A 59,732-nucleotide genomic window follows, 5' to 3' on the forward strand; every position below is an offset into this window, starting at 1 on the left:
CTTTGCCACCCCATGGACTGCAGCACACCAGGCTTCCCTGTCCTTCTCCTGGAGTTTGCTCAAACTCATGTCCTTTGAGTTGATGATGCCATCCAACCATATCATTCTCTGTTGCCCCCTTCTCCTCCTGCCCTCAATTTTCCCCAGCACCAGGGTCTTTACCAGTGAGTTGGCTCTTTGCTTCTGGTAGTCAAAGTATTGGAGCTTTAGCTTCAGCATCAAGTCTTTCCAAGGAATATTCAGTATTGATTTTCTTTAGGATTGACTGGTTTGATATCCTTGCTATCCAAGGACTCCCAAGAGTCTTCTCCAGCACCACAGTTTGAAAGCATTAATTCTTTGACGTTTAGCCTTCTTATGGTCCAACACTCACATCCGTACATGACTACTAGAAAAACCATAGCTCTGACTAGACGAAACTTCATCAGCAAAGTGATGTCTCTGCTTTTTATTTTATTTTATTTTATTCTGCTTTTTAATATGCTGTCTAGGTTTGTCATAGCTTTTCTTCCAAGGAGCAAGCATCTTTTAATTGCATGGCTGTAGTCACCATCTGCAGTGATTTTGGAGCTCAAGAAAATAAAATCTGTCACTGTTTCCATTGTTTTCCCATCTATTTGCCATGAAGTGATGGGACTGGATGCCATGATCTTAGTTTTTTGAATGTTGAGCTTTAAGCCAGCTTTTTCATTCCGCTTTCTTCAATTCTCCATTTTCCAAATTCCATAGGTGGTTTGTAGTTTGAATGCTGGACAGAGCAGAAGTAGTTTGGACAGGCTGCCTGTTGTCTGGCTTCCCTGGGAAGCAGACTAGAATTCTTGGAGACTGGGGGAGAATAAGAGAATTTACTGTGAGCCTTGTATAAGGCGTGAGAAGCACTGATGCTTGACAGACAAGCTGATTATTGCAGAATAGGTGAGGGTTTGGGAAGATTTTCCAGATCACCTCATATCTTGTAATTCTCATTATTGTATTTTGCTGAACCTAATGGAGTCTTGGGAGACTCACAACTGTAGCCAGAGGCCTTGCTTTACTGTGATTCTAGATCCCTGGGGTTCATGTCATTGTATCTCCAGAACTGCTCAGACCACAGAGTTACACCCTTACTCCTTTCCCTGAGCTGATGTCTAGCTCTACCTGGTTTATGCCAAATATAGAAGAGGGAGACAGGAAAAGAGATTTAGGTTTCTCTTTCTTGGAAGTTTCCTTCAAGCACAAGATTTTATGGCAATTGCCTTGAAGGTGACCCCTCAGGGTTATCTAAGAGGAGGCCTTGGGCCACAGAGAAGAAAGCTGTTCAGTCAGAAGAAAGTTTGAAGGGTCAGAATGGCAGTATCCCCTTTCCTTTCTTCAGTGACGACTTTACCTTCTTGGCCCCAGCCTGTCCCAATGAACGAACTTAGACTCAACTCCATTCTCTTTGAGTGCTCTTCTGCGGCTAGCATTGTTTCTTTCTTTTGCTCTTTCCCAAGGGCCATTCTTCTGAAGCTGGGACTTCAAGTGACTTTGAGAAATTAATCTTCCCAAAGCACCTATTATGTCATGCCCCTTCTTAGGAGTTGAAGATCACTTCCTGCTGGCAGTCACACTCTGCCCTGCTCTACCCATCCCACCATTTCTCTGCACACACCCTGTCTGCCCATCACATACACCCTACTCCTTCTCATCTCTCTGCTTGTGATCATGCTCTCTCCTGCTGCAGGCCCCTAAATTCAGGGGTGGAGGAACTCTTCCACTGTCATTTGGTCTGTACAAGTCCTGTGCATCTTTCAGACCCTGAATAAACTTCAGTCTCCTCAAGAAGGCTTCCTAGTACCTAAACACTTTGCTGATGATTTCCTGTAGGTCAAATATGATATCTCACACTCCCTTACCTTGGAGACTTCTGGGATGGTGTGCTCATTGTCTCATGAGTTTTAAGTCTTACCTCCGTTCGACTGATTTGATATTTCCTATCACAGACCATAATGTGCACCTAAATTTTATCTTCCTCAACACCTACTAGAGTTGGGTATTCCGTAGGAGCTCTATAAGTAAATGTTGATTTAACTTGGTGACCCTATTCTGAATATTTTCTTATTAGTAACACAGAACAGTGATTCAGTTCATCTGCCAGAAGTATTTTTTGGTATCTTGGGATTTGGAACAGACTTCATCTCTTTCCACAAGAATGCTTGGAGCCATCCTTCCTTTGTTCTGAGTATAATATTCTGTTTAACTTTTCAGATAAGTCTACACCAGATGTTTTTTTTAGTTTGTTTTTCTTACTGGTTGCAAAATATGTTGTCTCTGTTTGTTGTGTTATGTGAAACTGGCTTCAGTTTTTGGATCCACTTAAGTCTGTGAAATTTTGGCATATATCTCCCTTCTGACATGGCCAGGAGGATAAGGAGGAAGGTGCAGTGAATTAGATACTGAGAATTTTCCTGAGTTTGAAATTAGGTCAATCACTCCACAAAGAGGCCATTTTCTTCTATTTCTTCAAAGGATATTTGGTTTAACCAAGGCAATATATTGTTAAAATTTAGGTACACATTATGGTCCTATGTTCAAAAACCCCTAGTGTTATCCAAGTCTGATTTCCCTAGACTGATACTCAATCAGTTAAATTTATTCACTAACTTAGTCACTCATTAAAATATGTATACCTACTATGTGGCAGTGAATCTATACAACTAGTTATTGGGAAGTCACAGGGGATATGGAGAGAGGTGAATTACTGTTTCAGTATTCACGAACCAGCATGGATGTGTCCATGTATGGAGGAGAAGGACAGTGGGGAGGGGAGAGATTAAGAGAAGTACAAGCATAAATCTACTTCAGGGAAAAATACAAGTGACACCAAAAGGAAACCAAGTTACTATATTGACTCAAATGAGAGAGAACAAATATTTATATGCGAGTAACTTGAGAGGCTTTATGGTGGAAGTGTGGTATTTGACGGAGAAGGCAATGGCACCCCACTCAAGTATTCTTTCCTGGAAAATCCCATGGACGGAGGAGCCTGGTGGGCTGCAGTCCATGGGGTCGCTAAGAGTCAGACGTGACTGAGCGACTTCACTTTCACTTTTCACTTTCAAGCATTGGAGAAGGAAATGGCAACCCACTCCATTGTTCTTGCCTGGAGAATCCCAGGGACAGGGGAGCCTGCTGGGCTTCTGTCTATAGGGTCACACAGAGTCAGACACGACTGAAGCGACTTAGCAGCAGCAGCAGCAGTGGTATTTGGGATGGGTTTAAAGAATGCTGGCTGATTATTATTTTCCTTTGACTCAAAGTCGTCAAAAATTTTTGTCATTGTTTTTAATTTTTATATGATTTAAAAGTTAATTTTCATTCATTGTTATTAAAAAATATTGGCTATATTCCTCATGTTGTACAATACATCCTTGAGCCTGTCTTGCACTCAGTAATTTGTACCTGCCATTCCCCTACCCCTATATTGCCCTCTACCCATAACCACGAGTTTGTTCTCTATATGTGTGAGTCTGCTTCTTTTACATTATGTTGACTGGTTTGTTGTAAGTTTTTAGATTCCACATATAAATGATATCATACAGTACTTGTCTTTCTCTGACTTATCTCAGTTAGCATAATGCCTTCCATGTCCACCCATGTTGCTGCAAATAGCAGAATTTCATTCGGTGACTGAGTAGTATTCCATTGTATATATGTCACATTTTCTTTATTTATTCACCTGTTGGTGGACACTTAGGTTGCTTTTATCTTTTGGTAATTGTAAATAATGATGCTATGAACATTAGGGTGAATGTATCTTTTTGCCTTAGTGTTTTTGTTTTTTTCTTGTATATACCCAGGAATGGAATTGCTGGGTCATATAGTAGTTCTGTTTTTAGTGTTTTGAGAAACGTCCATGCTGTTTTACACAGTAGCTGCACTAATTTACTCTCCCATCACTAATGTATAAGGGTTCCCTTTTATCCACATTCTTGCCAACATTTGTTGTTTGTAGAGTTTTGGTGATAGCCACTCTGACAGGTATGAGGTGATATCTCACTGTGGTTTTGATTTGCATTTCCCTGAAGATTAGTGATAGTGAGTATCTTTAAAAAAATTTTTTCATTGCTTTACAGTGCTATGTTGGTTTCTGTTACAACAACAGTGTGAATCAGTTGAGTATCTTTTAATGTGCCTATTGGCCATCTGTATTTCCCCATTGGAAAAATGCCTATTCAATTCTTCCGCCCATTTTTAAACCAGGTTGTATTTAATACTGAATTGTATGAACTGTTTATATACATTGGATATTAATCCCTTATCATTCATATCATTGGCAAATATTTTCTCCCATTCAGTAGGTTGTCTTTTCATCAAATCGGTTCTTTTCTGCTCTACTTTCTGGGCCTGGGACTCTGCAAACCTCATTCTTCTTTGCCAGCTGGCTCCTTGTCTGGGGGAGTTTAGAGCCTAGAAAAGAAGGGACTTACTCCTTTCTATTTGCTTCCTGTTCCTGTCAGCACTACTGTAGCAATATACTGGTTCCATAGCTAGTTCCAGATTACAGTTGTTCTAATACTCTTAGAGCCAGTTTCTACATGCTGCTTCAAAGAGCCAACAGTAGCCAGCTGGCACCCTCCTCAGAGGTGCAATCTCAGGTCTGCAATTTTCCTTTAAGCTTCTAAGTTCCAATCATCCCAGTCTCTTCCCTTTGTCTCTTGGGCCTGGAGGTGGTAGCCCTTTCTGCAATCACTACCTCTATGATATTCTGTATCCTCTTTTTGTTCTTTAGGGTTTCTAGTATCTCGCCAACAATTTTTAATATTATATTCTTTATGTGAAAATAAATGGTGACTGGGTAGTGACTAATACAAAAGTTGCTGTCAGGAATGGTCCAATAAAACAAACACTTAAAAATGACATTTGGGAGCTGGCTTGGTCATGTCCTTAGATCTCAGTGTAGTGTTGAGCCCTTTGACAACTGTGAATTGGGATGCAGTAATCCATGGAAAATGGTGGTATCACAACTAACCATAATATCACCTATGTTTGATTGTGGCAAATTGTGTACTAAAGCAAGTGCCTTGTAGGAACAAGTGGCTCTTATGCTTACTTGTGTGGCAACAAAGATGCTCAAAAGGTCAAGTGGAGGGATGGCTACTTCTGAAGAAACTGAAGTGCTTAAGAAGGAAAATGACAGGCTTAGGTCTTTAGACTCTGGGCTCAGTGAATGGTCAGAGAGGCAGAGCTTCTGTGGTGGACCTAAAAGAACCTCTTATTTCTTTTAGCTTCAGTGGTAATCTTGCTGGAAATCAGAGCAAATTTTACTTTTGTAGGTTTCAGAATCATAACATTAGCTGAGTCCTCAGCCTCATCAAGTCTTTCAATGAAGTTGAGAATCTTGTACTTGTAAGTCACTCTACTCCTGGAAGCAGCCTATCTTCCATATCTGAGGATGCTTAAAGATCCTGTAATAACTGTGAAAGGATGGCTATTATCCTCAAGATCTACCCCTATCTATCCCTTGTTGCCTTTAGATTCATAATTAGAGTTAGACCTCAGCATGTTCCAGGGGAACAGGTAAAAAGTCTGACTCAGGAGGAAAGAGTTTAGATTTAAGATGGGTTTGAAAGATGCTTAGACTCCAAGCATAAAGATAACTGTATCTGTAGGCATGAAGGGGGCTTCCCAGGTGGCACTAGTGTTAAAGAATCTGCCTTCCAATGCAGGAGACATAAGAGATGTGAGTTTAATCCCTGGGTTGGGAAGATCCCCTGGAGGAAGGTGTGGCAACGCACACCAGTATTCTTGCCTAGAGAATCCCTATGGACAGAGGAATCTGGTGATCTATAGTCCATAGGGTTGCAAAGAATCAGACATGACTGAAGTGACTTAGAACACACATAGGCATGAAGATGGGTTTATTCAGAGAGTGAAATGTAAACCGTCTAGTTAGTTTGGAACAAAGTTGTTCCTTTAGTCCTGTCTTGGTATATGCTTCTTGGAGTACCCTGGACTAATCCTTTCTCTTATGACTGGACTTTTACCCTCTTTGTTTTTAAAATCATAAAATTTTATTTATTTATTTATTTAAATTTTATTTTATTTTTAAACTTTACAATATTGTATTGGTTTTGCCATATATCAACATGAATCCACCACAGATATACATGTGTCCCCATCCTGAACCCTCCTCCCTCCTGCCTCCCTGTATCATCCCTCTGGGTCGTCCCAGTGCACCAGCCCCAAGCATCCAGTATCGTGCATTGAACCTGGACTGGCGACTCATTTCATATATGATATTATACATGTTTCAATGCCATTCTCCCAAATAATCCCACCCTCTCCCTCTCCCACAGAGTCCAAAAGACTGTTCTATACATCAGTGTCTCTTTTGCTGTCTCATATACAGGGTTATTGTTACCATCATTCTAAATTCCATATATATGCATTAATATACTATATTGGTGTTTTTCTTTCTGGCTTACTTCACTCTGTATAATAGGCTCCAGTTTCATCCACCTCATTAGAACTGATTCCCTAATCTGGTCTCCAGGCCATTTGAGTGGGACTCTGAGAGCCTGTCTGGTTCTTATCTATAATCCCTTTTTTCTATTCAGTAGCTGGATTTTTTCATACCATCTACTTCTGGCTGGAGTCTTACTCAAATGGTTAGACTATATTGAATCACAGTGTTTTTTGGAACCATTTGTAAGACTTTGACTATTGCTACCACCTGGAAACTCACTGTCTTGTCTTCATTATTGCTACGAGCAAGAAATCACCACCTTGCCGTCCTCTTGAATATCAACTGATTCACTTTGTTGTACACCTGAAACCAGCACAATAATGTAAATCAGTTGTTGTTGTTCAGTTGCCCACTCATGTCTGACTCTTTGTGACCCCACGGACTGCAGCATGCCAGGTCTCCCTGTCCCTCACCATCTCCTGGGGTTTGTCCAAGTTCACTTCCTCTGCATCAGTGATGTCTTCCAGCCATCTTCTGCTTCTGCCCTCAATCTTTCCCAGCATGAGGGACTTTTCCACTGAGTGAACTCTTTGCGTCAGATGACCAAAATACTGGAGTTTCAGATATAGCATCGGTCCTTCCAATGACTATTCAGGGTTGATTTCTGCTAAGATTGACTGGTTTGATCTCCTTGCTGTCCAAGGGACTTTCAGAAGTCTTTTCCAGGACCACAGTTCGAAGGCATCAGTTGTTTTGCATTCTGCCTGCTTTCCGGTCCAGCTCTTACAACTGTACATGACCACTGGGAAGACCATACATATCCTTGACTGTATAGAAATCAACTATACTCCAATAAAAATGTACAGAACAGAATTAAAGTACTAATCGTGTAAATGAGATGTTGAAATATACATCTCAGCAGAGATGACATTGTCAGCTGTTTTCAGTAATCCTTAATGAGAGTGAATTACAGATTCTTTGTTGAGGTTAGTGCGAAAGTAGGAGAAGTATGAAAGCAGTGGGTATTGGAATAACATGGCAAATATACCAAGGAGCACAAAAGCATAAAGGGAAATCTTGTAACTCCAAAGCAAACCCCATTGCCTCTATAGTTTCTCCCAGTGTCAGGGAGTGCCTTGGACTTTCTACATATCTGTGGCATGGACTCAACACAAAGTTGAAACCTCTGTTTACCAGACTCCCACATAGTTACATAACAAGCAAGATGCTTTACATTTCCACGTGGGGTATACTATTACAACTTAATCCTTTTGGCAAGAATAAAAGGGCAATTATTCTGACCAACTTATGTTTCCAATTCAGTAAGCTGTTTATTTTCAGGGCTTCCTCCATAGCTAAGTCTAATAACTGAGTTTGTGAACAGCAGTCATGAATACAGTAGGTACAAAGTCTATAAGAAAAGGTTTGAGTGCTGTAGGAACCATCTTAAGATTGGAAAGGGTAGTCAGAATTTCCTTTGTTTAATGGTGTTATCTTAACCCTAGGAAAATGGTCAACAGAGAACTGGGCTTGTAGACTATAGTTGCTTTCCTTCTATTTTTGTCAAAGAATTAACCTGTACCTTGCCAGGGGGTTGAAAGATTCTTGGCTCTGCCACTAGCTCTTTGTATATTTATTTCCTCATCTGCAATATAGATGTGGAGACTATCCTGGTAAGCTTACATACTGCTCATGTGTTCATGAAAAGAGGATGATAAAGTAAATTTGAAAGCCCTTGGAGAACAGTGTGATGTCCTAAAAATACAGGGAATGCTATCTGGATGAGGATGGTAATAATAAGAAACAAGGGCAACCATGTACTTCTGTACTTTAGATAACAAGTTGATTAGCCTCATAAATTAGTAACATGGGTTTCTTTCCATTTGTTGTTGTTCATTGTTCAGCCACTGTCATCTCTGACTCTTCACAACCCCATGGACTATAACACACTAGGTTTCCCTGTCCTTCACCATCTCCTGAAATTTGCTCAAACTCATATCCATTGAGTTGGTGATGCCATCAAACCATCTCATCCTCTGTCATCCACTTCTTCTCCTGCCTTCAATCTTTTCCAGCATCAGGATCTTTTCCAGTGACTCAGCTCTTTGCATCAGGTGGCCAAAGTATTGGAGCTTCAGCTTCAGCATCAGTCCTTCCAATGAGTATTCAGGGTTGATTTTCCTTAGGATTGACTGATTTGATCTTCTTTCTGTCCAAAGGGCTCTCAAGAGTCTTCTGCAATACCACAGTTTGAAAGCATCAATTCTTCAGCACTCAGTTTTCTTTATGGCCCAGCTCTCACATCCATATATGACTACTGGAAAAACCATAGCTTTGACTATAGGGACCTTTGTCAGCCAACTGATGTCTGTGCTTTTTAATATGCTGCCTAGGTTTGTCATAGTTTTCTTCCAAAGAGCAACCATCTTTTAGTTTTGTGGCTGCAGTCACCATCTATTGTGATTTTGGAGGCCAAGAAAATAAAGTCTATCACATTTCCTTTTTCCCCCCAATCTATTTACCATGAGGTGATGGGACCAGATGCCATGATCTTAGTTTTCTGAATGCTGAGTTTTAAGCCAACTTTTTCATTCTCCTCTTTCACTTTCATTAAGAGGCTCTTTAGTTCCTCTTTGCTTTCTGCCATTAAAGTGGTATCATCTGCATATCTGAGACTGTTGATATTTCTCCTGGCCCTCTTGAATCCAGTTTGTGATTCATCCAGCCCAGCATTTCTTATGATATTGTCTGCATATAAGTTAAATAAGAAGGATGATAATATACAGCCTCGACGTACCCCTTTCCCAATTTTGAACCAGTCCATTGTTCCCTGTATGGTTCTAACTGTTGCTTCTCGACCTGCATGTGGGTTTCGTAAGGGGTAGGTAAGGTGGTCTGGTATTCTCATCCTCTTAAGAATTTTCCACAGTGTAATCCACACAAAGGCTTTAGTGGATTCTGTGTTGTATTCTAATTATAATGACTCACTATTGTGGGGACTTAATCTTGGGGGTAATAAGATCCTATATGTGTTTGAGAAAGATCACTCTTGCTGCTGCATAGAAATTGGAATGTTAGGATGCAAGACTGGAAGCAAAGAGACTACTCGGGAGGCTCTTAGAGTGATGGTTAAGAGTTAATGGTGTTTTGGACCAAGGCAGAGGCTGTGGAGGTAGAGAGAAGTACAAACATCTGCTGATGATACAGGTAGGAAGGTAGTGAGGCGCTAAGGGCTGAATTGTGTCCCCTCTCAAATTTCTGTAGTTCTGTAGAAGTTCTAAGCCCCAATACCTCAGATTGTGACTGTGTTTGGAGACAGGGTCTTTAAAGAGGTAACTGGTTTAAAATGAGGTTTGAGTATGGGCCAAGTCCAGGATGATCTGTGTGTTTATAAGGAGAGAAGATTTGGATACAGGCACACAAAGTGGGGAGACCATGTGATAACAGAGGGAGGAGAGATGGCTGTCTACAAGCATAGGAAAGACTTTAGAAGAAACCAACCCTGCTGACAACTTGGTCTCAGACTTCTAGCTTCCAGAATGGTGAGAAAATATCTTCCTGTTGTTTAAGCCAGTCAATCTCATGTATTTTGTTATGGCAGTTCTAGCAAACTAATACAGGAGGCAAAGAAAAGAATCAAGGATCATGCTTTAGTTTTTGGCTTGAGAAACTGACTACTTAGACATCTTATTACCAGGGTGAATAAGGCTGAGGGAGGAACAAGTTTGGGGTATATATATGTGTTAATGGTGCGAAAAATGAAGAGTGGGGTTTAGTAGTTTTATGTTTGAGATGCCTATCTATGTGCCAGATAATACATCACGTAGGCAGTGTTATGTATAAACATAGAAAATTTATAAATGGTTATATAAGTACTTCAAATAAAAGAGAGTCCAGCCACTCCTCATAGCCTCTGGATGTCAATACAAAGAGCTGGTTATACATAGCTAATTGGAAGGAAAGTTGTGACCAATCTAGATAGCATATTGAAAAGCAGAGACATTACTTTGCCAACAAAGGTCCATCTAGTCAAGGCGATGGTTTTTCCAGTGGTTGTGTATGGATGTGAGAGTTGGACTGTGAAGAAAGCTGAGCACCAAAGAATTGATGGTTTTGAACTGTGGTGTTGAAGACTGTTGCGAGTCCCTTGGACTGCAAGGAGATCCAACCAGTCCATCCTAAAGGAGATCAGTCCTGGGTGTTCATTGGAAGGACTGATGCTAAAGCTGAAACTCCAGTACTTTGGCCGCCTCATGCGAAGAGTTGACTCATTGGAAAAGACTCTGATGGTGGGAGGGATTGGGGGCAGGAGGAGAAGGGGACGACAGAGGATGAGATGGCTGGATGGCATCCCTGACTCGATGGACATGAGTTTGAGTGACCTCTGGGAGTTGGTGAGGGACAGGTAGGCCTGGCGTGCTGCGATTCATGGGGTTGCAAAGAGTTGGACATGACTGAACGACTGAACTGAACTGAACTGAATATCACTTATCAATGTCAGCAAGTTGGACTATGATTTGTATATTATTTGTATTGAGGAGAAATATGTGCTGCATGGTTTCTGTGTCTGCAAAGATAAATAGATCTTGGACAAGACACAGAAAGGTCAGATGTGACCCTGAAAAACCATTCCAAATAAAGAGGCAATTGTGACATGCTGAAACAATGTACTGGATAGATGTCATATGATGTGGCTTTGGATTTGAACTGTGTTCTTTCTGGATGAGTGTATAATACTGGATTATGATCTTTGACTCAGATTTTTTTCAATCATTATATAATGATTCTTATTAGGGATGATTTTGCTTCATTTAGGATGAGACAAGAATATTTGAGTGGGTAGCCATTCCCTTCTCTAGGGGATCTCCTAACCCAGAGACTGAACCCAGGTCTCCTGCACTGCAAACAGATTCTCTATCATCTGGCCTACCAGGGAGGCTCTTTTTCTCAGTTCTTTTCAGATATTAGAAACCGTTTAAAATCCTGTTCAATGACTTTTCCAATATTTCAAACAACTTTTGAAACCCAATGTATGTGAATGCAAAGAGATCCTATACACTACAACTGAGGCTACAGTGATTGACATATTTTTTAATGTGTGTACATAGGTTGTATTGTCTATTAAGTGTCATTTCAGGACTGTAGGTAGAGCATTGCAAAACACTTACTATTAAATGGGTGATATTGTATTGGATTGTATTGAGGACCACTGACTTTTAAGATCCTGATTAGAAGGGCCATCAGAGAGACCACTTAGTCCAAGACTTATATTCATAAAGGGCCTCACACATCATTTTAGTGTTGTCTCCAAATGAAATTCACTATGATAGAACTGAAAGAAATTTTCTATCTTTAAAGATTGAACTTGCAGCTGAATCTTAGGGTACAGGTAGGGTATTATAAATCCCTATTTTAGTAATAAAACCTGTAATTATCTTTTGACTGTATATGCAATATTGCATTATATTCTTTTGTGCTAAAGTTTTACTTTTTTCTATATAACCTTTTAATATAAATTACAGTTTTTATAGTATTCTTGACATTTCTTCGTTAAAAAAATGTTTATATAGAAAAATAGACTTCTCTTGACTTCTGAGAATCTCTGGTGATAACATCTGTATCAAAGGGTGATTCTGAGGACTAATTAAACTTTAATTATTACTCTAACATTATAGCAGATTCTAGAAAATTCTGAAAATCTTGGACAACTGAGAACATAAAGACTTGATTTCTATAAAAAGTATTTCTGCTTGCTCAAAGCAAAGTCAGGTTTTTTTTTTTTTTTTTTTTCAGTTCTCTTTTACATACCAGACTATGTACCTGACCGAAGATATTTAAATATAGACTGAAAGGGTTATATTTAACTCAGCATTTTCATCACAGCATCTAGCATGGTTGTGCCTAGGGGAGCATGCTCACTTCTTGGAAGACTGTTTGGGGTTAGCATGTGGGAAGATCTAAGAGTCCTCTGAAGTGAGTGCTCCTGCCTCCATTTCTGCTGAAGGAAAAGGAAAAAGAAAGATGGAAGGGGAAGAAGGAAGACAAAGAAGTTGAAGAAAGGTAAAAAGAAGAAAGAATGGTAACAGAGAAGAAAGGAGAGAAAAATAAAGAGGAAAATGAAAGGCCAGAAAAGAGAAAGTGAAAAAGATTGGTAGTTAAATACCCTGAAGATTGGCATTGACCTCAGTATTTGGCCAAAATCTACTACTTGGTTTCAGAAGCTGGATAATTCTAAATGGCTGAATTGCCAAAACCTCTTTCAAGGCCCTTCCTCCCATTATGGAAATTGGATGTGGCCAATCATCCCGTGATCCTGCAGATCAGTTTCATACTTAATCAGCATAGCTTTGTCAGCTGTACAAAAAATTTTTGTTTATTTGCTTTTATTTTTAATATCTCTTGAGAAACCTATATGCAGGTCAGGAAGCAAAAGTTAGAACTGGACATGGAACAACAGACTGGTTTCAAATAGGAAAAGGAGTACGACAAGGCTGTATATTGTCACTCTGCTTATTTAACTTCTATGCAGAGTACATCATGAAAAATGCTGGGCTGGAAGAAGCACGAGCTGGAATCAAGATTGCCGGGAGAAATATCAATAACCTCAGATATGCAGATGACACCACCCTTATGGCAGAAAGTGAAGAGGAACTAAAAAGCCTCTTGATGAAAGTGAAAGAGGAGAGTGAAAAAGTTGGCTTAAAGCTCAGCATTCAGAAAATGAAGATCATGGCATCTGGTCCCATCACTTCATGGGAAATAGATGGGGAAACAGTGGAAACAGTGGCAGACTTTATTTTGGGGGGCTCCAAAATACTGCAGATGGTGACTGCAGCCATGAAATTAAAAGACGCTTACTCCTTGGAAGGAAAGTTATGACCAACCTAGAGAGCATATTCAAAAGCAGAGACATTACTTTGCCAACAAAGGTCTGTCTAGTCAAGGCTATGGTTTTTCCAGTAGTCATGTATGGATGTGAGAGTTGGACTGTGAAGAAAGCTGAGTGCCAAAGAATTGATGGTTTTGAACTGTGGTGTTGGAGAAGACTCTTGAGGGTCTCTTGGACTGCAAGGAGATCCAACCAGTCCCTTTTAAAGGAGATCAGTGCTGGGTGTTCTTTGGAAGGACTGATGCTCAAGCTGAAACTCCAGTCCTTTGGCCACCTCATGTGAAGAGTTGACTCATTGGAAAAGACTCTGATGCTGGGAGGGATTGGGGGCAGGAGGAGACGGGGACGACAGAGGATGAGATGACTGGATGGCATCACCGACTCGATGGACATGAGTTTGGGTGAACTCCAGGAGTTGGTGATGGACAGGGAGGCCTGGTGTGCTGCAATTCATGGGGTTGCAAAGAATCGGACACTACTGAGCAACTGAACTGAACTGAACTGAACTGATGTACTTTAAAGAACAGGTAAAAATTTCTAGATGAAACTGGGAGTGAAAATAATCTTCTGTGCTTCATATGTTCAAATTCTCTAAGTCAGTTGAAATACATGCACACATTTAGTCTTATCAACGAATAGTTGAGAATCATTAATGTTATGTACAAATTAATTAAGACACTGCAATAGTTCAGTTTCCTATGGGTATGTGTGTGAACATGCTCAGTCATATCCAACTCTTTGTGACCCTGTGGACTTGTAGCGCCCCCCCAGACTTCTCTGTCCATGGGATTCTCCTACAAGAATACTGGCGTGGATTGCCATTTCCTCCTTCAGGAGATCTTCCTGATCCAGTAATCGAACCCATGTCTCCTGAGTCTCCTACATTTTCAGTCAGATTCTTTACTGTTGAGCCACCTGGGAAGCGCTTGTTATGGGAATAGATTGATGTTAATAGGACTATTAAGAGAGTATATCTCTACTTAATGCACTGTGGTGACCTGAATGGGAAGCAAGTCCGAAAGAGAGGGGATATATGTGTATATATCAGTGATTCATTTTTCTGTACAGTAGAAACTAACAACTTTGTTAGTTTCTATACTCCAATAAAAATTAATTTTAAAAAGAGTAAAAAGAGTATGTTGGCTATAATAATTTAGGAAGAATATTCTATCCTTCATGAGCCAATTAATGTTTACAAAACTTAAAGAATCATATGAGGAAGAATAATAGAAACTGTATCATATCAGTTTTAGTCTTCAGTTTATTTTGTGCACTAGTATTTATAACTTCAACAAAATAAATTTTATGTGCTATATTTAATTTGTTTACTTGATTCCATTTAGGCTGTAGGGTTTCCAGAAAGGTTTGTGTTGCTTGGTAATTTAGGAATATTTCACATCTTATAAGAACTTCAAAGCAGAATGCTATTCTGCTTTGTTCCGTCATTCAGTCGTGTCCGACTCTGCAACCCCATGGACTGCAGCACACCAGGTTTCCCTGTCCTTCACTAGCTCATGTCTATTGACTTAAACAGTTAAGAAAAGGGAATGCTTTAAAGTTGTGTACAACAGCATCCATAGTAAATCTTAGCTCTGAAGATTAAAATACAAAGAGAATTAAAAAAAGAAAAGTAGAAAGTGTTAGAGAAAAACGTGGTCTCCTTCTCCTCTTGTTGCTCTACTGGCTCTAGCTACAGATGAAGGTATAGGCGTGTCTTCAGTCTCTGACAGGTTAAAGGGGCTGTCCTGCTTAGCCTATGCTGACTTCTGAGCCTAGCACAACTTTTTGTGTGGTTATTAGGAACTGGTAGAGATTTGACAGGTTCCAGGGTTTTGTAAGTATTCTATCTAAAGAAGCATAATAGAGAAAGGAATAGTGGATAAGAAAGATACAAGAGTGTTTTCCCCCAAATCTGTGTCTGTTCCTTCATAACCAAGTATAACACATTTTTAAAAAATAATAAAGTTTGTTTGGAAAAAAATTGAAGGTGTAGTAAGAAATATAGAGTTTAACAATATGAAGAACCCCCTGGTAACTGATGATGCTAATGGATTATTTTATCTGCTCCATAATGTCAAATGTAAACATTTTTAATTATCAAAATTTAATTGTAACATGTAGTAATACTTTAAAAATAACATTTTAGATTTATTTTGGTACTACATTCCACAAGGGATATAATTCTATATGATCCATATCAGGTTTTATTAGACTTGGGTCACAGCTTTGGCTAAAGATTTAATTTTTTATGACTTTCCATTCAGTTAAAAGGTATATTTGGTGCTCCACTCATTGTTGTTGTTGTCCTTATCTTGCTGGTACATGTGAAAGTTTGTTTCTTTATTGAGAATATAAATAAAATGAGTTACTTCTTGCTAACTTTCATTATAGACAGGGTCTTCATGCTACTTGTCTTGGCCAGGGAACAGGAGGAATTGCCTGGAGGACACAGCAGAAAACAAAAATAGAATATAATAGTCAAATAACCAAATTCCCCCCTTGATCCTGGTGAATAGTTTGTAAAATTAGGCTGAGACTATCATATTGTGACTATTCTGCTTTATTTACTCACTGTTTAGATTTGAAATACGTATTTCAAAGACTGTTATAGGAGAAAAGGAATCATGTCAAATATTTCAGATGAGTTAAGTTAAAAAGCATATATCTAACTATAAAATGTTATGGAAATGTTATAGAATTATGCAATGTTAGTGAAAGTTAAGGGGAAATGATAAATGCTCTTTAGATCATGACATGATTCTCATATGGGCTTATTTAGAAGCCTAGAGATAGTACTGTCTTACTAATGCCCACTGAATAGGAAAATAGAAGGTGTGAAATTCTTAATTTTTATATAGTGAAGCTTCTTTCCAGGTATTGTTAGTAATGTTCAGAATCCTAGATAGAATGATGGCTAGAACAACACAATGAGAGCAGCAATTGATACAACAGAAATAAGAACAGGTCTGAACCAGTTGCAAAATAAGCAAGGCTTCAGAGGACTCCCAACCACTCTTGTCGTCATAGGTTTCAGTAACCGGTCCCACTGGGTCAGGATGGCGTTTCTGGCTCCTGGCCACTTTCCTGGGCCCACCAGCCTAAACTGGTATGGGGTGCAAGGGCCAAAGTAGACCTCCAATGCCAACTTTGGATCTGTGAGAAACAGCCATGGGATATTGGGCTTTGCCCCAATGAAGGAGGCAAGCTCATCCATATAAACAACATAATCCGTCTGTATGGTATCACTTTTGCCAAACCTAGAGGAGGGAGAGAAACAAGACTGTGGCTATCCGAGCTTCCCTTAGAAACAAGAACAGGGAAAATGCCTCACACCTTTTTATCCACGCAAATCAACATCGATCCTTTTGTTGGTAAGGGGATTATTGCTCATTATCCAGTACTTTGTAGATTTTACTGAAGGACTTTCATACTGATCTCACTTGGACATTCCACAACACAACAAGGCTGCTGAGAAAGGCATTTTTATCCACATTTACAAGTAGAGGAATTGTCTCTTGCTCACGTGTAGTTATTAATTCATGGCCACTGAGCTGATTAGTGACACAGGTAGGACTGGAGCCTAGTTCTTCTGACTAGTTGTTGTGTGGCTGAGTCATTTATTAGAGCCACCTATTGGAAGGCATCCTTACATTTTAGAGGATGTATGAGCTAGAAAATAGAAGTCCACATCCGTGTGTTCCCAAGCTCCTCTGAAATTTAATCTTTCTGGGTCTCTCTTTTATGATATGTTGCAGGAGATATGGAGGGCTGAAACAGGATTTAGTGGTCTATCAGGTGCAAAGTATATCCTTGATAACTATTTGTTGAATGGCTGAATTTAGCTCATAGCTGTCACCCTAATGGTCCCACTCAGGAGTATTCAAGACTAAAACAGTTCTAAGTATTCACAAAGTCAGATTTTGCTATGAAAATTCTAGATCCCCTTTACCACAGATGTTCTTACAATTTGAGCTTTTTCCCCATTTTTTCATCAATATCATTCATCATGTCCTTGACAGAAGGCAAAGGGCATGTTCCTAAAAAAAAAAAAAAAAAAAGTGGAAAGACATGATAATAATTAAATAAGTCTGAGCCTGCAATGTTTCTTTTTTAATAATGAGTTGTGAATTGCATTAGTATTTTCAAATTTTGCTGTCATTATCTAGCAAAATAATATCTTGAACAAATACCCAGGGAGTCATTCTGAGACAAACATATAGGTCATTCCTAATCTTCTCAGAGATGATACTTGTCACAGTGATTAAAACCAAATAACCTTTCATCTTTCTATCTTTGCTCTTAAACTGGTTATTGGATTTAAAAATCAGTTTGAAAGATTATATTCTACTCTCTCAGCTTTATTTTTAAGTATGTCATCTAATAAATTATAGTCAAAGATATATTGACATCTCTTTTTTAAGATTTAACAAACAGATCTTCATAGGAAGTTATCTTGCTTTGCCCAAAAAAGGGAATTTCTAACAGATAAGAAAGAGAATTTAACAAAGCTACAAGGTTCTTTCTGGAAAGCCAACAGTTTCTGAATGAGACTGTGGATGTGGACTGTTTACAAGTCACCAAGGATACAGGGAGGTCCTGGGAGGCCAAATCTGAGTTGGGGCTGCCCCAGGATTTCAAGCTCTTCCTGGCATTAACTTACAGAATTTTCTAAAACCTAGACCCAAACATTTGTACTCAGAGACACTTCAAATCTAGTGTGATTTCTTTGGCAACTTTGGGGTCACCTGGAACAAGACTAGAATTTCCAGTCTAGCTCTGATTGCTCAAGAACTACAATGACTCTCTGTTCCTGAAATCCCTACAGGCAGGATCATAAGAACAGTTTGTCAACATGGCCTTGTTCCAAACCTTGGAATTGGTTCTGTCCTTGGGCAAAAGGAGAGATAGAGAAGAGGCTATATTCTGTAGTCCACCAGCTATTGCCATTGGGCTGCTTGTAACTGACCCCTTGGTCTGGTAATCCTATTCCCCCAAATTGGGTTGTTTGCCTTATATCTCATTTTCCCTAAGACTGAGTCTTTGCATCAATTCTCTGTTGGCTGGGTCTGTGCCCTGTCTCCTTTCTTCAGAGCCCAGGTTATAACTAGTATCTTCACAGAGAGTAAGTGAATATTTTATAAGCAGTTAAAACCTACATTTTAATGCCAGTCTTTCTGAACCTGAATCCTGAGTTCAGTTCTAAGTAGGATTTCATTCCATCACTTTCCTGGCTGCTGCCTCACTGGAGAAACATCACCCTGCGACACATCTCTGCTTGGGACCAGGGGAGTGAAGGAGATTTAGAGAGATTGCTGATATGTAGGACCATAATGATGTGGTTGGGAGCCTGGTGGTGAGTGATGATGCAGGATATGTAGTTGCAGGTTCAAATATCCAGGATAAAAGAGCATTTAAACCCCAGCAAGTCAGGTAGGACTGGAAGCCTTACATTGGGCTTCAAAGGAAGCAGACCTGCTAAGATTCATTATCTAGAAGTTTCAGGTTTAAGACCAACCAGACTTGACACATTACACTTTGACATCTTGATTTGTTCTTTAACCATAGCTTGGTTTTATTTTCTGAGTCTGCCCACAATGGCATTCAAACCTTAATGTGAATCTGATTCCAGTACTTGGGGCTGGATGATGCTGCCTGCCTTCTTTGCTTGACCCCAATCAAGTTCATTGTTTCTTTTTTCCTTTTAAAATACAGGGACTTAGGATTCCTTTACCTTAGAGACTGTCTACAACACCAAATGATTTCTGCTTCTACTGATCCACTGCTTGTCCTTATCTGATACATGGCAAGGAAGAAAACAGAACAAGAAAACCACTTCCTTTCCAGAAATCATACTTTTTTTCATGAATGTGGATATTTAAAGTTGCTGGATATTGGCTTTGAAACATCTTCTTTCATTAACCTTTCAAGAAATATCATTCTATTGAGTTTTTAAAATCTTAATTTTATAAAGTTCTTCTGCATCTAAGATGAGAAGCTCAGGTATTCTCAAGTTTAATGAAAGGTCTTGGATAATTGACAATTCTAAGGAGTTATAGGGCTTAACAGGTGGTGCCAGTGGTAAAGAACCCATCTGCCAATTCAGGAGACATAAGACATGTGAGTTCAAGCCCTGGGTTGGGAAGATCCCCTGGAAGAGGAAGTGGCAACCCACTCCAGCTTTATTGCCTGGAGAATCCCATGGACAGAGTAACCTGGCAGGGTTTGGTCCATGGGGTAACAAAGAGTCGGATATGACTGAAGCGACCGAGCATGCAAGGAGTTATAAATCACAAAAACACTCTTGAATCATTGTCTTGTCTATTGTTTATGACAATCTAATATATTTTAAATTGCTTATAGAATATAGTACCAAAAATATAGAATTATAGATTCTGGAAACTGGGTGGGACCTAGGATTTGTTCCTTGTTAATAGGAATATTGTTTTCCTAAAGACTCAAAGGCATTCTCAATGAGATTCTTTGTCTACTTACCCTTAATTACTTGTACTGCCCAGCGAGACTGCAGGTCAGTAGTGGGGATGGCAGCTCCAAGGGACTGGACAAGGCCGATCACAGCCAAGGTTGGCTTTTCCAGTGGAGGTGGGAAGATGCCTTTAAATAAGGTGACCTCATTGTCTCTGCTCTTAATGATGGAGTCATCAAGGAAGGGGTAGGCATAACTGTAGCCTGTTGCAAAGATGACATAGTCAATGGCCTTAAACACTGTCCCATCCTCAAAAATAGCTGAATCCTCTGTAAACTCCTTCACATTTGGCTTAATGGTCACAATGCCACATAAAATGCAAGCTGGGAGTTCGTCATTGAACACAGGCTCTTTCCTCAGGGTGCTGTGTGGAAAACAGAAACAAGCATTAGAACAGTACCGTTTCCTTTGTTTTATTGGTCCATAATTAATTGATAGGAAAAACCTACCTAAGGTTTTTTAATGTTCCATGGAGTGTCATCAATATGGCTGATAGATAAAACTTATGTAAGGCCACATTATGGAGTAACAGAAGTTGGTTTTTGCTAATCCCTTCTCTATTTCCTTTGATCTTTCTCTCTTTTCCCACTGAAGTCTCCCCAAATCCCAGAATAAGCATTCAGATATAGGGGAAAACAAAGGTTAGAGTACCTGGGTCTTTAAATTTCTTTTCTACTAATCAACTGTGAACCTTGATCAAATTAAATTTTCTTATTTTCTCTTGCCTCACCTTCCTCACCTGAAGTGGCAATAACTGCTATACCTATCTCAGATCATTGGCAGACCTAAGTAATATAAAGAATTTGGCACAGTCTGTAGCACACAGATAGTGCTCGAAATGTTAGCCATTATTCTTAACGTAACATAATCCAAACTGATCATTGTGATGTGAAGAAGATCAAATAGGAGGAAGGAAGCCAAAGGTGGAAGGCTGCAGCCAGGTTCTACCATAGAGGGTGAAGTGTGAACCCCATTAAGACAAAGCCATGTCAGGTGAGAAAGTGAGGGTCTAGGAATTTAAATAAGGCCAGGAGAAGAAGAGGAAACTGGAAATCTGGAAAGAGAGCTTTTGATTATTTTTTATTCAGTAATATCTCTAGTGAGTCCACAGAACTCTGCCTTAGGGGTAAACGCAATAATGTTGGAAGAAAAGACATGGTTCTTATAGGATGATGGGAACTGTGTGTGTGTGTGAGAGAGAAAGCCGTAAGTAGATGCTTCTGGGGAGGAAACTGAGCCAGACAATGAGATTGGTTGGACTGCTGGTTGGAAGGAGGCTGGATTCAACCGCTCGAATTATCTGCCATTTATCTTAAACTCACTTCTATGTTGAAACTTCCTTTGTCAAGGCCACCAGGATCTTCAAGCCACCAGATCCAGTGATCCACTCTTACTCCTTATTTTAACTAATTTATTAGTAAACTCACACTTGATGGTTTCCTCCTCCTTGAAACACTGTGTTCGTTTTGCTTTCATGTCATCACTCACTCTTGATTCCTTTCTACCTACCTTGCTATACCTCACTATTACTTCTCAGTGTCCTCTGCTGAATTCTTCTCTTCCTGACCTCTAAATAGCAACATGCCTCAGGTCTTTTGTCTTCTCTTTTGACATTCATTCTTCAAGAGATGTCATCTAGTTTTCATTTATTTAAATACTATCTATATTCTGACCAGTCCACATTTTAAACTTATGGTTTGAATCTCTCTTCTTATGTACCCACTGCTGTTCCACATTCTTCTATGCAAATACCAAACAGGCATTCCAACTTTAATACATTTAAAACTAAACTTCTGCTTCTCCCATGGTTGTCCACATCTCAGTAGACATCACCTCCATCTTTGCTCCCTTGCTCAGATCAAAAGTCTGAAAGACATCCTTGACATTTTATTTGCTTTCACATTTGCTATTCAATTGAACAGAAAATCCTGTTCACTTTACCTTCAAACTCTTATCCCAATCTGACAACTTCTGACCACTGATGATCCTGGTTCAGGCCACCTTCCCATCTCATCTGTGTTTTTGAGAATAGCTTCTTAACCAGTCTTTCCACTTCCTTCTTTGACCTACCCTCTACAGTGAGTTATGGCCATAACAGCCAAAGTGATCTCTTCAAACTAACTTAGACTTTGTTTCCAGTTTGGTCAGATGCCTGCTATGGTTTCGCACTGCATTCAGAGTAAAGGCCAGAGTGTTTACAATGGCTTCCAAGACCTAGCATCAACTGGCTGTTTTGATGTCTCTGGTTTCATTTCCTGCTATTCTCCCCAGTCTTCTTCCCCAAGAAAAGAAGCCACTGTATTTTGTCAAACATGCCAGTCATACCCTTGAAGAGATGATGTCCTAGCTGTTTCTACCATCCAGAATAGTCTTCTCCAGATACCCTTATGGCTCATTTTCTCATCTCCTTCAGAAATTTGCTTGAAAGCTTTTTCAGTGAGACCTTCTCTAAGGGTTGTTTAAAATTGTCTTGATGTCATCCCCTGTTACCCTTATCTGCCTTATTTAGATTTCATGCTGTTTGTGTCTGTTTCCCATTATTAGAATGTAAGCCCCACGAGGATAGGGATTTTATGAGTTTGTTCAGTGCTATATCCACAGGTCCTGGCACATAATAAAAGCTTAATAACTATTTGTTGACTTAATGAAATAACTTTGAGGTAAACAGCTTAGAACTTGGGTTTTTTCACCCATGTCAAAGCAATTTCTTATCATGTGATTGGCTTGGAGGATATTATAGGAGAGAGTGAGGAGAAGGCTGAAGATGAAAACACTGTGGCCATAGATCAGTTGGAGGGCTCCATTAAGGGGCAGGTAATGAGAGCAATGCATTCATCTCACACACTAGTAAAGTAATGCTCAAAATTCTCCAAGCCAGGCATCAGCAATACGTGAAGCATGAACTTCCAGATGTTTAAGCTGGTTTTAGAAAAGGAAGAGGAACCAGAGATCAAATTGCCAACATCCGTTGGATCATCAAAAAAGCAAGAAAGTTCCAGAAAAACATCTATTTCTGCTTTATTGACTATGCCAAAGCCTTTGACTGTGTGGATCACAATAAACTGGGGGAAATTCTGAAAGAGATGGGAATACCAGACCACCTGACCTGCCTCTTGAGAAACCTATATGCAGGCCAGGAAGCAACAGTTAGAACTGGACATGGAACAACAGACTGGTTCCAAATAGGAAAAGGAGTACGCCAAGGCTGTATAGTGTCACTCTGCTTATTTAACTTCTATGCAGAGTACATCATGAGAAACACTGGGCTGGATGAAGCATAAGCTGAAATCAAGATTGCCGGGAGAAATATCAATAACCTCAGATATGCAGATGACACCACCCTTATGGCAGAAAGTGAAGAGGAACTAAAAAGCCTCTTGATGAAAGTGAAAGAGGAGAGTGAAATGTTTGGCTTAAAGCTCAACATTCAGAAAACTTAGATCATGGCATCTGGTCCCATCACTTCATGGGAATTAGATGGGGAAACAGTGGAAACAGGGTCAGACTTTATTTTTCTGGGCTCCAAAATCACTGCAGATGGTGATTGCAGCCATGAAATTAAAAGACACTTACTCCTTGGAAGGAAAGTTATGACCAACCTAGATAGCATATTGAAAAGCAGAGACAGTATTTTGCCAACAAAGGTCTGTCTAGTCAAGGCTATGGTTTTTCCAGTAGTCATGTATGGATGTGAGACCATACATGACTGTTGGACTGTTTATGGTCCACAGTTGGACCATAAAGAAAACTGAGCGCTGAAGAATTGATGCTTTTAAACTGTAATGCTGGAGAAGACTCTTGAGAGTCCCTTGGACTGCAAGAAGATCCAACTAGTCAGTCCTAAAGGAAATCAGTCCTGAATATTGATTGGAAGGACTGATGCTGAAACTGAAACTCCAATATTTTGGCCACCTAATGCGATTCACTGACTCATTGGAAAAGACCCTGATTCTGGGAAAGACTGAAGGCAGGGCGAGAAGGGGATGACAGAGGATGAGATGGTTGGATAGCATCACCGACTCGATGGACATGCATTTGAGCAAGCTTCAGGAATTGGTGATGGACAGGGAAGACTGGCATGCTGCAGTCCGTGGGGTCGCAAAGAGTTGGACATGACTGAGTGACTGAACTGAACTGAATGAGAGTGAAGCACCAAGTCCTGCTTTGCTTAACTTTGCAGTTAAGAAAGCGGTTTTAGAGCAAGGTGGCTAAGAGTGAGGCACTTTGGAGTCAGCAGATCTGGACTTGTTTCAATCACCATTTCTGACTTCCTAGCTGTGGGGCTTTGGTAAACCACAGTTTTCTCATCTCTCAAATGAAGATTATAATAGAGCCATCATCATAGTTGCTGTGGCTCATAAAGAATCTGCCTGCAATGCAGGAGACCAGGGTTTGATCCTTGAGTTGGGAAGATCTCCTGGAGAAGGGAATGGCAACCTACTCCAGTATTCTTGCCTGGAGAATCCCATGGACAGAGGAGCCTGGTGGGCTACAGTCCATGGGGTCACAAAGAGCTGGACACGACGGAGACTAACACTTTCACTTTTTCATAGTCGTCGTGAGAGTAAAGTGAGATAATGCATGTCTGAGACTTAATAAGGCTCTGACATGTATTAAGTACTTAAAAACATGTTGACTATTATTATCATTACTTTAGGGAGTAAATGGAGAAGGCAATGGCACCCCACCCCAGTACTCTTGCCTGGAAAATCCCTGGATGGAAGAGCCTGGTAGGCTGCAGTCCATGGGGTCGCTAAGAGTCGGACACGACTGAGCGACTTCACTTTCACTTTTCACTTTCATGCATTGGAGAAAGAAATGGCAACCCACTCCAGTGTTCTTGCCTGGAGAATCCCAGGGACGGGGGAGCCGGTGGGCTGCCATCTCAGGGGTCGCACAGAGTTGGACACGACTGAAGCGACTTAGCAGCAGCAGCAGCAGGGAGTAAAATTCTTGACCTGTTATATAACTTTCCAGCTGTGCAAATCTGGTAAGGAGAATTGTGAAACAGGGAAACACTCCTAATTTTTGCAATTCTTTGTCCTCTGAAATGTGAGAGGTGATTACTTCACTTTGATTTGTCTAGGGGTTATTTCACATATTAGGGTTGTTGACAGTGAAATAAAAGTTAGTAGGCATTTCATGTTTAACTCTGCTTTACCTGTTTAAAGGCATCAAGCCATAGTTCTCGTGCTTGAATCTGGCGTTCATTTGCTTCATGTACCACCAGTTAGAAATGACTGTCGGTAAGGTGTTCTTGAGGAATGTTTCAAATCGAGTGATAAACAGCATGTCCCATGGATAGCCTTCATCCCAGACCCGGCTCATCACCCAGGAGCCACTTCGGGAGCTGATGATGACCTTGAAAAACACCAATTCAACTGTTAACGTGGTGACTGTAGTAGATATGCCTCTCAGATCTGCCTTTAGGAATGGAGTTATTGCACCACTGCTGGCAGTGCCCAGAAGGCAGCTCTCAGCTCTCAGCCCTCTTTGGGAGTTGCTTTGGTGAAGAGGGGGCTTCCCCCAACATTTTATAATCTTTTTGGATCCCCTGCATTCAGTGACCAGTTGAAGGAGGAAGACAAATACCTAGCCTCTCTCAATTTGTCTCACCCTCTCCTTTCCCTGCTGTGTCCACAAATCCATTCTCTACATCTGTATCTTTATTCCTGCCCTGCAAATAGTTTCATCTGTACCATGTTTCTAGATTCCGTATATATGCTTCAATATATGATATTTGTTTTTTTTTCTTTCTGACTTATTTCACTCTGTAAAACATGCTCTAGGTGCTCTGTGATGACCTAGAGAGGTGGGATGGGGGTGGGATGCAAGGGAGGCTCAAAAGGGAGGCAATATATGTAAATAAAAATAAATATCTATACTGGTAAAAAAAAAAAAAATGACCCAGCCCCTCACTTCAACTAGGGACAATTTGGAAGGATTATCCTAGCTTCAGAGTAAATAAAGGAAAACTTCTTTCCCTTCCCTCAGAGGTATTCATCCAGAGAGCACTCCCAGATGAACTTCCTGCACTATAACCCATATCTTAGGATCAACACCTGTCAAATCATTTCTGTAGTATTCTCATCTTTTAGCCAAATTTTCTCTGGTTTATGTGACCAATAACTGAATACTGGTTATATTTCTTCTAGTGCTTGTTTGATGATCCCACTGGTTTTGGAAGAATTTATTGGACACATTAGACACCAAACATCCCAAAGAAGAAGCTTGTTGAATGACATCATTCCAGCTGATGTTCTGCCTTTGCCACATCAAGCTATTTAAAATCCCACCTGTTACCAAAGGGCATTGAGCTATATGAACCACTACTTAGTCTTTGCATCAAGGACTCTGCCCTCCCCGCTTTCTTTCACACTTTTCAAATGGTATGGCTGGCCTTTTAAAGATAGTTCCCTGAGTATCAGGGAGGCATACTTTTTCAGCTATGTGGCTGAGTTCTGAGGCGATGTCACAGCCTGAGTTCCCCAGACCAATCACCAGGACTCGCTTCCCCTTGAAGATTCCTGGTTCTTTATAGTCCCGGCTGTGGAAGCATTTGCCTTTAAAAAGTTTTATTCCTGAGTGAAAAAGTGGAAAACATGTGAATTATTTTGATTTTCACTGAAAAAACTGCTATAACAGAACTTGTCAGTGAATATGGTTGCAGTAATAGGAATTTTAATACTTAAACTATATTAGATACAATATATCAAATTGTATAGATATATGTGCTCAGTCATGTCCAACTCTTTACGACCCTATGGACTGTAGCCCACCAGGCTCCTCTGCCCATGGGACTCTCCAGGCAAGAATACTGGAGTGGGTTGCCATGCCCTCCTCCAGGGGATCTTCCTGATCCAGGGATTGTACCTGCATTTCCTGCATTGACAGGCAGATTCTTTTACCACTGAGCTGCCTGGGAAGCCCATTAGATACAATAAAAGCATATTTTAATTTAATGTGTACTTTTATAAACTATACTTTTGTATACATAAGAAAGACATCATCAAGGTTATTTCTTCATGCAAGATGTGTGGATGGCAGCGTAAACTTTGGCCTTACCTGGAAAGGACTCTTTAGGTATGTTGGCGTACACATGATGTCCAGAACAAATCATTACGGCATCAAAGACAGCTGATTCCTTTTTACCATCCTTTTCAGTGATAACATCCCATTGGCCAGTGGTTTGGAAATCGGGACGCTTATTTACACTGGATACAATTGTCTAAGAGAAACGCAGAAAGATAATCTTCTTTACTCTAAGCTAAAAGGCAGATTTGTCACCAACATCATCAAATAGTATGAAGAAAATCCTTAATAGCGCCTTAGGGAAAATACTTAATTCATTATGAAGGTGCATATTATAAATTCAAAGTTCCTTTTTAATAAGTCAAAGCATAAAACGATCTATATGATTTTTAAAAATATTTATTTATTTTTGGCTGTGCTGCATCTTTGTTGCTTCACAGGCTTTCTCTAGTTGCAGTGAGCGGGGGCTACGCTCTAGTTATGGGGCGAGTGCTTCTCATTGTGGTGGCTTCTTTTGTTGCAGAGCACAGGCTCTAGGGGATGCAGATTTCAGGAGCTGTGGTGCGGAGTGTAGGCTCAGTAGTTGTAACTCTCAGGCTTAGTTGCACATGGCACAGGGGATCTTCCTGGACCAGGGGTCAAACCAGTGTCCCTTGCATTGCAGGGCAGATTCTTACCCACTGGACCACTAGGGAAGCCCCTATCTATATGTGTGTGTATGTGTGTGTGTGTGTTTGTTTTTAAATCCCCACATAATTCCTTGTGTATGACCAGTATTCTCTGCAGTACAACAGCGATTCATTTTGGGGCTCTGATGATTGAATTACAGTTTACAAGAGGCAGGTAGCCCATGTAGTAAATAATCTGGTGGCCAATAATTTACATAGTAACAGCAATTTCCTAACGTATTTCTTTAGCCATTTTATTTTTTTTAAACTGCTTTAAAGCCTTTATTTGATCTTCAGAATAATTCTACAAGATACATAGTTGCTTCATTTTACATATGAAATGGAGACTTAAAGAAGTTAAATAATGTGCATAAAATCCAATAACTAGGTTCAAACGTTAAATATAGGTCCTTGATTCTACAGCTGTTTCTCCCATTGACTTTCCAATTTCATTCTTTAGGTGGTTCATATTTTGGTCAAGACACAGAGTTTATATGAAATAGATCCTGTAAAAATACAGCATTTTTTTACTCTCATCCTTTTACTATGTGTTTGAAGTTAAATTTACACTTGATTAAAAGTCAGCCAAGGAAGCATCTCTGATCTCAATTATGGTGCATGCCTTGTAGCTACATGATGAGTAAGATACTATTTAGGACTGTTCTCTTCCAAAGGACAGGAAACACCCAACCCTGACTTGGTAACATTTCTGAGGCAGTCTCACTCAAGTGACAACACGCTTTTCTTTTTCTTCTGTGTCCAAGTCATACCACGCTGTTTCTTAATAAAGTAAGAGAATGAGCTGGACTGAGAAGTGAAGGCAGAGTTAAAAGTGCTTGCAGAGTTGTTGTTCTATTGCATTTCTCTCTGTAGGTTTGAAGATGAAGCCAACTGGCCAAGAGTTACAAGTTTCCTCCCCAAATGAATCATGTAACTCTCACTATTTCATAACATGGATACTCCCTATAAATTGGAACACATGGCTTCTCAGGGGAAAACTTCCATAAACAGTATTGAGGGATATAAGGGAGAAAGAAATGAGGCCAGGGTGTCTATTACAGTAGGCCTTCAAGGAAGGAGGATTCTATTATTTTTTTTTTTTTAAACTTTGTACTTGTATGGTCATTGAGTTTTGTGAAGATGCACTGATATTAAACACTATCAGGGTTTTGTCCTTATCAGAGTGAAATGAACCCTGCAGCTTCCTTAATGGTCTCTTTACTAGATTAAGAAGGCACCTTTCCCAGATCATCAAAACATAGAAAGACTTTCCAACTTTGCCAAATGATCATAGAATCATACGGCATCTCAGCATTAGAAATTAAGAGCTACTCTATAGTTGCAGTAGGAAGGCTTCTCTTGTTGCAGAGCACAGGCTCCAGGGCATGCAGACTTCAGGAGTTGCGGCATGTGGGGCTCAGAAGTTGCAACTCTTGGGCCTAGTTGCTCCGTGTATGTGGGATCTTCCCAGAGCAGAGATTGAACTGGTGTGCGTTGCAAGGCAGATTCTTATCCACTGGACCTCCAGGGAAGCCCCATCTATGTTTTATTAAACTATATTTCCACGTGGTTCCTTGTGTATGACCAATATTCTCTGCAGTATAAGAGTGATTCCTTTTGGAGCTCTGACAATTAAATTATAGTTTACAAGAGCCATATAGAACATGTAGTAAATAATCTGGTGGCCAATAATTTTTGTATTAACAGCAATTTCTTAATATACTTCCTTGTCATTTTATTTTTAATGTTATTATCTCAAAATGAAAGATATCATCTATATCCAGAGTGTAAGTTCTCATGTTTTAGTATGCTAAGGATCACCTGGAAAATCTTATTTTCTAACATAAACATTTAAGCTTATAATTTTCATAAAAGTTTTTGTGCTCTCTACTTGCCATAAATATTGATATATCAAATTAAATTATCATTTAGCTCTAAATATTTAAAGATTTCCCCTGAAATTTCTTTTTTTGACCTGTAAATTGTTTAGGAATAATGAGTTTTTAATTTATAAATTCATGTCTACCCAAGCATTTTTTTCTTTGCTCTGATTTCTAAGCTTATGGCATTTTGGTCCAAGAACTATGTGTAGTTAAAAATTTCCTACATATCTTAAGAAGAACGTATGCTTTCTAAATCTAGGGTCAAAGAAGCCATACTGTTAAAATTGTTTACAATTGAGAAAGAGATAGTAAAAGGAACAAATGGGAATCTTTTAATAACTATAGAATTCCTCACAGTTATGCCCTCAATAAGTTTTTTTAATAATATCTTACCTTAAATTGTATGTATTTCAGGAGGTTCTTTTCTTTGGCAAACATAGTAATATATTCCTGGAGCTTGCTGTTGTGCATAAAGTTAGGAAAATCATCAGGAAATGGAAAGTCTGGAAAACATGTCATCTCTTTGGAAGAGTTGGTAAAGACTGACCGATAAATGCTGGCCCTGCCTTCCTCTACATGGTCCTGTGAAAGAAACATTTCAAATGGAACAGAGTTTGTAAATGAGTATATTTATCATGGTCAGGACCAGTCCCAAATAATCATCACTCATTTTTGGTTGGTCTTTCCAAAAGTAAATGCAATAAGATGAGGCATAAATTAACTTCACTTAAATAATTTGATGATAATCAAAGGAACTTAGAATGTTAAAATATATCTTTATTCACATCTTTTCTGAGGGAAACAGATTCTGCATTTCATCCTGTCCTTTTAAGAATATATAACTGGATTAATTTTGTTGCTTTGAACCATTAATTACAGTGATAGTATTTCCCAAAATTTACCCGTGCACGATTTCAATATGCCAACTCATGAGCATGGACAGGCAATGTGATATATACATGCAATGGAACATTATTCAGCCTTAAAAAGAAAGGAAGGTTTGATACATGCCTGGATATGCATTAATGTTGAGGACATATGCTGAATGAAGTAGACAAGCCACAAAAAGACAAATTCTGTATGATTCCATTTATCTGAGATACCCAGAGTAATCATGTTCACAGAGACTAAGAAAGTGGTGGCTTGGGGCCAGGGAGAGGGAGGAATTGAGAGTTAAATTGTTTAATTTCTGCAGAGTTTTACTTTGGGAAGATTAAAATGTTTTGGAGAGGGATGGTGGTATGATTGTACAATAATGTCAATGAACTTAATGCCACAGAACCGGACACTTTAAAATAGCTACATGGTATATCTTTATTGTGGTTTACTTACCACAATGAAAAAAAAACTTCCTTTAGCATATTATGCTGGTAGATTAGATCATAATATTTTTTATGTACCTAGGGCAGAGAGCACCTTGATTATGTTTACAATATCTTTTTAAAATGTTTTTAACCATACCCTATAGTTACATATTTTTTATTGCAACCCCGTATATACACACATACACAGGGAACAAAAGTTTTATGAAGAAAAATCATTTTCAAGAACTTGAGTTGCACACATACTTTCCATCCATTCTGGAAGATTGCCTATCTCCACTTCATTTAGTTGTTTTTCTGGAGATTTATCTTCTTCCTTCATCTGGTACATAATCCTGTTTCTTTTCATTAGCTTTCTGTGATTGTGGTTTTTGTTCTGGAGGCTGTGGGATTATAGTTCTTGTCTATCCATTCCATTTAAATATGCAGATTAATTCATTAATTTATATCATTGCACACAAATGGGTTATAATCTCCAGAATGAAAAACATTGATTTAAAGGAATTAGGTGAGGAGAAAGGGGAATAGAGGCAGAAAAGGAGATTACTTAAACCCTAAGCATTATTCTTTGGGCTAAAATTCTGAAATGAACATAGGTCCATCTATGCTATGATTTTTCCAGTAGTCATGTATGGATGTGAGAGCCATAAAAAAAGCTGAGCATAGAAGAATTGATGCTTTTGAACTGTGGTGTTGGAGAAAACTATTGAGAGTTCCTTGGACTGCAAGGAGATAAAACTAGTTAATCCCAAAGGAAATCAGTCCTGAATATTCATTGGAAGGACTGATGCTGAAGCTGAAGCTCCAATATTTTGGCCACCTGATATGAAGAACTGAATCATTGGAAAAGACCCTGATTCTGGGAAAGATTGAAGGCAGAAGGAGAAGGGGATGACAGAGGATGAGATAGTTGGATGGCATCACTGACTCAATAAATATGAGTTTGAGCAAGTTCAGGGAGTTGGTGATGGACAGGGAACCCTGGAATGCTGCAGTCCATGGGGTCACAAAGAGTCAGACAAGACTGAGTGACCAAACTGACATATTAGAAAGATTGAGCAAAACACAGAGGGCAGAGGGAATTTGTTTTCACATTTGAAATTCTGGTAAGATATCATTTCAAAGCCTCCCCAAAACAACCTGGGTTGGGGAGGGTTGACACTGAAGAGTCAAGTAGCAGTGATTAGGAAGAGGTAACATGATTAAGACAAGCTCGGACCTTAGTTTAGCTCTCTTGAACTCATTCAGTTTGAATAAAACATGAGTTCCTGCTTGTTCCCAAAGGGGATGCAGAAGTCATCTGAGACTCTTAGTAGCTACTTTGCCAGAGAGTTGCCAAGGGTTGGGGGGCAGCTAAGTGGCATTTTAGTAGAGCTGAAGAATGGACCATTTGGGTCAGGGACTCAATGTGCAAACTGCACCTGGTAAGTGGAGTCTGTTCAGCTAGGAGTTTCACCAGCCCCTGACAGCTAAGGGAGGACAGTTCCAGGTTCATCAACTGGCCTTTGGTTAAAGATTACTGAAGGATAGGCATGAAGGGTAATCATCTACAATAGGAACATCAGGAGACCAGAGGATTCAGAGGACAGGCCCAAGACTGTGTTTGAATTTGGGAAACTTTGGCTTTGCTTCACCATAAGGTCATATAAGTTCTATTTCTGCATAAGCCCAGAGACAATTTTAGAAAGAGCTGAGGGACAAGGAAGGGAAACTAAAAGACTGAGTATTGCTCCTAAAGAGACCTAGAGATTAAGCTGTGCCAAATGGGGGTACTCCTTGGGTCTTAGCATGCTTTTATGTTTTTCTCTATGTAATTCTGGATATTTGTCTTGTCCTATTTATGCTAGATATAAAAGAGTGACCTGAACACTTAGTAGTTTAGTGTTACTTACAGATAAAACATTTCAAAATATTAAGATCTCACCGGAGAAAATGGGAGAGGATCTCCCTGGACAGAGTGAGAGTTTTAAATTTGGCTGACATGCTTCACTCAACAATTTCATATTTTCTCTCAACTTATAATATGCGCTATATGGTAGACAGAATTTTAAGAATGACCCTTAGTTCATCTCCTCCTTGGGTAGTCATTTGCCCTTGAGTATGGATGAAATCTGTAAATATATTACTCCTCTGACTATGTTGTTAAGTATTATTGAATCACATGATCCCTTTACAAGCAGAGTTTTCTCTGGCTGGTATCAGAAGTTAGAGGTTCAAAACATGAGGGGAATTTAGCTTGTTCCTGGTTTCGAAGATGGAGAGAGACATATGCCAAGCAATACTGGCAGCCTTTAGGAGTTGAGAGGAATCCCATTTACAGCCAGCAAGGAAACAAAGACCTTAATCTTGAAATAACAAGGAACTGAATTCAGCCTCCACCCGGTAGTATGCAGATTCTTTCCGTGTGCTTCCAGATAAGAGCCCAGCCCAGGCAGCACCTAATTTTTGACCTCATGAAACCCTAACCAAAGAAGCTAGCTGAACTATGCTGTACTTCTGATCTGTGTAAGTGAAAAGTGAAAGTGAAGTGGCTCAGTTGTGTCCGACTCTTTGTGACCCCATGGATTGTAGCCCACCAGGCTCCTCCGTCCATGGGATTTTCAAGGCAAGAGTACTGGAGTGGGTTGCCATTTCCTTCTCCAGGGGATCTTCCCAACCCAGGGATTGAGCCCAGGTCTCCTGCATTGTAGGCAGATACTCTTACCATCTGAGCCACCAGGGAGGTCCACTGATCTGTGTAACTGAGAGTAACAAAGAAATATTTTTAGCTGTTTTAGTTTGTGGTAATTTGCTACGCAGAAATAGAAAACTAATACAAAGTCCAAGGTAAAGTTTTGGAGCAAGGCAAAGTTGAGGAAAATTATGTAACAACAAAGGAGGAATTTTATATAATAAAAATGATGCAAACCCTTGAGACAGATTTGAGGTGTTTTTGCAATTTTGGGTATTCCAGGATAATAAATTTCCCTAGCAATGCTGAGCTGATTGGTCTTTAGTTTTTCTTAGGTTCCCCAAGAGCCATGGTTACTGAAAAAGGAGTTGCAGCATCAGCTAATCACATCATCTGTGACTTGCTATTAAAAAAAAATATGTCATGAACATCTTATTGTTCCTATTTGGTATTATAGTGTATCTCAGAGTCCATGTGTATAGACTGATCCTTTTAAGTTGATCATATGAGAAGTTCATAAGAGTGACTAAGACCATAAATGACATTTTCAAATATAATGATTTTTTTTGGGGGGGGGGCAAGTGATCAACAAAGAACCAAACCTTACTTATCTATGGAAGTAGCTTTATCTATCTTTTTAAAATTACTAGAGTAACTCAGACTTCTGATTACATATGAAAGATTATGCAGATGTATTTAACGCTTCTTCCCCTAAAATTGGGTTTCCCAGGTGGTGCTATTGGTAAAGAACCTTCTTCCCAATGCAGGAGATGCAGGAAACCTAGGTTCAATTCTAGTTGGGAAGTTCCCCTGGAGTTCAAAATGGCAACCCACTCCAGTATTCTTGCCTGGAAAATTCCATGGACAGAAGAGCTTGATAGGCTACAGTCCATAGGCTTGCAAAGAGTCAGACATGACTGAAGTGACTTAGCATGCACACACCCCTAAAATTACTGTAAAGGTATCAGAGGTATAAACCCACAGGGAAAAAAAGAAAAAAAAAGTGAAAGCAAACAAGAAACAACAATATTTTGAAAGTAGAACACAGGTGGATGAGTGCTAACTGACTTACCAGATCAAAGAAAGCGGAAAGGGATCTTCCGGACCCAGGAATCTAACCAGCATCTCTTATGTCTCCTGCATTGGCAGGAGGTCTTTCCAACTAGTGCCACCTGGGAAGCCCAAAAGTTAAGACTGCTGCTGCTGCTAAGTCACTTCAGTTGTGTCCGACTCTGTGCGACCCCATAAATGGCAGCCCACCAGGCTCCCCCGTCCCTGGGATTCTCCAGGCAAGAACACTGGAGTGGGTTGCCATTTCCTTCTCCAATGCATGAAAGTGAAAAGTGAAGTCGCTCAGTCATGTCCGACTCTTAGCAACCCTATGGACTGCAGCCCACCAGGCTCCTCCGTCCATGGGATTTTCCAGGCAAGAGTACTGGACTGGGGTGCCATTGCCTTCTCCAAGTTAAGACTAGATCTAATCAAATGGGAATCCAGATTAAATAGTGATCTTATAAGATATTCAAGGTCTACCATCTTTTACTTCATATATTTTAATTTCATAGGAAACTGCCAAGGAGGTACTGTCATTAAAATGGAACCCTCTTACACTGTTGGTGGGAATGCAAACTAGTACACCCACTCTGGAGAACAGTGTGGAGATTCCTTAAAAAACTGGAAATACAACTGCCTTATGACCCAGCAATCCCACTGCTGGGCATACACACCGAGGAAACCAGAATTGAAAGAGACACGTGTACCCCAATGTTCATCACAGCACTGTTTATAATAGCCAGGACATGGAAGCAACCTAGATGTCCGTCAGCAGATGAATGGATAAGAAAGCTGTGGTACATATACACAATGGAGTATTACTCAGCCATTAAAAAGAATACATTTGAATCAGTTCTAATGAGGTGGATGAAACTGGAGCCTATCATACAGAGTGAAGTAAGCCAGAAAGAAAAACACCAATACTAATGCATATATATGGAATTTAGAAAGATAGTAACGAGAACCCTGTATGTGAGACAGCAAAAGAGACACAGATGTATAGAACAGTCTTTTGGACTCTGTGGGAGAGGGAGAGGGTAGGATGATTTGGGAGAATGGCACTGAAACATATATAATATCATATATGAAATGAATCGCCAGTCCAGGTTCAATGCAGGATACAGGATGCTTGGGGCTGGTGCACTGGGACAACCCAGAGAGATGGTACGGGGAGGGAGGAGGGAGGGGGGTTCGGGATGGGGAACACGTGTATACCTGTGGCAGATTTCATGTTGATGTATGGCAAAACCAATACAATATTGTAAAGTAATTAACCTCCAATTAAAATAAATAAATTTATTAAAAAATAAAATGAGAGAATAAAAAAATAGTAGCAAGATAAAGTTTTCAGAAAACAGGGTTACCCAGGATAATAGCAGTGTGGTTAGCCTAGAGAAGGGAAACAATCCAGAAGAGTGTCTTTAAGAGATAGTTAAGAGAAGAATTAAGCCAGTGAAACACCTCATGTATTTAACTGTTCAGAGGAGAGTCAAAATTTGGTGGGAGAGGTTGGGGAGTGAATTAGAATAGCATTGTAACATTAAATCAACAAAGACCACAAGGCAGTTACTAACTCCAGTGAAAACAAAGAGTTAATCAAGAAAGAAAGTATAATCAGAATCCACTAAGCAGCTTAGCAATGATATTTACATGGTTGTAATAATATAGACATGAAGATTAATTAAACAAAAAGAATGGTATGACTGTAGGAATAAGAGAAAATGAAAAATTTTGTAAATGAATCTGTTCCCAAAATTCTAAGGGATTATTGTTTTTATGTAGCACCAGTCAAAATAAATTCTATAAATGCAGAGAAAATTACAAGAAATGAATCAAAAATGAACATGATGAAACAGAGAATTCAAATTCTATGTATTAGAGTAAGAGGAGATCCAGGGTTACCTGATTTTCTGATTCTTCAAAAGAAGACATTTCCTTATATTTTTATGTGAAATATCCTGGTTTTAAAATAATGGACCGAAATTAAAAACATAGAGATCAAATAAAATGGACGAGCCAAGCCAGTTTGCTAACTCTACAACATATATAAACTATAGATTTTTGTCTGGCAATTTTGTGATCATCCACCTCATTGAATTATCTTATTTTTTGTAACCATTTTCCAATTGATATCCTTCATGGTATAAAATCAGATAGTCAGCAGTTGATAATTTTTCATCCATTCTATTTTCTCTTTTTTAAGTTATCAATCATTTATCTTACTGAGTCTAAACTTCTAAAAGAACATTAATTAATAGATCTTTAAGAGAGAACTTAATTTCCTGGAGGCAGTATTTTCCATCTTCATTTTGTTATAAATTTCTATCTTATTGTATTGTCACCTGAGGATTTCATTTTATTATTTTTTTTCCTTTTTTTTATTTATAATTATTTTTTTACTTTACAATATTGTATTGGTTTTGCCATACATTTTACTTACATATTTTTTCCAAAAATTTGAGGATTTTTTTGACTTAATCAGTTTTAGAAATGTTCCATGGGCACTTGAAAATAAGGCATATTTCATCTTTTTAAAATACAGGGTTTGTTGTATATCAACTAATGACAGACCAAAGTGCAAGATGCAATGCTTGCTAAGTTACTATTTGACCGAAGCTATGATCCTTAAAAAACCAAAAACAAACAGGAAACAACTGTGTAAATATTAGTCAGTTCATAAGATTGCGTTTTCAAATTTAAAGAGTCAAAAAAACTCTAAAAGGGACTCCAAAGAAAAACATTTTTTCTTTCCTTAAAAAAATTAACATTGTTTTCTATCTGAAATGGTTTTCCCTTTGATGAAAGATCAAACTGTAGATCACTCTTGTAGAGTTGCTAGTTCATAATGAAAAGCACTGAGCACTAGAAATTTAATTAGGGCTCATATAACTCAAAGATGTCAGGCCCCTAGAATACAAATTTTTAGTGTCATATTAGAATATGCCAATCACATCAAAAGCCAATGTGTCTTGGCTTGCTATTGAAAAGTAATTCAGTGGTAGATTAGTTGCCAAATCTGCATCAGAAAGCAATGTGATTTTGAAATATGATGAGAGTTTTCTGCTACCCTTGGGTAGTTAACTCTGCTAGTGTGCATGTGGGATGCGAAGGTGGAGGAATTCACAGCTTTGGATGAGTTGAGGATGCTTGACAGTGATTATAGTCAACACAAGGAGAGACTAAATATTAAAGATCAAAGTGATACATAGGCTAGAAAAAAAATCAGAGGAAGTGAACAAAGGATTGCCTTCCCAGAAAAAGGAGACTTTGTTCATGACACTTCAGGCCAAAATCCAGAAAATTTGTTGACATGTTGTTTGTGGAACTCCTGAGAAAGACCTTCTCCTTAGATCTGCAGCCTAGTCATAAAGTATTTTCTTAGTGATCAAAGCAGGTGAGGCAAATACATCATTCTGCCTTTAGATCTGGGTTAGAAGAAGGAACTATTAATAGAAGGACCTAAGAAAGTGCTGTAGAAAAAAGCTACAAAAGTTTTAATTATGTGCACATTCCTTTTTTAATTTAATTTGGCTGCATTATGTAGCACACAAAATCTTGATTCCCCGACCAAGGATCGAACCCATGGCCTCTGCCTTGGAAACATGGATTCTTAAACACTGGACTACCAGGGAAGTCCCTGCAGTTTTATTATTATTATTTTTTTACACCTAGCTAATGTTTGGATCTTAGAAAATGTAAAATGCTGACTTTATAAACTAACTGTAATGAAAATACAAAATTTAACTTTATTTTATAGTATAATCCTGTAATGTGATTTCTAGGTATATTGCTACAGACTCATGGAGGTATTTGAGAAACACTGCAAGTCACAGTATCATTTGCATCTTCAAGTCCTCCCACAGAGGTGAAAAAATTAGGGAACATTGAATAATCAACTGTATTAGTTTCATGTGGCTACTATAAATTAAATTAAATTTAAATTTAATTAAATTACCACAAACCTGACAGCTTAAGGCAACAGGAATCTATTCCCTCATGATTCCAGAGGCCAGGAGTTGAAAACCAGCATCACTGGGCCTAAATCAAAGTGTTGGCAGGGCCAAGTCCATTCCAGAGGCTCTAGGGGAGATTCATTATCTCTTCCTGCTCCTGCTGGATGCCAGCATTCCTTAGCTTTTTTAGCATCTGGAGGCCACCTGTATTCCTTGACTAATATCTCCTTTCTCCACCTTCACGGTCATAGCATAGCATCTTCATATCTCTCTTTCTGATAAAGTCATATTCCCTTTTTTCTTTTGTTTCTGTGTGTCGAATCTCCCTTTGCCTTTCTCTCTCTTTCTCTTTTGAAGTTTACTTTATTTTCTGGCTGTGTCAGGTCTTAGTTGTGGTATGTGGGATCTTTCACTGAGGTGTGTGGGCTTAGTTGCCCCAGGGCCAGCAAGTAGGATATTTGTTTCCTGACCAGGGATTGAACCCGTGAAATGTGGATTCTTAACCACTGCACCACCAGGGAAGTCCCATGACTTTCTCTTTTAGGGATAGATGTTATGGCATTTTTGCCCCACACAGATAGTCCAAGATAAGCTCATCGTCTCAAGATTATTAATGTTATCATACCTGTAAATATCTTCTTTTTCCCTCATTAGAAATATTTACAGGTTCTAGGATCAGGACCTGATATCATCTTTGAGGGGCCCATTGTTTGAATAGCCTATCACAGTTCACTGTCAGGCCCCTAAGGGTTGACATTTATCCCACATGTCAACTACATTCATTTCATCTCAACATTTCCAAAGTCTCAGTCCACTGCAGCATCAAACCAGGTTCAAAATCTCACATATATCAACTCAATAATTCTAAATCTCATTGTCTAAACTGTCTGAATCAGGTATGAAAGCAACTCTGAGTGTAATTCACCCTGGGACAGAATTCTCTGGACCTGTCGAGCTAGAAAATAAGTTATCTTATTTCAAAATACAACGATGGGACAGTCACAGGGTATCAGTAAAAAACATTCTCATTCCAAAAGGGAGAAAATGGAAGGAAAAAAAGGAGTCATCAGTCCGAAGCAATTTTGGAATCCAGAAGGGTAAGTTTCATTAGGTTTCAAGTTCTGGGAAATAAGCATTTGTGTCTCAAGGCTCCAGCTTCTGGGTTTGTGGTTCCACCCTCTGGGGTAAATTTTTTTTTTTTTCTTGAAGAGTACCACATGCTTGCAGGTGAGTAGTTTATCCCTCCATGATGCTAAGTTCAAATTTTAAAGCCTTCCTTGAGCAACAGGAGAGGCAGCTACTCTCAAAAGCTTTATCAGCTGTGTCTTTGTTCAACAATGCTTTGCAAAGTAAGCATGAATTTGAGGATCTGGTTAAGATCACCGGATAGAAGACCTGCCAGCTCAACAGGCCACTTGTTGAAATAGCACCCAGCAATTTATTAAGGGATTAAGAATTCAAACTGGAAATACAAGTCAGACTGAATTGGAGTCTTGTGTTTGCCATTCACAAGCTATTTACCATTTTTTAAAAATTTTCTTTTAAGCTTCACATTCATTTGTAAAAGGGAAAAATTCATAGCTAGCTTATAGGATTATTATAAAGATTGAATGAAATGAGAAAGGTGTTTGGTATATAGAAAGTACTTAATAAAACAGCCTTATCAGCCTTCACTGTGCTAATCTGAAATTCTGTCAGCACATTCCAGTGACAAACACTGAGCTCCGCAATACTGGGAAGCTGCTGTATAGCACAGGGAGCTCAGCTCAGTGCTCTGCGATGACCTAGAGGGTGGGATGGGGGTGAGTGGGAGGTTCAAGAGGGAGGGGATATATGTATACTTATACATGTTGTTGTACAGCAGAAACTAACACAACACTGTAAAGCAATTATACTCCAGTTTTAAAATAATTGATGCTGAGTGGTTCAAAAAGAGTTCTTTGAAATCTAGAAAATATCTATATCAATAAGAACAATTCTCATATATTGATAATATTTAAAGAGCCATCATAGACACTTTCTTCTTAAACATAACATTTCTATTAAGGTATAAAGTTTAACACTAGTTTTGTACTTGTGGAGGGAATAGTGGTTTAAAAGGGATTACTGGGGACTTCCCTGGTGGTCCAGTGGTTAAAACTTCGTGCTTCCAATGCAGGGGGTACAGGTTTGATCCTTGAAATTGAAATCCCGCATATTGTGTGGCATGGTAAAAACAAGAAAATGGGGTTATTTATCTTCCTGTGTTCCTATGTATTTATGGTTTATTGGAAGAAGAAGAAAACAGGAGTAGGCTTAACCAGAGAGTATTCCTAAGGTTGTAGGTACGGAGAGAGTTGGGGCACAGGGAAGCCTCCACACCTGATAATATACTTGTTAGACAACACAGGAAGTGATCTCACAGCAGCTTACAAGCATACCTGCTGATAGAGTCCTTGATATAAATACATAGAGGTAAGCCTGGCAAGCTACAGTCCATGAGGTCACAAAGAGCGGGACATGACTTAGTGACTGAACAACAACAAAAGTCTTTGAAGAACGTCAAATCAGTGTGTCCTCTTCTTGGTTCCTCTTGCAGCAATCTCAAGAATTATGTATTTTTGGCCAGACCAAAAGTCAGCACCTGAAATCTTAAAATCTGTGGTCTGAATCTCTAAGAGGTTGTTCCAGAAACTCAACAAATGAATGGAAAGAACCATCAATTTTTAAATGATTAGCTCATGTAATTCTGTTACATAAACTTAACCAATATTTGACCATGGATTTTATCCCCAAGTGGCTCACTTATTAATGATTTATTGGAGTTGAGTTCTGTACACAGAGACTAACCAGCTCACTATCCCATTTACTTCTGAAGTAAGCAAGGGATTTACTTTCCAACCTGCTACTGATGTTAAGCTTTGTAGAGCAAGTGTAACTGGCATGACAGCCTGTGCTCAGGCAATGTGTTCTCGCACACTTCCCCCCTCACTCCCCAGTCTGCTGCAGTGATATCCCACTCACCGAGAATTTCCACAGGCCCCCAATGTCTTCACCCTTCTCAAAGCAGGTGGGTTCCAGTCCCTCTTCTAGGCAGTTTCTGATGGAGGCCAGGCCACTGATGCCTGCTCCAATGATGGCCACTTTCTTCACCATAGTTACCTGTGCAAAGGCCCAGAGATTCACAACTAAAACACATACGCACACACTTATACCCACAAACTGTTATGCATATACGGAAGAAGAAACAAATATATGTGCGTAAGTATATATGTATATATGCACACATACATATATATACACACATGTACATATACTCACACCCACTCCCATATATATATATGAAGAGACATATGTATGTGTATGTATATACATACACACACATATTCATTTCTTCTTTCTACTTTACATAACGTTTGATGAAGAATAAGGTCTGGTTCCATCTGTATTTCAGTATGCCAGGTAGTCATCTGTTTCTTCCTCTAATAATGTTCTTAACCTTCTCAATTAAAAATAAAAATCATCTCTTTATCTAAAAATAACTTCTCACTAGCTACTATCCTTAACCTCTGTTCTAAAAATTTGTTTCCTAATCTTTTCCTATTCCTGACAATATCTTTAGACCCTACTGTTACTTCTTTTTTTTTTTTTTTTTTTAAAGGCAAAATCACATAGCTACACAGAAAAGTAGATTTGGATAACAAAAATTAGAATCCTTACTGCTCAGAAAAGAAAGATCTCTATTGAACTATATGTCATTCTCATTTTGGACATATTTGGTATAAAGGTAGCATACTGCTTCTCCATTTACCAGTCCCACTCTCCCCTCTCTCAAACCATTGCAGTATCATTCTTTTTCTACCTTTCTGTAATCTTCCTTTTTTCTGTAGATTTAAGTCTTGTCCAAAACGTCTGAGCAGTTTGAAAGAAAAAATACTTCCCTGAATCAACGCTCTAGTAGGGTGGTATTGGAAAATGGGAGGAGCTACTCTTAAAGAGGAACTTGCTTCTGGAGACCTCTGCTCCAGTCTATTGGCCACCCAGTGCCTGCTTTCCATTAGCAAACCCAATCTAATGCTTAAAATCCTGGACTTTTGGCCTGGGACTCAGGCACTTGTCCTAGATAGATGACTCTGCAGTTATCTGCTCCATTTTATGATGTGTTATTCAAAGTTTATTTTATTTTTCTCATTTCTAATTCTTCTGTAGGTATTTCATAGTAAACCCCGCCCCCGCCCCCTCCAATACTCTTGAAAACTAGTTGCTTAACTGAGACTTTTTGGTCCTGCAGTGATGATGAGTTTTCTCTCTTTCTTCCTATCCTCTCTTTTGACCTTTGAGGTCAAAGGTTAGATTTCTCAAAAATGTCTCTTATTGATTCTGGCTAGTGTGTTGTCATGGAAAAGATCAAATTCCATACATTGATCCATTTGTACCAGGTAAAATTAGTTGGTCATAAGACTAAATAAACTATACCTAACTCCCAGTCATGAGGTATATTGAAGTTTGTAAAAATTGTTTTCCTACTAATCATGTTCCTTAAAATTATGATACCTCAATTATTTTAAAATTGATACCTCAATTATTCTCATTAAGCAAACAATGTTTAAAATAAACTGACATATATTTAACCCTGGAGAAATTGCTCTTTATGTCTTTTGGAGGTGGTAATCCTCATCTCTTAAGTAAATATAGTAAAGTGGAGAGTCAGAAACACCTCAGATCTTAGTTCAGTCACTTACAGCAGTGTGACACTGGGCAAGTCATTAAGCCTCTTCAATTCTTGTTTTATTCATTAATCAAATGAAGATCTACACTACTACTATTTCTTGCTCAATTGTCACAAACTTAGAGGATATAAATGTATTTGTATTTATATTTATACATACATATATATATATATATATATATATATATATATGTCGGAGAAGGCAATGGCACCCCACTCCAGTACTCTTGCCTGGAAAATCCCACGGACGGAGGAGCCTGGTGGGCTGCCATCCATGGGGTCGCTGAGGGTCAGATATGACTGAGCGACTTCACTTTCACTTTTCACTTTCACGCATTAGAGAAGGAAATGGCAATCCACTCCAGTGTTCTTGCCTGGAGAATCCCAGGGACGGGGGAACTTGGTGGGCTGCCGTCTATGGGGTCGCACAGAGTCGGACACGACTGAAGTGACTTAGCATAGCATATATATATATATATATGTATGTATAAATCTGGCATGTAGTTAGCAATATGGTAAATGTGCATTGTAAGTAAGAAGAAACCACTTTTTAATTTTATTTTTATTAAAAAATTTTTTTACTGTGCTGCATGATATGCAAGATCTTAATTCCCTGACCAGGGATCAAACCTGTGTCCCCTGCAGTGAAAGTGCAGAGTCTTAACCACTGGACCACCAGGGAAGTCCCCAGAACAACTTTTTAAAATCATAGGTTTCCTAAATTTTCTAGGCTGCAATTCAATTCACATGATTTTATCTCCTCTCGTTTTGTATAGAGCTCTTTTTAGTTTTTAATGCTACACAAACTATAGTGATCACAGATACCTTCCTGAGGAAGCAGTACTGTCTGTATAACCTTATTTTGTCTAAGGGTGTGCACATCACACCTAGTTCTGTCTTGGCCTCTGATGCTATTGTCTCTCTCCACAAGGTAAAAAAGGCTACTCTTCCCCCTTTCTGCCCTTTATAGGAGTGTATTTCATCTGTGGTGTACCCATTAACTAGCCCATCCTCTCTCCCTGGCACCTCAGCCTAGTTTTTGGTTGCTGCAGTTTTCTGCAAAGCCCTCTCATCTTCAGAATCCCAAATGCCCAGGCCCTGGTTGGAGTGGCCACTCCCTGCATCATCGCCCCTATTTTCCACACTCTTTTATGTGGTTTCCTTCAGGATCTCTGGAGTGGGGCTGGTGAGAGAGAACATTAGGAATAACAATTTAGCTTAGAAGAGTGTGGCACCCCAAAAATGTGTCCCTGGTGGATCATAAGATTACTGTTAATTCCTGGCCACACTGCCTACACACTCTATTTGACTATTCTTCTCCTGAATCCTGTAGTTTCAAGGTTCTAGGTGATAGTTTAAAAGTGAGTGTTTCCATGAAAGGAATGACAATGATTTCCTGAAGGAATGTTGGTGCTGAGTACCTAGACCCTACTAGCTCTCTCTCTTTTCTCTGTTCTTTGTTTTGTACAGTCCCCATAACTGCATGCTGCTGCTGCTGCTGCTGCTGCTAAGTCACTTCAGTCGTGTCCAACTCTGTGCGACCCCATAGACGGCAGCCCACCAGGCTCCACTGTCCCTGGGATTCTCCAGGCAAGAACACTGGAGTGGGTTGCCATTTCCTTCTCCAATGCAGGAAAGTGAAAAGTGAAAGGGAAGTCGCTCAGTTGTGTCCGGCTCTTCACAACCCCATGGACTGCAGCCCACCAGGCTCCTCTGTACATGGGATTTTCCAGGCAAGAGTGCTAAAGTGGGGTGCCATTGCCTTCTCTGCCATAACTGCATAGAAAGATGTGTTTATAAGCTTGTAAAGAGGTGTTCATTTTGTAGTACCTGGGGAATTCAATGCCTCCTTTCCTCACATGAACTCTAGAGCTGAGGTTGAGAAACTTTTTTCTGCAAAAGGCCAGATATTAGATACTTTTCCTTTGTAGTCCATACAGTCTCTGTTGCAATGATTCCACTCTGTGCTGTCGTGTAAAAACAGCCATAGAAAATTGATGGGCATGGGTGTGTTCTCAGAAAACTTACTTACAGACACTGATATGTGAAGTTCATATAATTTTTCTGTGTTATGAAACATTATTTGATTTTCTTCCAACTATTTCAAAATGTAAAAGTGACTCTTGGCTTGCAAGTTGTACAAAACAAATGGGACAAGACTTAGCTAGGTCTATCTCTGCATCACCGACTTGAAGGACAAGAGTTTGGGTGAACTCCGGGAGTTGGTGATGGACAGGGAGGCCTGGTGTGCTGCGGTTCATGGCGTCGCAAAGAGCCAGACACTACTGAGCGACTGAACTGAACTGAACTGAACTGATCCCTGCTTTAGAGAAATAGCCCTATTCTAGTGAACCATTGCTCAGTGTATTATGGGTCTTCTGTGAAGTGAAGGTACTAAAATGCTTCAAAGTATGAGCATGTAGTTGTGTTTTTAAGAAATTTCCTAGGGAAGAAAGTTTTGAAATAAATATGCCTTTACCAGTTCAGTTTAGCAATCCTGATATATTCTAATGTAGTGGGTGTTCATCACACTCCTGCTTGCCTCTGAAATGAGAATAAGGTAGAATTACTCTTCAGCTAATGGAGGTATGGCTGGGAATGTCACCCATTCTCTGGGACAATAATTAAGTTATTAGTTCCATCTGTTTACTTATCTGCTTATCTGCAGAGATCATGAATCCCAAAAGGCTGCTACAATGGCCAAGAATGATGTAAAATGAAGGTAAAAAGTCCAACTGCTGGTGCTAAGTCACTTCAGTTGTGTCCGACTCTGTGCGACCCCATAGACAGCAGCCCACCATGCTCCCCCATCCCTGGGATTCTTCAGGCAAGAACACTGGAGTGGGTTGCCATTTCCTTCTCCAATGCATGACAATGAAAAGTGAAAGTGAAGTCTCAGTTGTATCCGACTCTTAGCGACCCCGTGGACTGAAGCCTACCAGGCTCCTCCATCCATGTGATTTTCCAGGCAAAAGTACTGGAGTGGGGTGCCATTGCCTTCTCCAAAAAAAGTCCAACTGAGTAAAGCCAAATCCAAGTCAAACATGTCCTTAACTAATATGTTCCCCTGTTTACATATTCCCTTCAAGATCAGTTTAATCCCAGAAACATCTTTGAATCCTGTATAAGAGATCACTGATTCCTGACACTGCTGCTCTCCCACCAAAGCCACTGCCCACACTCTGACTGCAAAGAAATGCTCCCACACAGACACCCCTCAAGACTGGAATAGGTAGCTGTTTCACTAATTCATAGAGACAGAAAAAGTTAAACAAAATGAGAAGATGGAAGAATATATTTCAAGTGAAAGAGTAAGAAAAACCCCTGAAAGAAAACCTAATGGAACAGGGATAGTTTATCTCTGCTGAAAGAGAAAACCTAATAATCTAGGATACTTTACCCAGTAAGTTTATCACTGAGAATTGAAGGAAAGATAAATAATACAGTAATACCAGCTGTTAGTATTGGAAGTTAAAGTAGTAAAAATACAGCTGTAATTAGAATGGATCAAACGGTCGTGGTATTTGATGCTGAGATATGGCTGGTGGTTTTATATCAATAATTCTAGTAATAAAACTGATTGCACCTAAAACTGATGAGACAACTGCTAAATGTAGTGAAAAGTTAGTCAAATCTATCGAAGGTCCTTCAAGAGTTAAATTACTGGTTAAGGACAGTTTTTCCTCCTCCAAGGGATCTTTCCATCCTAGGAATCAAACCCTTGTCTCCTGCAATAGTAGACAGATTATTTACCACTGAGCCATCCAGGAATCCCTAGGAGTGATGATGGGAGAAGTAGAGCTTACATTGTTTATAGGAGATGCTATATCAGGATCTCTAATTACTAATGGTATATACTAATCAACTGCCAAAGCTCCTGATCATAATAGATATTACTATAAAAAGACTATTAGAATATGGCCAGTTGATAAATAGGGCAGATTTCTTTAGTTGTGTTTGGTTAAACCTTACTCAGTACTCTAACTGTAATTGATATTACAGCAATAATTGATATATCTAGATTTGTTGTTGTTGTTTTTGTTCAGTTGCTAAGTCATGTCTGACTCTTTGCAACCCCATGAACTGCAGCACACCTGGCTTCCGCATCCTTCACTATCTCCCAGAGTTTGCTCAAATTCATATTCATTGAGTCGGTGATGCCGTCCAACTATCTCATTCTCTGTCACCCCCTTCTCCTGCCTTCAATATTTCCCAAGATCAGGGTCTTTTCCATGAATCATCTCTGAATTTGATATAAAATTGATCTAAGTGTAAGTTTTTATCATGTTGAAGATTAAGCCTGATATTAATGGAATGAATACCTTGTGTAACTTCTAGTACTCAAAAGTGGAATGGGGAATGTCAAAGTTTTATAATAAGGGCTACTATCATAATAAAAAATGTTGGATTAAAAATTTTAGTAGTTGTTCATTGATGAGAATATATTGATTTAATACCGATAGCCGTTATGGGAACCATAGATGCAGTGGCTTGTGTTATGACATATTTAGTGGACACTGATGGGTATCAAGATGGCAGAAGAGTAGGAAGTGGAAAAGTTTACCTTCTACAAGTGGAATTATTCACACAGAACAGTTACTGAACACCAACAGAAGACCTTAGACTTCTGAAAAGACAAGAAAACCTCCATATAACTGAATAGGACAAAAGGAAAAAAAAAGAAGGAATTGGATGGGGCCTGCACCTCAGGGAGGGAGCTATGAAGGAGGAAATGTTCTTGCACCCAAGAAAGTCTCCTCACTGGTGGGGAGATTAGACTAGACTGAGAGGGAGCTTTGGAGCCTTGGAGGAGAGCACGGCAGCCAGATCGTGGAAGGCAAATGAAGGGTAACCTGCACAGAAGGTCAGCATTGCAGCCCTCTGCTCCCCAGCCAGAGATATTTATCTGTCGGCAGGGGTAGGGGCTGGGTGCTGAAGCTCAGGCTTCAGAGGTCAGACCCAGGGAGAGGACCAGGACTGACTGTGTGGAAACAGCCTGAAGAGGCTGGGCTGTGGCAACTGAGTGTATACTCAGAACCCCGGACTTGCCAAGGTGCAAGGCACCATTAATTCGGAGCACGTGAGGAGAGGGGTGAGACCACCAGAAGATCCTTTTTCCTTGTGAGTGCTCCTGGGCAACAAGATACTACCTACAGAAACTCTGGAGGCAGGCTTGAGTCAGTGCTGCCATTGTGAGCTCCAGATGTAGGCACTGGCTGCCACTACAGATGGCCCTGCCCTTGCTGTCCTGGGAGGGCACAGAGAGCACCAGCGCTTAGGAAATCTGGGAGTAGGCTCCAGGCACTGCCCTCTTTGTCTGGGGGTGGGTGGGTGAAGATAATCCCTGTCCCTAGGAAATCCATGATCAGGTACCAGGCCCTGCCCCTACTCTTCCAGGAGGACATGGAGAGTGCCAGCCCTAGGGAAACTGTGAACAGGTGCTGGGCTATGCCCCTGCTATTGTAGAAGTGTGCAAAGGCCACTGTACCTACACATCTCATATCAAGGGGATCATGGCCAACACATGGAGGAAGGAGACAGCAAACATCCAAAGTAAAAGCAGCTCCTTGGTTTTGGAAAAGAGGGTGAAGTAGAAGGACTTGATTTCACCTTCTCTTGAGAAAACACCAAAATCACAACTAACTGCTAAACAATCATCAATTGTTTAGACTGGAACCTACTGACCAAGATATTTTACATTCAAAGTCAAAGAAAAAGACACAGTGAGACGGCAGGAGGGGGAACTTTCATGACATAAATCCTATATCTGACAAGTGGATAACACATAAACTGGAAAATAATTATATCACAGAAGTTCTCCCACAAGAATGAGCCCTGAACCCCACACTAGGCTCTCCAGCCTGAGGGTCTGGCATTAGAAGAAGAAATACCCAAAACATTTGACTTGAAAGACCAGTGGGGCTTGAGTGCAGGAGCTCCATAGGTCTGAGGAAACGAAGATGCCATTCTTGGAGGGTGTACATAAGGTTTCACATGCACTGGGACCCAGCACAAAGCAGAAAATCCATAGGAGCCAGGACTGGACTTCCCTATGAATCTTGGAGGATCTTCAGAGGGAGGAAGGTGTCAGCTGCTTCTCACTGAGGTGGCAAGAACACTGGTGGCAGAGGTCCTAGAGGATATTGATCAACATGAGGTCTTCCTGAGGTCAGCATTTTGTCATCAAGACCTTGCTCTACCCAAGAGCATATAGGCGCCAGAGCGAGAACGCCTCAGGCCAAAAACCCAGCAGGATAGAAACACAGACCTACCCCTCAGCAGACAGGGTGCCTCAAACCAAACTAGGCTCACAGTCACCTATAAACACACCCTTGACATGGTCCTGCCCACCAGAGAGACAAGACCCAGTTAGTAGAAGGAAAGAAGTCATAAAGATCAGAGCAGAAATAAATAAAATAGAGACCAAGAAAATAATAGCAAAGATCAATGAAACTGAATACTGATTCTTTGAGAAGATAAACAAAATTGATAAACCTTTAGCCAGATGAGCCAAAAAAAGAGAGGACTCAAACCAAAAAAAGAGAGGACTCAAATAAAATTAGCAATGAAAAAGAAGTTACAACTGACACCACAGAAATAAAAAGGATCATAGAGACTGCTACAAGCAGCTGTATGCCAATAAAATGGACAACCCAGAAGTAATGGACAGATTCTTAGAAAGGTACAACCTTCCAAGACTGAACCAGGAAGAAATAGAAAATATGAACAAGCCAATCACAAGTACTGAAATTGAAAGTGTAATTTAAAAACTTCCAACAAACGTCAAACCAGATGTCAGAAGTCAAAACCAGATGGCTTTGCAGATGAATTCTATCAAACATTTAGAGAAGAGTTAACACTTATCCATCTGAAACTCTTCCAAAACATTGCAGAGAAAGGAACACTCCCAAGTTCATTCTATGAGGCCACCATCACCTTGACAGGAAAACCTGATAAAGATATCATTAAAAAAGACAATTACAGGCCAATGTCACTGATGAACATAGACGCAAAATTCCTCAACTTAATACCAGCAAACCAAATCTGACGATAGTTTAAAAGGATCCTACACCATGATCAAATGGGATTTATCCTAAGGATGCAAGAGTTCTTCAATATATGCAAATCAATCAATGTGATACTCCATGTAAGCAAATTGAAGAATAAAAAACACGATGAACATGAAGTCAGTTGTGTCCAACTCTTTGAGACCCCATGGACTGTAGCCTACCAGGCTCCTCTGTCCATGGAATTTTCCAGGCAGTAGTACTGGAGTGGATTGCCATTTCCTTCTCCAAGGGATCTTCCCAACCCAGGGATCGAACCTGGGTCTCCTGCAATGTAGACAGATGCTTTACCATTTGAGCCACCAGGGAAGTATAAAAAAACACCATACACAAAAACAAATTTAAAATGGATTAAAGATCTAAATGTAAGACAGGACACTATAAAACTCATAGAGGAAAGCATAGGAAAAACATTCTTTGACATAATTACAGCAAGATTTTATTTGACCAATTCCTATTGTAAATAGTGTTGCAATGAACATTGGGTACATAACCAGGACATGGAAGCAATCTAAATGTCCATCAACAGATGAACAGATAAATAAGGTGTGGTACATATACAAAATGGAATAAAACTCAGCCATAAAAAGGAACAAAACTGGGTCATTTGTAGATATGCGGATGGATTTAGAGTCTGCTAATCACTGCAGATGCTGATTGCAGCCATGAAATTAAAAGACGCTTACTCCTTGGAAGGAAAGTTATGACCAACCTAGACAGCATATTCAAAAGCAGAGACATTACTTTGCCAACAAAGGTCCGTCTAGTCAAGGCTATGGTTTTTCCAGTAGTCATGTATGGATGTGAGAGTTGGACTGTGAAGAAAGCTGAACACAGAAGAATTGATGCTTTTGAACTGTAGTGTTGGAGAAGACTCTTGAGAGTCCCTTGGACTGCAAGGAGATCCAACCAGTCCATTCTGAAGGAGATTAGTCCTGGGTGTTCATTGGAAGGACTGATGCTGAAGCTGAAACTCCAGTACTCTGGCCACCGCATGCGAAGAGTTGACTCAATCCTGATGCTGGGATTGGGGGCAGGAGGAGAAGGGGACGACAGAGGATGAGATGGTTGGATGGCATCACTGACTCCATGGATGTGAGTCTGAGTGAACTCCGGGAGTTGGTGATGGACAGGGAGGCCTGGCATGCTGTGATTCATGGGGTCGCAAGGAGTCAGACATGACTGAGCAACTAAACTGAACTGAACTGAACTGATACAGAGTGAAGTAAGTCAAAAAAATATTGTATATTAGCACATATACAATGCAAAGAAATAGAGGAAAACAATAGGATGGGAAAGACTAGAGGCCTCTTCAAGAAAATTAGAGATACCAAGGGAACATTTCATGCAAAGATGGGCACAATAAAGGACAGAAATGGCAAGGATCTAACAGAAACAAAAGAGATTAAGAAGAGGTGGCAAGAATACACAGAAGAATTGTACAAAGAAGGTATAAATGACCCAGATAACCATGATGGTATGATCACTCACCTAGAGCCAGACATCCTGGAGTGTGAGATCAAGCAGGCCTTAGGGAACATCACTATGAACAAAAAAACTACTGAAGGTGATGGAATTCCAACTGAGCTATTTCAAATCCTAAAAGAGGATGCTGTTAAAGTGCTGAACTCAATATTCCAGCAAATTTGGAAAACTCAGCAGTGGCTGTAGGACTGGAAAAGGTCAGTTTTCATTCCAATCCCACAGAAGGGCAATGTCAAAGAATGTTCAAACTACTGCACAATTGCATTCGTTTCACATGCTAGTAAGGTAGTGCTCAAAATCCTCTAAGCTAGGCTTCAACAGTATGTGGATGAAGAACTTTCAGATGTAGGTTTAAATCTATTAAAGAATTTAAAAAATTTTAGTCCATGAAATTTAATTTTTTGAAACATTTTAGTGTTTTAAAATCTCATTTAATTGGGAGTTAGGTTAGAGCATGGTTGGTTGAGATTATATGTAATTGGAGGATATATGCTATAAATTATGAGACAATTAAAATTATGTAGGCTTTGTATGAATTGTTGTGAGGCTTCCTAGGTGGCTCCATGGTAAATAATCCACCTGCCAATGTAGGAGACACAGGAGATGTGGGTTGCAAGAGTCTGACATGACTTAGCAACTAAACCACCACCACCACTTTCAAAAGCAGAACATTCTTATGAAAACTTTTGTAAGCCAGTGGTTTAAAAGGAAGAAGCAATTGATAGTGGATGCTCCAGATGTAATAAATAGAGATGAAGCACAAATGCTTATAGACACAGTTGAAAGGTGTGGTGGCTTAATGCTATGCTGAATGTAGTATCCAGGGAAGGAGCTCGGTGGGGCCATTCTCCCTCTCAGGGCATATGCTGCCTCTATAAGGATTCCTGCAAAACAAACATTGAATGCAATTTTTACTTTTCACTTTTTTTCATAAAAGTGAAAATCTTCTTTGTATTTCTTTTAGATAGTGAAAGCAGGTAACAATGTAGGTCTTCTGTAAAGGTAAAGTGGCATAAAACAAAATTTTGAAAAGTGGGTAGGGGCGTACCTGTATAACATGTATAGGTAAAGGTCTATGAGGGTTAAGAGGGTTTGTTAAAATAATTTTGTTTGATGATAATAAGTATACGAGTTCATAATTACATTTTTATGTCCTACAAGTATTGGCTAATTAACCCCTTTTGGTTATGATGTTGGTTAGGGTTATAAGCTCAGTTACAATTTGTTTGACTGTGTTAAGGCCTTTCATGGCCATTACTAAGTCATAGTATCCCCCATAATTAAAAAGATACCAAATGTATGACAGCACAACTATGTGGGAACATGGGATGATTAGTCACTAGTCCCCCAAGATGTCTTATTTAAGGGACTAGATGGACAGTTTTATTTGGAATGATCTTGAAGTAAGAACCAGATGTAAGCTGTAGTTTCCTATTAGAACCATCACACGATATGGGCCTGGAGAGAGAAGAGGGGCATAACCCAAGTGACTTTGGTTTCCCAGAGCTTGGTAATTAAGGAAAGAGAATGACTATGAGAAACATGGTGATGAGAATTGATGTAATGTATAATAGCATTTATTTAGGAAGAAAACTGTGAGTGGATATATACCATATACTTTACCTTGGGGAGTAATTACACATGAATGGATGAAAGAGCTAAAACTAAATTTAGCTAAGACTAAATATATAAACAAAATTTAACAAATAAAACAGCTAAAATTTTTTAATCAGAAAAATAATAAAACCAAAAAGTTCTAGAACTTAGGTAATAAAAGATTTCAGCTGGGAGCTAACAGATAGGTAAAATTGAAACAGGAGCCTGTGACAAAGTTTGGCTGTGACTTACGGAGTTTTTTGACCCTTGGACGCACTGTTGAGAAACATAGACTTGGAAGTTGTATGTAACCATACCTGCTGAATGGTTCCTCCACCTAGTATTCTTTTACAAAAGGGCAAGGTTGCTATTGCACACACTGTTAATATTACCCCAGAAGCAGGAAAATCAAAGGGTTGTGATGAAAGAACTAAATAAAAAAGAGTATATCTTGCATCTGAGTTCCCATCAGTTGCACAAGTTACAAGTAACCACAAGTCACCACAAGATAAGCCACAGGAAATACCACCGGCCTTCCATCTAGAGCAGGAGGTCTGAGGAATAAGAAGTATCATTTTTATGACTCATTAGAAGGAGATTCATTGTCTTGGTGGCTTTGATAAATTTGGGGGGCAGCTGGGAGAATAAGAGAGCCTTTTGGCCCTATTCCATCTCCCAGATCCTCTCACTTGGAACCAGGTTGATGTACAAGAGCCAAAAGGATTTCCTAAGATGGTTTTGGATCTGTGAGGAATAGGGGCATGAGTTTGACGTTCATACCAGAAAAGTTTAGACATTTCACTCATAGAGTCCACATACTGTACTTGAGAGAAATACGCCACCTGGGAACAAACCCAAAAGGCAATAGGAGACAAAACAGTAAGCTTCTTGGCTGCTGTTAACTGGATACTCATGTCTGCATTTTAAAGCAATAATTTTCAAAATTTAGTTTCCACTTAGGATTTTAAAACTTGAAAGGACATTAAGGATTAAAATTCTGAGTGGCCTCACTATGACATTTTGGGCAGGATGATGCTTCAATGTGAGGGATTATCTTAGTGACTGCAGTATATTTAGCTTGCCTGGTACCCAGTCGATAATGCCAGTAATACATCTCTGGCATTAGGATAACAAAAAACCCTGTCCCCACACATTCCCAGATGCTTCTATGTGGAAGTACTGATGGCACTGAGAACGCTTATTTTATTTTTAGGCAAAAAATGATTAATGATGTTAATTGTCTTATTCAAATCATAGCTGGCTAGTTCAACAAATATTTCATAGGTCTGACCATGTGTCAGTCACTGAGCCAGATGCTGATGATACAAAGATTTGTAAGACATAGACTACAGAGTCTAGCACAGGAGGCAGACATATAAATAGTTGATTTCACTATTATACATATGGGCTTCCCTGGTGGCTCAGATGGTGAAGAATTAGGAGACCTGGGTTTGATCCCTGGATCAAGTAGATTCCCTGGAGAAGGGAATGGCTACCCACTTCAGTATTCTTGCCTGGAAAATTCCATGGACAGAGGAGCCAGGCTTGCTACGGTCCATGGGATCACAAAGAGTTGGGCATGACTGAACAACTTTCATTATACACACACACACACACACTCACACTCACACACATATATTGCCAGTGTGCTGAGACAGATGACATACTAAATTGGCAAAATTTGGCAAAACAACAAATAGATAAAGTTTGTGAAGCTGGTTGGATTTTATAACCATGGAGAATGCACACAGTACCTTTTATTTGTATCTTAAATTGTATTCATATGCATTTTTCATACATTAATCTAGTAAATGAGTGCCTACTGTATGTGCAGTAATGTTCTAAGCATTAGGGATACATTCCCTCATGTAGCTTATATCTGAGTGATCTCTTCTGTTGTGACTATTTCAGTTCTACTCTGAAATGACTAACAATAGCGGTATATTTCTAAAACTTAGGATCCTATCAGTTCAGTTCAGTCACTCAGTCGTGTCCAACTCTTTGCGACCCCATGAATTGCAGCATGCCAGGCCTCCCTGTCCATTACCAACTCCCGGAGTTCACTCAGACTCACGTCCATTGAGTCAGTGATGCCATCCAGTCATCTCATCCTCTGTCATCCCCTTCTCCTCCTGCCTCCAATCCCTCTCAGCATCAGAGTCTTTTCCAATGAGTCAACTCTTCGCATGAGGTGGCCAAAGTACTGGAGTTTCAGCTTCAGCATCATTCCCTCCAAAGAAATCCCAGGGCTGATCTCCTTCAGAATGGACTGGTTGGATCTCCTTGCAGTTCAAGGGACTCTCAAGAGTCTTCTCCAACACCACAGTTCAAAAGCATCAATTCTTCAGCACTCAGCTTTCTTCACAGTCCAACTTTGACATCCATACATGACCATTGGAAAAACCATAGCCTTGACTAGATGGACCTTTGTCGGCAAAGTCATGTCTCTGCTTTTCAATATGCTATCTAGGTTGGTCATAACTTTTTTTCCAAGGAGTAAGCATCTTTTAATTCCATCTTAGTTATCCAAATTTCAGTTCAGTTGCTCAGTTGTGTCCAACTCTTTGCAACCCCATGGACCACAGCATGCCAGGCTTCCCTGTCCATCACCAACTCCCGGAGTTTACCCAAACTCATGTCCATTGAACTGATGCCATCCAGCCATCTCATCCTCTGTCGTCCCCTTCTCCTCCTGCCCTCAATCCTTCCCAGCATCAAGGTCTTTTCAAATGAGTCAGCTTTTCACATCAGGTGGCTAAAGTATTGGAGTTTCAGCTTCAATATCAGTCCTTCCAATGAACACTCAGGACTGATCTCCTTTAGGATGGACGGGTTGGATCTCCTTGCTGTCCAAGGAACTCTCAAGAGTCTTCTCCAACACCACAGTTCAAAAACATCAATTCTTTGGTGCTCAGATTTCTTCACAGTCACTGATGCAATGAACATAAACTTAGGCAAATTTTGGGAAATGGTGAGGGGCAGGGAGGCCTGGCTTGCTGCAGTCCATGGGGTCACAAAGAGTTGGACATAACTTGGCGACTGAACAACAACAGACTCACTACTAAGAATTGTAGTTTCTTAAACATCCTTTAACTTTTAATCAGACTACCACAATAGGAAAGCTGGAAAGTGGAAAAAAAAAAAAGTATTTGAAAGAAGAAGTATCATTTATTCAGTTATGTTGAGGGTACCATTCTCATCTCTATTTGAAGGAAAAAATCTCTTTCATTGAAGTGCCTTTGTGTCACTGCAAATCAGAATGGTAGGAGATGTTTCCAGGACTACACAAATAGAAAGGAGCAATGGTGATAGTGCCAACAAAACCTTCCCATAGATACAGAATATGGTGAAAAGCTACCAACAAGATGGTGGTTGAACAAGGAGGATCAAGGCTTGCTGGATTTCAAAGGCAGAAGCTGTACCTCTATATCTGTAGAAGAGTTCTGACACATAAAATGCAGAATGTCTTGAATGCAGTTAGTGAGAATACGAAGCAAAGATTGAGGGATGAGGATGTAGAAATGGGAACCTGAGGAGTGGAATAAATGAAATAGTGAACTTCCCTCATAGCTCAATTGGTAAAAACTCTGCCTGTAGTGCAGGAGATCTGGGTTCGATTCCTGGGTCGGGAAGATCCCCTGGAAAAGGAAATGGCCACGCACTCCAGTATTCTTGCCTGGAGAATCCCATGGACAGGGGATCTACAGTCCATGGGATCGCAAGAGTTGGACATGACTTAGTGACTAACCAACCCCCATAGCCTCTTAAGAAAGAAGTGAATGAAGTCACTCAGTCATGTCCAAAAAAGAAAGAAGAAACCTATATATATATTTTAACAGTTAAAAGACTTTTTATTTATTTATTTTTGGCTGCACTAGGTCTTAGCTGCTGCATGCGGGCTCTCTAGTTGCAGCAAGCAGAGGCTATCTCTAGTTGTGGTGCATAGGCTTCTCATTGTGATGTCTTCTCTTGCTGTGGAGCACGTGCTCTGTAGACTGCAGGCTTCAGTAGTTGTGGTGCATGGGCTTACTTGCCCTGCAGCATGTGGAATCTTTCTGGACCAGGTATTGAACTCATGTCCACTGCATTAGCAGGCAGATTCTTAACCACTAGAACACTAGGGAAGTCCAGACCTCCATACGTTAATAGGATATGGTTTTATTTTAAAGCTCCTAAAAGCAAAATGAATAAAATACAAAACTATGTCTTAAAACATGAATACCATATTTTGTTTTATCTCTATGCTTGACTGCAGATTAGAAATAATCTCATGAACTCCTTTTTCCCCTCTCTCCTATAAACATAGAATGCCTGAGTTTTGGAGTAAAATTTATTCTAAATCAAATAGATTGGTGGTAAGAAAGGGAATAGAAGCAAATGTTCATGGGGCAGGAATATGGAGTTGAATGGTTTATGGTGATAGCTTCTACTTTTCTTCAACACAAGGAGCAGAATCACGAGTTTGTTTATTTGGTTTTTTTTACTAGTTTATTTATTTTACTCACTAGTTTGTTTCAGTTGGTTCAGTTCAGTTCAGTCACTCAGTCGTGTCTGACTCTTCGTGACCCCATGAATCGCAGCACACCAGGCCTCCCTGTCCATCACCAACTCCCGGAGTTCACTCAGACTCACATCCATCGAGTCAGTGATGCCATCCAGCCATCTCATCCTCTGTCGTCCCCTTTTCCTCCTGCCCCCAATCCGTCCCAGTATCAGAGTCTCTTCCAATGAGTCAACTCTTTGCATGAGGTGGCCCAAGCATTGGAGTTTCAGCTTTAGCATCAGTCCTTCCAAAGAAATCCCAGGGCTGATCTCCTTCAGAATGGACTGGTTGGATGTCCTTGCAGTCCAAGGGACTCTCAAGAGTCTTCTCCAACACCACAGTTCAAAAGCATCAATTCTTCGGTGCTCAGCCTTCTTCACAGTTCAACTCTCACATCCATACACGACCACACGAAAAACCAAAGCCTTGACTAGACGGACTTTTGTTGGCAAAGTAATGTCTCTGCTTTTGAATATGCTATCTAGGTTGGTCATAACTTTCCTTCCAAGGAGTAAGCGTCTTTTAATTTCATGACTGCAGTCACCATCTGTAGTGATTTTGGAGCCCAGAAAAAATAAAGTCTGACACTGTTTCCACTGTTTCCCCATCTATTTCCCATGAAGTGATGGGACCGGATGCCATGATTTTCATTTTCTGAATGTTGAGCTTTAAGCCAACTTTTCCACTCCCCACTTTCACTTTCATCAAGAGGCTTTTGAGTTCCTCTTCACTTTCTGCCATAAGGGTGGTGTCATCTGCATATCTGAGGTTATTGATATTTCTCCCAGCAATCTTGATTCCAGCTTGTGTTTCTTCCAGTCCAGCGTTTCTCATGATGTACTCTGCATATAAGGTAAATAAGCAGGGTGATAATATACAGCCTTGACGTACTCTTTTTCCTATTTGGAACCAGTCTGTTGTTCCATGTCCAGTTCTAACTGTTGCTTCCTGACCTGCATACAGATTTCTCAAGAGGCAGGTCAGGTGGTCTGGTATTCCCATCTCTTTCAGAATTTCCCCCAGTTTATTGTGATCCACACAGTCAAAGGCTTTGGCATAGTCAATAAAGCAGAAATAGATGTTTTTCTGGAACTTTCTTGCTTTTTTGATGATCCAGCAGATGTTGGCAATTTGATCTCGGCAATTTGATCTCTGGTTCCTCTGCCTTTTCTAAAACCAGCTTGGATAAATAAACTAGTTTGTTTATTTTTGCTTTATTTCCATTACTCTGGGAAGTGGGCCATAGAGGATCCTGCTATGATTTACGTCAGAGAGTGTTTTGCCTATGTTTTCCTCTAGGAGTTTTATAGTTTCTGGTCTTACATTTAAATCTTTGACCCATTTTGAGTTTATTTTTGTGCATGGTATTAGAAAGTGTTCTAGCTTCATTCTTTTACAAGTGGTTGACCAGTTTTCCCAGAACCACTTGTTAAAGAGATTGTCTTTTCTCCATTGTATATTATTGCCTCCTTTGTCAAAGATAAGGTGTCCATAGGTGCGTGGATTTATCTCTGGGCTTTCTACTTTGTTCCACTGATTTATGTTTCTGTCTTTGTGCCAGTGCCATACTGTCTTGATGACTGTTGCTTTGTAGTAGAGCTTGAAGTCAGGCAGGTTGATTCCTCCAGTTCCATTCCTCTTTCTCAAGATTGCTTTGGCTATTCGAGCTTTTTTGTATTTCCATACAAATTGTGAAATTTTTGTTCTAGTTCTCTGAAAAATACCATTGGTAGCTTGATAGGGATTGCATTGAATCTATAGATTGCTTTGGGTAGTATACTCATTTTCACTATATTGATTCTTCTGATCCATGAACATGGAATATTTCTCCATCTATTTGTGTCCTCTTTGATTTCTTTCACCAGTGTTTTATAGTTTTCTATATATAGGTCTTTTGTTTCTTTAGGTAGATTTATACCTAAGTATTTTATTCTTTTCATTGCAGTGGTGA

At 39.7% G+C, this 59,732-nt stretch overlaps 1 protein-coding gene and 1 non-coding gene across 6 annotated transcripts; both read right to left on the bottom strand.

The window, feature by feature from the left end:
• Nucleotides 1-15,383: 15,383 nt before the first annotated feature.
• On the bottom strand, nucleotides 15,384-42,301 carry LOC147356708 (flavin-containing monooxygenase 3). Of its 5 annotated transcripts, none has more exons than XR_015143500.1 (9): nucleotides 42,224-42,301; nucleotides 41,386-41,523; nucleotides 29,777-29,965; nucleotides 26,866-27,028; nucleotides 26,239-26,381; nucleotides 24,962-25,161; nucleotides 19,809-20,164; nucleotides 16,650-17,353; nucleotides 15,384-15,755 (listed from the first exon to the last, which is right to left on the bottom strand). XR_015143500.1 is itself a non-coding variant. In XM_086344750.1 (9 exons), exons 2-9 carry the CDS (start codon nucleotides 41,515-41,517, stop codon nucleotides 15,722-15,724), a joined length of 1,290 nt encoding a protein of 429 aa, XP_086200876.1. In that variant the 5' UTR covers nucleotides 41,518-41,523; nucleotides 42,224-42,301; the 3' UTR covers nucleotides 15,384-15,721. The 5 variants fall into 5 exon arrangements, 4 of the variants coding, with proteins under 4 accessions (XP_086200876.1, XP_086200874.1, XP_086200875.1 ...); XM_086344750.1 differs by having other exon boundaries at nucleotides 17,281-17,353; XM_086344748.1 differs by having other exon boundaries at nucleotides 15,384-16,573; nucleotides 17,281-17,353.
• A 1,398-nt stretch (nucleotides 42,302-43,699) lies between these two features.
• Nucleotides 43,700-43,772, bottom strand: TRNAE-UUC (transfer RNA glutamic acid (anticodon UUC)). Its single transcript has one exon. It is a non-coding gene; the product is annotated as a tRNA-Glu (tRNA).
• Nucleotides 43,773-59,732: the final 15,960 nt, after the last annotated feature.

The sequence above is a fragment of the Bos grunniens genome, chromosome 16 (genome assembly GCF_055505025.1).
Source record: "Bos grunniens cultivar Pamir isolate PY7600 chromosome 16, Bosgru_T2T1.0, whole genome shotgun sequence".
NCBI classification, from domain to species: Eukaryota; Metazoa; Chordata; class Mammalia; order Artiodactyla; family Bovidae; genus Bos; species Bos grunniens.

What these genes read in the sequence shown, in the direction of transcription:
- LOC147356708 (XM_086344748.1), bottom strand. Translation starts at nt 41,517, where the DNA reads ATGGTGAAGAAAGTGGCCATCATTGGAGCAGGCATCAGTGGCCTGGCC. An exon ending in TGAAATACATACAATTTAAG is followed by an intron (nt 27,029 to 29,776) that starts GTAAGATATTAT and finishes CGTTTCTCTTAG; the next exon opens with ACAATTGTATCCAGTGTAAA. An exon ending in ACCTAAAGAGTCCTTTCCAG is followed by an intron (nt 26,382 to 26,865) that starts GTAAGGCCAAAG and finishes TTTTTCACTCAG; the next exon opens with GAATAAAACTTTTTAAAGGC.